Raw genomic sequence first — 72,089 nt, 5'->3', positions numbered from 1 at the left:
CAGTAAAACCCTCCTGCATATTGTACATATGCCAGTAGAATGGCAGAAATCCTGAATTAAGCTAGTTTAATTCATAGGAAATTTAGTGGCTCCTATGCTGTAAATTGAGAAGCAGGGCTGCTTCCTATCTGGAGGAGCCAGGAGTCCCCTGTGTCGTTAGTCTCAGTTTCTCTCCTGCATTAACGTTGTCCCTGCATAGGCATCTCGTAGAATCCTGGGCTGATATCCTGAGAGCTTACTTATATCCAGTGAGTCTCTTCCAGAAGACATATTTGTTGGATAGGAAACATGAGTGCTGAAAATGAGTGCTGAAAATGAGTCCTTCCATGAGTGCTGAAAATCTCCCATTCATCACAGCAGTCAGTCCTGAGCCATTCAACTGTGTGGTGGTAGCTGAGTAGTCCCTCCTGCAACTGCTAGTGGACCAGCCTCCATCACTGCATGTGGTCTGTCCGGAGTTAGCATTCTCTGGAGAAATGCTTGTCAAATGGAGCTCACTGAGGTCTGTAGGAAAGGAACAGGCTGCACAAAGTTGCAAATCCCCGTCACAAGAATGACCCAAAGAGGGCGAAATGACTGATTGCCTGTCAGGAAAGTCATCAGGAGTTTCTGCAGTGAGAAGTAAATAAGACTCAACCCCATCTGAAGATTCTTCCAACTCTAAGATTCTATAATATTATACTTGTTGGGAAAGAAATGACTTGAACCCAACCCTTGCATCAGGGACAATTTAGTGGGTCAAGTGGTTTATTTGGGATGCAAATGCCTAGACACTCAGTAGGGAGGAAGAGAGGTGGATGAGGAAGGGAAGTATAAAGATAGGTGTGCTCTTGAAAGTTAGTACTGGGGCGGTTGGGACTCCAGGTGGATGAGGACCATTAAATATGCATGGAGGACACAGCTCAGGATTTCCCTCAGACAAAGACCATGGGGTGCAAGATGCAGAAAGTCATAGCACACAGGGTGCTGCCCTTTGTGGTAATCAGGGTGGGGGATATAGGTGGGCCCCAAGTTCTGCTAAGGTGACTTGGAGAGATTCAGCAGGGTGGTTACCCTGAAAAGCACAGCAGGCAATGGGAAAAGCAGTTCTCAGGAGAAACTTTCGGAGAAGAAGCTGGGAACCCAACCAAACCAGAAAGGTTTTCAGGACACAGTTAGACTTTTACTCCCAGTGAAGTTGGGACACATCTNTGGTAATCAGGGTGGGGGATATAGGTGGGCCCCAAGTTCTGCTAAGGTGACTTGGAGAGATTCAGCAGGGTGGTTACCCTGAAAAGCACAGCAGGCAATGGGAAAAGCAGTTCTCAGGAGAAACTTTCAGAGAAGAAGCTGGGAACCCAACCAAACCAGAAAGGTTTTCAGGACACAGTTAGACTTTTACTCCCAGTGAAGTTGGGACACATCTGACCTATTTTCTCTAACAAGATCACAGTGTTTCTTGATAAAGAATAAACTGAAAGGGGGAAAGGGCAAAAGCAGGGTGACCAGTTAGGAAGGAAGCCAAAATCCAGGCAAGAGGAATGAATTGTGCTAAGGGACAGTGGTGGGAACTCAGGAGCCTTCAAGAGTGGACAGTGGACCCATTTGAAGGGTCAATCCCCAGGGTTTGCTGCTGCTCTGGAGAGCAGGAAAAGTGTTACCTTGCCACCTCTTTTGGCCTAAGCAACTGAAAGAATGAAGTTGCCATAGAGTGGGCTACAGAGGCAGTAGGAGCAGTAGGGTAGAGGGGAGGGGGCCTAGTATGGGACAAGTTAAACTTCCAATGTTTATTAGTCTCCAAGTGGATAATTTTAAAAGGCCTAGGGATATTCAGGTCTGGGGATGGAGAGTAGAGAGCCATGGACATACAAGAGGGATCTGCATATTTACAGCCACGGAATTGGATGGCATGACCGGGTGGTGGGTGTAGTCAGGCAGTAAATATGTCTGTGGCCTGAGGCTGGCAGGATAATGTTGCAAAGTGTGGCCAATAAAGGAACAAGCCAAACAGACTAAATGAGAGCAGGCAGAGATGAAGGAAGAACATGAGCAAGTGAGCTGTGCTGGAAAGCAGAGAAGTGTTACAAGAAGAAGTGAGTGGTCAGTGGTGTCAGAGGCAGCCATTATGTTACATCCACATGACTAAAATATCTGGAGATAGAGAGAGAAAGGAAGGAGGAGGAGTGAGAAGAAAAAAGGAAGGAAAGAAGGAGGAGGAGAGGGAGGGAGGAAAGATGAAGGGAGGGAGATAAAAGAGATGGGGGAAAAAGAAGAAAGTGTAAACTAAAACAAATCTCCTCTCATTTGGTTGCTTGTGTATTTGCCTTTCTGACACCAAGCAGGGTCTTTGCTGTTAAATATAGTAAAAAATATGAAACATTCAACTTACTAGACTGAGGAAATCTTTGTATTTGCCACACTGATGGGGTAAGATGTGTTAGTTTGGGGATAATTTTTTTTCTGTTAAGTTACTTTGACCTGGAAAGGAAAAGGTGGACTCTGCTGCCCCTGACTCAAGCTGTTATTTTATTCCTTGTAATGTGTCCACATGTTAAAAAAAAGTGACTGTGCATATTATGGGATTTAACATAATTTTCAATGAATGAGGGAATTCAGATAGAGTGTTTTGCAAAACACGAATATCAATTGGTTAGCTCTTCTCAAGAAACATCTAGGACTTGTTTTATGAGTAGGTTTATTAAATCCAAGAGACCCTCCCCAAAAGGATACACACTTGCAATATATTTGCCTGAGTTATACATAATCATATCTTTCAAGAACAGGCCTACCAAAATATACAGAAGAGTATAGCTGAGTCGCCCAAACTGAATACAAAAGACATTTATAAAAATGCTAAGTAGGTTTCCTACAGAACTGCCTTTTCATATCAACCCACAGTCACACAAACAAATGATTTCAAAGATCCAAACATACATACATATTCATTGAGTAATCCAACACTGCAAAAACTTCAATCAGCGAGAGGTCAACACCCCATGAAGTTTAAGCTCCCCTGAAACTCTTTGTTCTTTATTAACCACATGGCACACCTCTCCAGTTTATTGTTTTGGAGGATTTGCACATTTCTAAAAGGATTGTTCCTGAGTTATAAAACCATGGTTTAACACCATACTGTTACAATCATAACTCATTGTATTGAATCAATTTTCTAAATATTTACATCCATGAGAATTGAGGTTCCCAGTAAATGGGACAATCAGTCATTCTGACCCTCAAGAGGCACACACTTTAGTAAAAGGATAAAACAGTTACCCCAATTTGGGGGCAAATAAGGACCAAAAAAAGTGCTTGGGTCAGTCATGTGTCTGAAGGGATCAAAGAAGTCTTCATAGAGGAGGTAACAACGGAGAAAGAACTTTAATGATGGGCAACCTTGTACCAGGAAGAATTAGGAGACAAGGAAAAATAGGATGCATAAAGATACAAAGGTGCAGAGGACACCTGACTCCTCCCCGCCACTGGACTGCTGTAGCACAGGGACTGTGCAGATGAGCTACAGGAGATAAGGCTGCAGTCCAGGCTCGAGCTGTAAGGGTCTGAAGCACTAATATGTAGAGTTTGGACTTTATTTGGTAACAAGGGGAAACTGTTAAAGTTTTGTGCATAGAGCGGTGACATAATCTGAGCTGAGCATCAGTACAATTAACCTGTCTACATGCAGAGGTATACTGAAGGGTAAGGAGATAAACTGGAACAAGAAGTCCAGGCATATTAAGCAATGTTGTCAGTGGGAATGGGCTGGAGTCCACTGACATGTCAAAGGCTGAAATTGATTGGGTGTGGGGAGGGCGAAGGAGGCTGTTAGAAATAGGTGACCCACACTAAGCTTTAGCTTCACTGACTCAGAAGAAACAGTCAGCAAGTGGAGTTGTTTTTAGGAAAGACAATGACACAGTTTGGACATGTCAAATTTAAGATACCATTAGGAAAACCCAAATAAGGCATCCTGTTGGCAATTGTACAAACACGATTGTGGCCTCTGGGATTTGAGAGGAAGCTGATTTGAGAGGAAGCTTTCTACAGATGGAAGTAGAAACCAAAGAATAAGGTATAAAGAAAGAAAATTAAGGGTTGAGAAAGCCATTGATTGTGGGGGTGACTTCTTCACGAAAGTCCCCCTAGGTGCCAAGGATGAGAGTGAATATGACCGGTACATGATGTGATCTGCTTGGGGAGTAGGGGTGGCCATTTTCCCTGTTGGGAAAAGGCTGTGGGCTGGTGGCCAGTTTCTCAGGGGAGACAAAGGCCAGCTGCGGCCTGTTTCTCCAAGGAGAAAAAGGTCGGGAGCCCCCTGCTCCATAGCCTTTTATTGGGTTGTAATACACAGGAATACAGGGCGGCAAGGATCGAACAGTAGATAACATTTCAAAGAAATCTGGGGGCTTCAGAGTCTGTCAGGAACAGAACAGAGTTTTAGGGTTTCCTGCTTGAACTCTTAACATCTGAATGAAAGCACTCTTAGCAGAGCAGATTTCACAGGTTTATCCGGAAGTCTTTGTGGTGCCAGATTATTCCCCAGGACACGCTCTAGCAAGGCAAGGAGCTGCACCTCTCCCAACAGGTATTCAGGCTTAAGAGGAATAGAGCCAGGAAGCACTTCTCCCAGAGAACATGGGGACTCAGACTATCTCAAAGCCAGGGGGTGGGGGAGGGCAGGGGAGTCCATGCTCTTCGTTCCAGTCCCCCTGAGTCCTTCTGTTAAAGGCTTCCCAAGTGATCGAGTCTGGCTTAGGTAGCCCCCCACTGTGAGGGTCTTACCCATCATTGACTTTGACCAAGCTTTGGGGGCAGGGAGAGGAAACTGAGGCAGTGTTTGCTACCAAAGACAAGCTTCATCTTCCGTGGCTCGAATTCCAAAGGTTGTCCCTCGCCCTTAGCCACAAGGGATCAAGATACAATTCCTAAAACCAGGCAGAGCGGTCTACAACAATTGATGAGTTTTAAGATCAAAGGAGGAGTGGGTGAAGGTAGAGGATCACTGAGCAACCAGAGACCAGGAAGAGATGACAAGACAACTGTGTGCACAGGTTTGGAATCAGACTGGGGTGCAAGTCCTGACCCTGCACTTCTCTGGTTATGAAACCTTGGGGAATTGGTCTCAACTCTGACAGCAGCCCATCATGTTTTAAATGAGAGTTGTTGTGGGGGTGAAATGAGATGAGAGGTATTTAGTGGGATGTCTGGCCCACAGCTAGCACTCAAAATACGGTGCTATGACTTCATTAAGTAGGAATGAGTCAACAGAGGAACCTGCTCAAGAGCAATGAGTTATTGTTTTGGTAACTAGAAGGTTGTCAACAAAAACATTTCACTGGTTGGTGTAGCTGAAGCCACATTTTAAGGTGTAAGGAACGAGTGAGTACAGAGGAAATAGACAGACATTTCTGTCTTCCCCTCTTGACCTGGAGAAAGTCTTTTTGACTTTCTTCCAAGTTGTAGCTGACAATCTATCTCTTGGAACTTTTCCTTGACTATTCGAACCAGAGTTAGTGGCTCTGGTCCCTGGCGTCTCCATAAGTCTTTGTTCTTTATATTAGGTCCCAGTGATATAATCTATTCATTCATTTTCTTACATGCTTGTTTTCCACTAACCTGCCCACACTGACTAGAATGAGAGTGATTCAAACAGGAATGATGTCCTTGTCATATAACAGTTCAAATCAAATGCTTGTTGAATAGCTGACTAACTAAGGATGAAGGAGAAGAAAGGAAAGAAGACTGCATGAAGAGGGGGGAGAGTATGAAGAAGAGGTAGAGGGAGCTCTGGTTGGTGAATGCAATTATGTGGAAATAAGGATCACTTGTGCAAAACCAGAGCCACTGTTGGGTGGTGAAGACAGAGGAGGTGGAGTGAGAAAGCCCATGTAGTGTCCTTGTCATATAACAGGTTCAAATTAAGTTCTGGGGTGTCAGTAAAAGAGACAGAGGTAGAAATAACAAAAACATCGAAGAAACCCTAACTGAGATTAGAAATTTTACATTTGACTTGGGCTGTCACCTGCAACCCCAGGTCAGGAATGTCCCTGATCACATGCCCCATTACCTGAGGGCCGGAAATTTGAAATCTCTCAGATCTTTTATGGCTAATCTCTTGACTCTGCTTCAGGATGAATGTGGATAGAAAGGCATGTGAAACCACAGAGGGAGGGTGGGCTGGAAGAATGAAGTGAGGTACTAATGGTAACCTTTGACCGGCATACAAGTTCAAGAGGAGTACCTATTGTCACATGATGCCACAATTTAAACCACAGAACCTCAACGGCAGACACCAATAAATTTTTACCTTTGCTCTGAGAGTTTTGCTTTGAATTTGTTAGTCAGTTGGATGACTTCTCATCTAGACTGGGCTCTCTTATGTGTTTGGGACAACTGGACTGACTGGTGTCTACTCCATGTGGTCTGTTGTCAGCCAGCAAAACTAGCTTGGACTTATTCCATGGTGAAAGCAGGCATTCCAGGAAAGCAAGCAAAAGCTGCAAGGCTTCTTGAGAACTAGGTTTGGGACTTGTACCTGTCACTTCCTCCACAAATCTTACTGGCCATAGCAAGTCACAGCCTAGCCAGACTCTGTTTCTTAGTGAGAGGAACCTGAAAGTCACATCCCAGGGGCCTGGACATGGAGCAGGACTAGGAAGGGATTATGTAGGGCCATTTTGCAATAAATTTACTACAGGAAGCTTGAAGAAGAGGAAGGGAACAAAAAGATTGGTGGAGTGGCCAGGCAGGGGACTTTGGAGTTTCAAGTCTTGTCAATGGATTATTTTCAACTCCTGGTAAGGCCTAATGAGTAAATCTTGGAGTTGCTAGTTGATGCTATAATGTCATGCATAATGTCATTTAGTGAATTGGATAAGAAATCTTCTTTATTTCTTATGATTTATTTTAATGCTTGTAACATTATAAAATTAATGAACTTCATGAAGGGCTTATGCCTGAAACGAGGTAAGTGAAAACTATAGATATTTGCTGAATGAGTCTAATTTAATGACCCATGAGATAATTCATTTATAAGAAAAGTGATGCCCAGAAAGGTAAGATAACTTACTCAATAACATCATAGGAGGAGAATCTTTTTCTAGTTGTTCCCATCTCCTTTTTATTCTTTGTTAATAAGTTTTGTGTGTGATAGAAAAAAAGAAAGTGACTGAAGTCGCAGTAACATTAAGTCACATAATTTTATATTTAACCCATCTCCCCCAACAAATATGCTGCTAATGTGATACATTATGTGGTATGAAATAGATTATATTATCATATAAGAAACCAGATTCTATGCCAATTACTTGCCACCATGGCTTAGGAAATCACATCCAAAAATGTTGCTCAATTATTTTATCATACCCTATTTATTTCAGCCACAGAATTTTCCATGACAACCAATCCCATGTTTATACTCAAGAAAGGCTTTCATAAAAGAGGATCCTCATGTTTATAGTCTGAATCTGTTAGTTGGAGTTTCCCTTTGTCGAGAAGCAAGTGGGGATTCCATCCACAAACTATATGATGGGCCTTTGCGTAGAACATCCCCAAGCCACAGAGGAATGTGCGGCGGAAAATTGTCAAGAAAAGAGGAAGTAGCTCAAAGACAAGATTCCAGAATGAGCATATGTCACACAAAGTAACTAGTAGACAAGTGGTTTGACCAGAAGCATCTGGAGCAGCAGCAGAAGTGATCAGCAAGTAATAGCTAAGGGTTCTGAAACTAGATTTCTAGGCATACCATTATCAAAGAAAACATGAGATCCTATTTATCCCAAAATGAATCCTATTCTTATGAATTGATTATATAAATTCATATAATGGCTGTATGTAAAACTTTCATGTCTGTGTGAATATTCAGATACGCATCTATGTTTATATGTACTTTTAATTCAAAGGAATGGGTAAATATTAATTATCTAATAATAATTAGATTGCCCTTGTCTCCTTTCCCATTTTCAATTCCTCCCATAGCTCCAAAACATTTAAAGGAAAATTAATGTATTGATTATATAGACCTGAACTAGTATGGATCAGTATAACAAATTGCCAGCCATTTGTCAACCATGGAAAGGAGTGTGGATTCTGCTTCAAGTGTGCTGGAAATCCACTGGAGAGTGATCTAATCTGATTCATGTGACATACGTCTCACTCAGTGGCATGGAGAATGGAATGAAATGACGGGGGTAGAGAGTGCAACAGGGAAGATCCCTTAGGAGGCCGTTGTGTAGCCCAAGTAAGAAATGATGATGGCATAAACTATGAAGGGAGGAAGTGAGAAGGTGGGATTAAGGGCGGTACATACTCTTAAGATGAAGACATCAAGATCTGCTGAAGGGTTAAATGCAGGGAATGAAATGGAGAGAAGACACCAAGACGGTCGGCAGCTTCTTGGCCTACATGTTTGATGGATGGTGGTGCTATTTACTGAAGTGGAGAGACTGGTGGGTGGGATTGAGTGTGTTAAATAAAGAGGTCTTTTTTGATCACGTTGATTTCAAGGCATGTGATAGACATGCAGGTGGGGTTGTTCAGGAGATTCGAGTCATTGGCATATGGATGGTATTTGGGGCCATATGTTTCTGTAAGATTGCCATCTGAACTTTGTGTTTTGGAGGGAGGTGTTAATGGGGAGGGCAGAGAGAATATTTGGCAAGGGTAGCTGAATGGGGGATTCAGGAGGAAGAGCAGGTCTAGGCAAGATTCTGATTTGCTTTTTTAATTTGTCTTGAGCCTGAGGTGCCTGTGGTACATTCTGATGACTTGTTCATCTGGAAGTTAAGCGGAGACTCATGGAAGTTTGAGTTGAGGACTGGATGAAGAACAGGCTGAGGAGTTAGGAAGTGAAGAAATGAGGGTGTCTGAAGGCATCCAGGAAGGAGATAGAGTGAGAGGAGCAATGGGACAGTCCAGAACACTGACCCACAAGAAAGGAAGAGGAAAATGTGCTAATGAGAGAAGCCGTGTCACTCAAACTCTAATCAAGAGAGGATCTGTTCCTTATATCTGGGTTAGCATCACTGTCCCTTCTTACAACACATGGAAATTGTGGCCACCAAGCAGCATAAAAGTAAGAAAAGGGGGTTCGATTTAGCAATCACTCCTAAGGTACTTTCAGATAAATATGCAGAAAAGGAGAAGGAAAGTCATACCCTGACCACAATGGAGTAGGAGTGCAGGAGGCAGCAAGGAAATGAAAGAAGCTCTTAATCATGCCTTTGCAGACTTAGCATCGTTTCTCCCCAAACTCCAGAAAACAACTCTTGCATGGACCTCTGTGACATGTGAGGGGCATAAGGAGATGCTTAGGGAAAGGGCAGTTACTGATTGTGGAGGTTTCTTCCCCTGTTTCAGAGTGGTTTTTCAGAGATCCTTTTCACTGCATGATGTCATTGGTGAGAACAACTGAGAGATTTATGCCAGAAGAACCCAGGCTATCCTGCCTTAGAGGCTCTCAGGTCCCCACCCTGCCCCCTCAGTAGGGCCAAGACCATCAGTACTTCAGTCTCAGAAGAGAGACACTCTGATAACCAATTACAGTTACCATAGCACCAGGTCATGAGTTGACCTCCTGGCTCCTTTCTGGTTTTTTAGCCTTATTGTTGTGCCAGTTGGAGGAGACAGATTTTGGGGAAGAATGGAATGAGGTAGAAGACACTAACTTTTAGAAGTCAGCTCCTCTTCCCAATATGGATGTCCCACTAACTTTAAGTTTCTTGTTAGATATCCTTGCTACCCAAAGTGTGGTCCCCAGGCCTGTAGCACAAGCACCAGCTGGGAGCCTGTTAGGAATGCAGAGTCTCGGGCTCCACTCCAGATCTACTGAATCAGAATCCACATTTAATAACTATGTGCAAATTAGTGTTAGAGAAGCAGTGTTATATATTATTAAATGACAACTATACTTCGGTTTTTCCAAAGAAAAGCCTTCAAAGAAACTATACCAATTCCTCATCTTTCAGTATAGGGCTCACTTAAGTTATTTTAAGTGTGAACCAAAAAGGCAAGGCAAAGTAATGCAGATTGCTGACATTCATGTTAGTGGCTGATGTGGGCTTACTACCTGCATGGTACAGCACTCTCACTCTTTTAAGAGTTCGCTTTTGTACATTCACTGTTTCACGGGCCCAGCAGAAGTCTAAGAGATCTCCCCTCTATCTTCTGCTGATGAACATGAAATTGAGCAATGTTGGCCATTAGTCCAATGTAGTGTAGGACATGGACCCAGGCTCTGGACTTAGATACTTTAACACTGTAGCTAACAGCAATCTCCAAGTGCCAGAGACAGAGAGGAGCAGACCCCCATTTTCTGCCATCTACTTGTTTTGACATTTACTTACATGTCTCAATTCAGCCACTTCCACATATTAGTCACAAGTGAGTCCTTTACAAATGTCTTAGTCCGTGGGCTGTACCATATTGTAAACTGGTGACTTAAAAACAGCAGAAATCTATTGCTCACAATTCTGAAGGCTGAAAGTCCAAGATCTGGGTGCCAGTGTGCCGAAAGCCTGCTTCTGAGTTACAGACTGCTGATTTCCCTTTGAGTCCTCAGATGGTAGGAGGGGCAAGGGAGGTTTCTCAGGCCTTTTTTGTAAGGGGATTAATTCCCTTCCTGTCCTATTCATCTCTGAAAGTCCCCACCTCCCAGTACCATCATCTCGAGGGTTCAACAAATGAATTTGACAAAAACACAAACATCCAGTCTATAGCAACATATAAAGATTAGAAATTATTTTATGGAAAGTTATAAAAACTATTTCAATATATTTTAAATTTACTTATACATGCTCCTTCGTGCCATTCAAGAATTAGAAGTCTCACCCTCCTACCTGACCTTGAGTGCAAAGAAAACATAATTAATTAGTTTTGTTTTCTTCCCCGAGATAACTGCTGAGAGAGCAGCATAATGAAACTTTGGAACTACAGAAAGAATGAGGACCTGTGAAACCCCCTTTTCATCCAATTTATTCTTAAGCAATCAAATGAAAGTGCCCATCAGCCTTTGCAATATGCCAACCATCCGGCCTCTGCATCCTTCCTGAGTCACCAGGTAAATAGCTACAGGTTGCTGTGAGCACTAGGCTCTCTACGCAGGCTGTCTTGATCTGCGGTTCACTGCCCTGAGGTGTAGATACTTACTTCTGGGGTTGAGCATATTTTCAGCCACACCTGGATGCCTCCAGGGAATTAGGAGAAAACTTTAAGTGGAGAGGAAACAACATAGCTTTGAATAATTGGAATGTGGAAATGTGTGTGCAGGGGAAAGTTAAGTGGAAGGGAGGGGGTTACTTACTCTTCAGAATGGAGCAACTTTGCTTCCTATTTGAAAAATGTGCAACTGGAAGGAGGCAGACATGCTAAAAGGCTCTCGTGACTGCTTCCTGCTGTATTCAATTAGACTTCTAGAGGGTGCCAGAAGAGAACTCCATTACCAGAGTGACTCCAGGATTTAACAGAACTCTGGAGGAACCTGGGGAGAGGGGGGGAGGGCTGCCATCTTGCAAACATGGTGTAATACCAAAGCAGGGGAACGTGATTAACCTGGATGCAGAGGTACAGTAGCCCCCGTACCCTGCCTTACCCAAGGTTTTGTTTTCTGTGCTTTCAGTTACCCCCTCACCCTCATCAATCACAGCCCAAAAGGACTAAAGGGAAATTTCCAGAAAAGACAACTCATATGTTTTAAATTGTGTGCCTTTCTGATAACATGATGAAAACTTGTGTCCTCCTACTCTGACCTGCCCAGGACATGACTCATCCCTGTGTCCAGAGTATCCACGCGACCCACCCCCTAGCCACTTAGTAGCCACCTTAGTCATCGGATCGACTGTCATAGTATCCAGTGCTTGTGTTCAAGTAAACTTGACTTACTTAATAATTGCCCTGATGCTGGCAATTTGGATATGCCAAAGAGAAGCAGTCAGTGTTTCCTTTAAGTGTAAAGGTAAGTTGAGTATAATAAGAAATTTTGAGAGGAGGGAAGATCACATCCCCATAAATTCTATTATAGTATATTGTTACAATTGTTCTCTTATTTTAAGTTATTGTTGTTAATCTCTTACTGTGCCTGATTTATAAACTAAGCTTTACCATCAGTATGCACATATAGGAAAAAAGCATGGCATGTATATGGTTTGGTACTGTGCATGGTTTCAGGCATCCCCTGCTGGTCCTGGGCTGTATTCCTTGAGGATAAATGGGGTGAATACTGTATTATTGTAATTTTACATCTCCATGGCCCAAGTTAGACATACCCCCCTTCATAAGGAGTGTTCAGAAGTCGGCTACCTTTTATTGTAGTGACCATAAGGGAGGTGATAAGAGAGGGAAACACACAGAGCTCTCTGAAGCACTGCATTCTGTCCATGGGCCTCTGTGCATTTGTGGGGGCAGTGGTGCTGCCCACGGAGGGAGGGCTGGCTCTGGCCACTGGCCCGATGTCATCGGTTCAGGCCAAGCAGATGAAAGCAGGAAGTGATGACTGCGAGCCAAGAGTTTAATGTTTTCAAAAAATGGACCGGACAGGAGGAAGGAATGCAAGTTTGCTTTGGGAGCAGTAAACAAAATCTTGGCTGCCTGCCAGGGAGGAGAGCCTGACATCCAACAGATCCTCGAAATCTCAGGCCACTGATGGAGCTGCAAAGGAGAGAGTGGAGGGAGGGCTGCTGGGCTGCAGGGGACATCCCTGCTCTTCTCATGCCTCCGCAGGGTGAGTGTGGCAGTGAAGAAGAGCCCAGGATGGTGTTGGTGTTCGAGGATAAGCCCAACCCAGGTTCAGCTCCCTTAAGAGGCAGCATCACCCTGAGCTCTTGCTAGCAGGTGCTGCTGGCCAGCCAGGGAGCTTGTCCACATGAAGACCAAGGTTCCATTACCACTCCAATAACGCCAACAGCATTCTTTACAGAGGGCCCGGCTTTGTCTTAGCTAAATGCCTCCCTCCTTCTGTGCAAGTAGTCTGAGAGGTATGTGAACACATATACAAGAATAAAGGAGCTTGGCAAAGACACCCTGGTGTCCTTTGTCTATTACCATTGTAAATTCCAGTCCTCTTGCTTTTGAGGGGAAACTGGCTCACCCACAGCCAACACAACAGCTATAAACCAAAACTCTAATCTCTCAAGGTTACTGCAGGTGCAGCGGTTTCTAGACATCCTTGCACATCACAGGATGGGGCAGTGAAGTGCCATGTAAAAACACATCAGGAGCGAGGGTGCCTTTTTGAAAACCTGATATCTGGTTATTTTAACAGAACATGCCAATCTCCCCTCCTCAGCATGTCAGTAAATACTAATCCTCATTGAGAGAACAGGAACCACGGCTTTTGTGTGTTTTGCTTTCTTCTGGACAGCATGGACATTTTAGCAGACGTCACCGATGATGGCAATAACTAAGATATGAGATCTCAATAATTATCTCAGTGAGTAAAGAAAATATAGAGCCTAATAATTTAGATTACACTGACTCACAAAATAATCTTAAAAGTGTGGTGGTGGATTCATCAGAATCAAGATCTTGTCACCATAGGCCCAGCTCATTCTAACTGTGGATTCCATCCAAGGCCACTATGCGATTAGCCAGTGATGAAATGGCACATGTGTTTTCCTGCAGCAGAGACCATGCACGCTGGCCCTGGGAACCTTGGCTCCTACACACTGTCCTTCGGTATGTCCACACGAAGAGGATTATTGCACTGTCAGCTGTGGTTTCTGCAGCAGCTCTGGGTCTCCAAGGAAATCAAGTACTTTGTTGAAACAGCAGAGCTAAGGCACTTTCTCCCAGCAAAAACCTCATTCTGAGCACTTTACTGTTGCCTGATACTTCACTTACAGCCCTTCTGGTGTGTGTGGACATCATACAGTCCCTCTGCTGGAATACACACTGTTCACAGAGGTGTCAGATTAATTTTCACCAGGGGCTACATCAGCCTCACAGTTGCTTTCATAAGGCCAAATGTAATCTTGGGACTGTATAAATGTAACTACTCCTTAACTGTTGAGGAGTTGAAATTACAGTCGGCCCTTTGAAGGCAACCACGAGGCTGATGTGGCCCCCGGTGAAATGAGTTTGACACCCCTGTTCCATGCTAATGTCCAGCCTACCTACATCCTGCCCTTTCTTTCTCCTGGAATACATTTGCCACCCCACCCCAGCCCCTCTCAATGAATAACCCTTCAAAGCAAAGGGCAGTTTCTGTTTAATTTTTCAACTCTGTTCTTCCTCCTTGTTCACTGTATTAGACAGCAAAGCAAAGCTGTTAATAGTGATATTTAAATGGCACAACTTTGATAGATTATTTACCTAATTAATTCTCATTTAAACATAAGAGTTAAATAGTGGACTGTACAGAGTGGAACGGTGGAGCAGGAACTAAGCTGTTGGCTTTCCCCTTGTTTTTCCAGTTGGTTAGGTATGTTCCTGCCCCAGGCTCTCTCCACATGCTGGTGTCTAGGACTTTGATGATCTTCTTCATGGCTCTGAAGAAGAAGAGGTTACCCTCAGGGCTCTTGTCCAGGGGAACCTCCTCTGAGACTCCTTCTCTGATCACCCCTACAAAAAAATAGTGTGCATGCCATTCATTCCAGCTCTAGTCTTCTCTACATTTATTCCCTGTCTTGTTTGTCTTCATCTCATGTTTTATATTTATTTACTTGTTTATCACTAGCAGCAAGTTCAGTGAGTGCAAGCACTAAGGTTTCTTCACCATGCTATATTCTGTGCCCAGAAGAGAAGCATATGTGGAGGAGAAATACAGGAAACAGTTGTTGAAGACCTGAATGATGGAGGAGAATTGTTCAGATATGTGCTTCAATTATGCAGGCATATATTGTGATTGTTACTCTCAGTCACCTGAGGGCAACCATCTGCCCACTTGGACAGGGATGGAGTTGTGCTTCTCTACATCTTCTGAAGAAGAGGATAAGCTGAGTGAATTTGCAGCAGGACTTAGAACTTCCTGCCATGAAGCAGGAAGTTCAAACAAATTTCCTGTTGCCTCTGGGCAGCTGAGTGAGGGAACAGACCTAAGACGGTCTTGCCACAACTGAGGGCCACATGTACTCTTAGTCAATTTAAATTTGTACACTTTTCCCTGGGAAAGCTGAGGTGTTCTTACAACATAAGATTGTGCAATTTTTAATAGACATATGCATAAGAATATTTCCTAGGCCAAAGTGAGGGCATGTTAGTTCAACCATTATTCTGCTTATGCTCAAGGCTTTCAGCACGTGTCTACAAGTACCCTGCCTTCAGACTTAGTCTCTCATTCAGTTCAAATTCGTGCTATTTTTGAAATCCTTGAAAGAAAAAGAAGCCTAATTTTTATATATATTTAAATCAAAACACGTGATCAAGTTAATGTAAAAGCAGCAGCTGCTTTTGAATTCAGAGCTACATATATGATATGTCAGAGGTTACCTTTGTCTACCCAATTGTCATTCCCTCATCCTTCTTATACTAAGAGACTGGTTGTGCTTTGCAGTACAATGTTCTCAGTTCAAAGTCTGTTTCCCAGCATCTCTTGCAGCTTTTTCATTTGTCTAAAGTCCGGCCTGTAAGATTTGAGCAGAAGATTCATTTTAAAGTAGCTGACTAAGCCAGAAGGGGCACCTTTTTAATGTTTTTTTCAATTCGTCTTTTTTGTTGGTAAAGCAAATGTGATAGCTGGAGCTGCAAGAGCCACCTTGGACCATGAAGCAAACTTGAAGAGAAGCAATATGCACCGAGGATGGCAAAGCTAAATGACAGAGACATCCTGGGAAACTTGATGGGAACACTATACCTGCCTTGGAATGCCCACACTTAGTCTAGTTTTACCTGAGAGAATAAACCTTTGTATGTTTAAACCACTATTGTTTTGGCTTTCTATTATACATAGCTAAATGTAATTTCCATTCATGTTAGGCACTGGGGGAGCACAGAGATTCAATATCCATCACTTACTATAATTCAGAGAATTTTTTTAATTCCCTGAGTAATTAAACTGAGTAAAACTATAAACAATAAACAAGGTGAATATTAAGAAATAAGGCAAGTATATGTTATAATCACTGAAAAATAACAAACTCAGACTGGTACTGTTCTAGTAATATATAAGACAAATACATTCATTCAAAATACTTGACAAATATTTGTTGAGTACCTGCTATGCATCATGTTGTGATAGGTCTACCAAAACATGGTGGAAAACGCTGGGGCCTGGAATAACAGCTCTCAGGTCTGACTCATTGTTTATTAGCTGTGTGACTTTGAGCAAGTTATTTAATCTTTCTCTAAGATTAAATAGAATCTTATAGATTCTAAATCTATAAGATTGTTGTTATAAATAACAACAATAATACTTGGCGTTCTAAATAACATGTATCCCAAGGGGGGGTGTTAATATGAAATGGTAATGTAGATAAATGTCATAGGACAATTGCTTCACAGAGTTTGGGTAGCTCCTATATCTACAGTGTGATTCTTTCCAGCAAGTTGCTCTCTCATGGAGAAACATACATAAACAGATGATACATTAAAACCTGGAAGATCTAATAACACAGGGGTGAGCAGGGTGTTTTGGATCCAGAGAAGTGAGTAACTACTGCTCAGGTAAGTTAAAAATAGGTTGTGTTTTCATTAAAACTATTCACCAAATATATCTGGGTTTTCCCCTTCTAATACATGGTAGGGTTGCCTTCCATCCATTTTTGAAGATATAGCCATAGAATCAGCTGTGGCCAATGAAAACATGAGCAGAAGCAACATGTCTTACTCCTGAGTGTAAATTTTAAGAGACAATGAACAATTTGCCGTGTTTTCTACCAACTGTGCAGTGATTGTGGGGTCAAATGATGGTGCTTTCATCAGCCTAGGTCTCTGGTAGCACCATAAGCCAGACTCCACACCTCCCTCTACCCATTCATACTGGAGATTCTGTGAGTGAGATATTAGCTTCTGATATTGGGGGTTTGGTTGCCACTGCAGCATCACCTATCCTATCCTAACTGATACAGGTGATATTTGAAGACTGAGTACCAATTTCCAGGTAAATAAGGAGGTTTCAAAACTGTAGGACAAAGGGAATTTTTAATGCAAAGTCACAGATTTTAAAAGGATTAACATTCAGGGGAGGGATTTAGAGGAACATATATAAAGGATACATGGACAACAACTGAGAAGGGTGGAAATGGGAGGGAGGGGGGAGCACGAGGGTGGGATGGGATGGGAGTAATAGACAGAAAACTGTACTTGAAAAATAATTAAATAAAAAATTGGAAAAAAACCATTCAGTGATGAATTCAGTGTAACTACTACAAACACTGAGAGGTTGGGGCCGAGAAGCAGAAGTTGAGCCTGAAGTTACATAGACAGGGGACAGTGTGTATAGAGCACCTTTACCAAGCCCATTCCCCCTAGAGTGATGAAACCACTCAGAAACCACTCAGCAGAACTTCTATATATGATACATTAAGAGCTAAAAAATGAATTACTAAACAAAAATCAGAATAAGATAAAAATGGGGAATGCAGTCCTAAAGTGGATGAATTGAGGACCAAACCGTCATTGCTACAGCACTAATATACACAATAAAAAGGTAATAAACAGGGGAGATGTTGCTGAAACTTGAATTACTAACATAGAGAAAACTTTAATTCATAGTGAATACACACATGAAAAAGGAGAAGGGTATTAAGACATTTAGAGGGAAGCTAAATATATGGACATAAAAATGCATTAAAGATAAAACCCATTGACATAATCGTTGCCCCTAAAGAGCTCAATAAAATTAAAAATAAAAAAGTATTCAAAGGTATAAAACAAGGACATTATCTTGACAGAAAGAAAGATCTGTGGCTGCAAATGCAGAGTTCACAGTATTGCCAAGAGTATTTGAAATAAAATACACAACATAGAGACATACCCTGGTTAAGTTACTGAACTGCAAAGGATAGAGGCAGAATTATCAGGCATCTCTAAGCAGAAAGGAAAAATCACTATGAGAGTAAAACATCAGATTAGGTAATATTTCTTTATACTAATATTTAATGCCAGAAAGCAATGGGAAGTGTATGTGAAGTTCTTGAGAAAAAAACATATAACCTAAGGATATTCTACCCAACTAACAGGCAAAAATATTCTCATAATGAGGGAATGCAGGTTATATAGCATATGTAAAGATTTCTTGAAGAGTTTTGAAGCCGTTTGTTGGCTTTTAGTAAAGAAATCTAGGCAGTTAATAGCTGGATCAAAAAGCAAGCATGTTCTAAGGAAAAACAGCAGGCAATAAATCACTTTAAGTTAAAGTTGACTATTTAAAAATCATGTTATGTCACAGAAAATGTAATTTTTTTAACTTTGACAATGCAAAAATAATAATGTAACTAACAAATACAAGGAGGAAAAGAAGAAAGAGGTGGTGAGAGGAAATGATAATGTGAATAGCCTCAGATTTTACATGAAGAAGTGATATGCAACGTTTAAATGTGTATTTTTTAAAGATACTTCCAACTTTGAATAGTTTGCATAAACTTTTCTTACAACGTCTTTTACGAAACAATACCCCTTGGTAAATAAACACTTACTTCAAGTTCACCAATTTTTTTCAGTTTCATTGTTTTCTCTCATCAGTGAGGTGGGTGCAATTCATGTAGTTTAGTAAGTCTTGGGCATAGATTCACAGTAAGGGTGGAACATGGGGGAGAGGGCCATGAAAGTAGGACAAAGGAGGTAGGCAGAAGTCACATCACAAAGTGCTGTGTGTCTACCAGGCTAAGGATTTTTTTGTTTTACTTTTTTATAAGATAATAGGAGCAGGGGAGGAAAGCAGTATTTGACGAAGGGATTTTTAACCCAAATGGACACGTGCTCACATGTGCATTTTATAAAGATCATTCTGTCATGTGGCTGCACCGTGTTCTATAATCCCTTGAAATGATATGAATTAGAGATGCTCTATCAGCATGATTTTATAAAAGTAGACAATAGTCAGGGTTGACCTAAAATCCTCATCTTTTCTTCAAGTTTTAAGATCTTTCCTTCAAATTCTTAAATACTTTCGTTACAAACTAAACTAGGTATAAGACACACTATAATAATTCTCTTTTCCCTGCTTAAATCCAGTGCCGAGTGGTGTGCTAATCCTCAGAGGTGCCAGAACAAGAAACAGGACCAGGATATATGGGCTTTCAGGCTGTGCCCTGCACAAGGCCAAGTGCTGCTGATGCGAACACTAAAGAGAGCAAAACTCCTGCTTCTGGACTTGTGAAATGTGGGGGCCACTGGGGTAAGGGCGGGTCGAGCTTGTGTGGCCAACCCACCACTCTCTCATCCTTTCAAAGGAAGATGGCTACGGAGTCCTATTTTTTAAGGTCTCCAAAAAATAAATGTACAGTGGAACCTCAGTTCTTTAACTTAATTCATTCTGGAAAACTGTTCAAGAAGCAATTTGTTAAAAAACAGAATCTCCTTTGTTGCCTGAGAGACGTGTGACTGGTCATACGTGTATCAGCCCGACAGGGTTGTCGGGTAGAGAATTGAAACTGAAAATAGAGACTCCAAGTTTTGTTAGACATCTAGGACATTTTCCATGAACAGTGTGGTCAAGAACCAAATTGTTTGAGAACCAAGATGTTTGAGAACAGAGGCTTGACTGTTATCTAAAATATGTTCCACATAAATATTGGCATTTAATAATCCTCATTACTATCAAATTATTTCTTGTGGAAAACACTTTTTTCCCACTGCCTTTTGTCCTTTTTTCTAGTTATATCTTCTTCCAAGGTCAGCTGACAAGTCATTTCCTTAGCATAGCCTCTAATGGTTAGTGGATGCTGATAAATCACCACAGCTTTCTCTTTTACAACCTAAATAGTCCTTGCTCTTTCATGCACCTTTAAAGGTCCAACTATCCATCCTTCGTATCTTGATCTTTTATAAAATAGCTTCCAACATCACAGAATTCAATAACAAAAGCAAACATATTTGAGAAACAAAGTAGTAGAATTATGTCCAGGGTTTTGAAAATAAAAATCCTGTATATATAGACCAGCATCACTGTTACGTTTTTGATGATGAGAAATTATTTTATTCTACTTGTGCTTTATTATAAATCCTTCTTTTCAAAATCACTGGAGATTGGGAGTACATGCACCATGAGTAAGTAAAGAGAACACATTTGAGGAATAATTGCATTTGGAAAGGGTTTTGATCACATGTTCATTTCCTGCTGCCATGGCAGACACTGTTAGCTGCCTCCCGTTGGCACACCATCCCTTCTCGGTGCATATTCCCAACACGGAGCTTTTACTCAGTACCTGGCAGCCTGGTGTTTCATGGGATGCTGATCTGAGTGTTTCTCAGCCCACAGTGTGAATCTCTTTGAGTGTGAATCAGCCACAGCACAGGCTCCTTTCCTGGGGAGCAATGTCAGCATGAGCATGGGACCCAGTTCTGGTCATAAAAGTAAGGCACTCAGTAAAAAGGGTCGTTTGGGGATTGTTAGCATTATCACCCCAAAAAGGTATCAGAGAAGCTATCTCTATTGGATAGTATTAAGTGACAAAATGTTATTTAGAGCTGCTATAACCGTCTTATAAACACAGGGGACAAGTCTGAGAGAAAAGCCAGTATCCTAAAGGGTGGCTGAGAGAATAGAAAGATGGAAAGGTCATGGGCCCGATGATGTCATTTAGCTGTCTTCTTCATTCAACCCTGAACTTCTTGTTATGTGAGGTAATACATTCCTTTACTGCTTAGTGGTTCTCCAAGTGTGGCCCCATACCAGTAGCATTGGCATCACCTGTGAAATTATTAGAAACCCATATTCTTGGGCCCCATTCAAACTAACTGACAAGAAAGTCTGGGGCTGAGCCCAGAGAGCTGGTCTGAAAAGCACTTCGGGGGATCCTGATAAGCCCCAAAGTTTGAGAACAACACACTGGTTTAAGCCATTGAGTTTGGTTCCCTATTATTTATAGCTAAACATATCCTAATCAATACAAGTACTTACATTGTATTTTATGTCTTTTTTGAAAAACTCAATTAATTTGATGTTTTTGTTTTACATGAATGTTATTCAAGCATTTATGATGTCACAGATGGGACTATCTGAAGAAGTGGGAACCTGCATATTCTCTGATAAGAGTTTGGGGCCACCCAAGTAGGCTGGCCACGAATTGAAGTAGAGTTCTTAAGATGAAATGAATTTTGGTAAAATTTTTGAGTTTTTAGAGTTCCTAGGTAAAAGGAGGCCATTCTGATATGGGGAGGTGGGAAACTTAGAAGGTATGGCTCCAATCAGAGGAACCAGTGCCCAAAGAGAAGACAATTTTTTTCTGTATGCAGCGGCAAAGGTCGTGAGTCACTTGAGGGCTCAAGTAGCTTCAAGAAAAGTAGTTGCAGTATGAAATCAAGGAGTTGCTACGAAAACCACCAAATTGCTACGTGGAGTGCTTTAGAGCTATGGGGTGAAAATTGGCTAAAAAGACAAGAACAGAAATGCAGCTGTAAGTCAAATTTTAACAGGAGATCCTGAATGGATGTTCAGCATTTTCAAACTGTCAATAACATGAGACTACATAGTTCTATCATATAAAGATCACTGCCAAAACAAGGATTGTAAGCATATTTCATTTTGTTGTATAAATCAAAGAAACATGAAAGAGCAGAACTACTGGGGTAAAGATGAAGTCACTGCATATTTCAAAGGAAGCAATTATGCCCTTTGTCCTTCAACTGGTGGCATCTAAGAGTTGCTGTAATAAGTAACGCAGGCACCTAGTCAGTTCAGAGTTAGTTGCACAAAGGTATGAAGAGTCTGCCCAAGTCAACTTGAAAACGTGCTAAGTCATATTTAACCTGGGTCTATAGATTCAAGAGGGATTAGCTATGATCTTGTAGGTTAGCTCAAAGATACTGGACTCTTGAATCTAAAGACAGCACGGTAATGACATTTGCATCTTCCAAAATGACTACTGAGAACATCAATGAGTCAGAACCACACTTCCAAAATCAATAAAGTGCAATCTTTGTCTTTCAGCTCATTATGTTGTGCAACACTTAGCTTCCTCTCAAAAGTTTATGGTTTGAGGAGCTACAGCCCTTTGAAATAACTCCTCACTTTTTTATTTATAACTGACTCTTTGGGGTTAAGACATTTACCAATTCCTGCCTGAAAAGACTCTTAACATGACATCCATCGTTTGCCCTTTCATCATTAAAATAGTTAGATTTCAGGGATATCCAACCTTGCAGATCACAACTCCTTCTGTGCCCAATGGGAGTCCTCAGAACAATCTGTCTAGGCACAAACAGGTCACACTGTCACCTGAGAGTTCCCCCAAACCACATAGTACATGTTTGTCTTGGGAATTAAGAGCCATTACTTTAAAATCACTTCCCAGATTCCTCTGCTTTATATTTGTTCAAAAGAAATTACACCCATGTTATTGCACTACTATAGTAATTTTAGGGTACAGAGGAGGCATAAAGATTATTTCTAACAAGGAGGTAGAGTTGTCCTTGATAAAAATCAAGTTATCATGTTTATATTTTCTGCCTACTAAATTGCACCTCCTAGCTCTGTCTTTACTTCTATGTCTTCCTGATGTCTACACTGGTTTAGTCCTTGTATGTGCATCTCCGGGAGACTGCATGATGGAGGTGCAGGTGCACAGATGCTGGGGCTGCAGTTCTGGGTTTCATTCCTGGCTCTGCCACTCATGAACTATATCCTTGGAAAAGTTATTTAACCTCTTTGTGCCTCAGTCTCTTCACCCATAAATTGGGGATGGTGATTCCTAACACCTGAGGCTGTCATGTGCTATAAAGGATTTAATATTTGTATAGCATTTAAAATAGCACCCAGCATCTTGCAAGGATTCTGTTTTGCAAAATAAAAGTACTTTTTGTTTTTTAACACATTTACTTTTTCAAAAATGTTGTGACTTTGGGACTATTTTCTGGTCCCCAGAACATTTTAAAATTGAGAGGTATCAAGGTTTTTTTAGGAGCTGAGTATTTACTTATTTACTCCAAAACACCAGGAGTAGACTGGCTTTATGGTAAATTCAGAATCCATGTAGAAAAAAAAATCCTCAAGGCTTTCTTCATTTCATAAATAATGTATTTTATTTTATTGCATATGGCTATTAAGGAGAGCATCCATGATCAATACAGACTAAATACAATGCACTAGTCTAGTTCCATTTATTCTCGTCTCCAGCAGCGTCACATTGACCCTTATATACAGCGTGTACAGTGGAAGACAGAGCAAGATTAGGTCTTTTGTCATATCACAATAGCAAGAAATATATTTAACATCTTGATATCCAGAAATAATACGTACCCAAAAAGAAAACACTGTTTAATAACTGTTAAAGTTTATATAGCAAAAAATATTTTAAATTTAAGGTTAAGTCAGGCAAAATGTACAAAGACCCAATATACATTGTGAACTTTTAGCAAACATAACATTTATACATTTTGGTTCCATTCTGTAAACTAAATTAAAAATGTAAATATTGCATATGCCTTTTTTGAAATGTACAGGATAGAGGAAAATTTAGTATATTATCAACTTTTTATTTTGTTTTAAAAGTTGCAGTATGAACATGAACCATTTTATAGTGGCATGACTACTCTAAGTATAGAGAACTACTTAAATATGCATCATACACTGTATTCAGCGGGGTCCATGTTCAGTCCTACTGTACCTGGGGGGAGTCACATGAGCAAATACCGCCCATCAATTCCTAGTCCCAAAACTAAATCAAAACTTTAGGACATTTTACACATTTTAATAAAGTATATATATTATACACTGAAATTGACCTTCAAACTAACATTTAATGGTCTATGCACTGTTGTAAAGTATAATTTTAGAAAAGTAAAACTTTAAAAAATGTTCAGGGGTATCGCTTTACATTCAACTTTGTCTTGCAATACAATCCTCTGTTCTAAAAAGTTCAGCGTGGAAGCAGGAAGACTTTTGCATTGTCATTAAATATATTTTTAAGACATTGAATTTTTTGGTCTTCCTCTAAAAAAGCCACATTTTTATTAATGCATTATTCTATAGTGATATATATCTAAATATTTATATATTTTTCCTTGAAAAAAAGTTCACATCTCCAATGAACTAGTGTAACGTCTACAGGACTATTAGAGAAGATAGGCACTGGGGATGCACCTATGGGAGAAACAGGTCTACAGCCCTCCATCAGGTGTCAACGGAGCAGCGAGATGACATGACATTCTGCTAGTCATGGCAGCAGTTTTAGGTGACACCTGTGATAATCGCCACAACACTGATATTTTCGGAACACTGAAAACGTAAAACCGGAGTCGTCTTGTCAGGAACTTTTTCAACAAGTGACACGTACTGTGAGATCATTTTTCTTCTTTTTTTTCTATTAGTAACACAGGGGCCAAAATGCCTCTTTTATCAGTTTCTTTCTTCCACCCCCCACCTTTTTTTGTTGTGTTGTTGTTCTGGGCAGCCTGGTTGACCCACACAATAGCATTATAGTCAAGATATAAATATTTTTTAAAAATCTGCTAAACCGGTGTGGTGACCACCCTTAAATTGCTAGCATGCCTATGTGAATTTTTGGTTAAAGAAATGCAAGCTCAAGATTAAGGATAGCAGAGACATTTGAGCTTGTAAATAGGATCAAAGGCTTTGCAATTTGAAGTACCTACATAAATATCTACATAGAGATTAAACAAGTCTGTTAAAGGTAAAAAGAGATATCACCCCTTCCCCACACCCCGCCCCCCACCCCCACTACCCAATACAATTGATGATTTTCAAAAGTAGGTTGCTTCAGTTACATATAATTATTATTTATTAATCCATCTTCCAAGTTCAACCTCAAATTTCATTTCCATGGAGAAATGTCAGTCCCATACTGGGCTCTGTCTGTGAGTAAACACGCAGGTACCTGGATTGGAGTCCAACAAGCAGCTGTGTACTGGAACCAGTTTAATAAGGCTGATGACCACACTTGTGCCACATTCAGCAGAGAAACACAGGAGGTCCTGCTGGCCCCCAACCATGCAAATCCGGCTTTACCTGGAACTGAGGTAGCACTGTGGTAGTTTGAGTGTATGCCGGTAAATGCCAGATTTTACCACTTGAATGGGTATTGGTAGTATTTCTTAGCATGCTGAGGGACAAATTTGCTTTGCCAAAATGAGAGTAAGAAGAAATTAAGACACTGGCCACAATTTAAAAGGCCAATGAACACATCTAATTTTCTTGAGGATAACTTCTTCGGCAATTGTGTTAAGAAAAAAAAACAAAACAAAACACAACACAAACAGCACAAGGGTGAATGCCCCCTGTGGAAACAAGAGAGCAAGGCAGGTATTCTTGCCTTGTTGGTTCCATGTCTAATACAATCACAGATATTTCAAAACAAAGTAATTGCTCAGATCCGAAAGAAAAACGGTAAGCAGCTTCAGATTTTAAAAAAATGCTGAGCCTCTTCTTTTAATGTGATTCTCTGATGGGTGATATCATGGTAATAAAGCCAGGCAGATCTTCACTCTGAAAAAGAAAAGGAGTCAGTCAGTAGTTATTGTTGGGAGAATACAGCAATCTTTAGAGATGGCGAAAAGATTTGTCTTTAACCCACTTTTCTGATCTGTGTGACTTTCATAAAATAATGCACTTTGGGAAGCAACCATTTATTCACTCCCTATTCCAGAAACAAGTTGATGGGTAAACACCTATTCAGTTTCCCTGGAGGCAGCACTATTAGGGTTATAGTGACAGTGAAGCTTGTATTTTCAATGTAAGAAAACTGAAAATTTTTGCATGTGCTTTTCTGAGTAATTCCATTGAACAAGAGACAGAGACATAATCTCCCCTTTATAAAAAGGAACTGTGTGACCTGGCAATGGCCCCTCTAACTGCCTACATCATCATTCTTTGAGGGAAAAAAACCCCACTGCCTTGCTGAGAGGGTTGCTGAGAAGATGAGAAAAGACACCACATGTTAAAGTTCACTGGAAACTATCCCAGTTGCGCAAATGTGTATTGTAGTGAGAGAGTGGGAGAAGTCACGTTTCTGCCCTCAAAAATCCCTTCTGATTGGATAATCTATCATATTCCTAAAATAACACAAGATTTCAAAGAGTTCCCACAATGACACATTTAGCTACATAGCCTCCTTCATCTCCCCACCTTCCCCATGTTCCAGGTTGAGTAATGTACTCTCATGCTGAGTGTAGTGGAGACATGGCTGTGGGACCCCCAACCAGCGCTAACGGCCACCACCCTTCCAAGCTAAAGACTAACTTCTTTAACTTTTTCCAGTTTCCAACATGTTCTTACTTGAAGTAGTCCTTCTTTAAGGGACAGACTTTGACATTTCACAGTATATTACCTTTTTTTAAAAAAGCTTCTAGGCTTTTTAACAAAAATGCCGAGTCCCTCATTTCACCATTCTCTGTAAGTGCAGCTACTAGATTACATGGTAGCACGGTGGGTCATGCCCCACCTCAAGCAGGGAAGTTTTCTTCCTTGCAGGCGCACATATATAACACGTATTTCTGATCACTTGGAATTCTAATCGAGATGCTCACCACACTCTCTGGTTTACTTCTTTGTGAATCTCATTCTTTTCTGTTCATCTTGAGTTCAGAAGACAGATCCCATCAAGAGAGAAATTTCCAGTGTGTCCCACAACCGGGAATGGAGTGAGCATGTGAAACCACTTAGGCTCTGCACGCCAGGTGGCTCCCTGGTACAAACTGGAAGCCCTGACCACATTGTGTGAGTGCGACCCCAAAACAAAAGCCTGAACCGACTGGGTGGTGTCAACATGCAACGGAAATACCGCATCTTTTCATGAGTTTTTAAAATCTCCCTATAATGTGACATTTTGAGGCTGTGCTTACTTGTGTATCTTACTATTCTTAAAAAGCCTTACTTAGGGCCCCTCAAAAACTTTAATAGATAAACTGTTCTATAAATGACACCTGACAAAGTACAGGACCCAAAATGTCCTCTGAAGGAAAGATGTGTCCTCCAGCTGTTTCACTCAAGTTACTGTGATTTCCAGTTCTAAGAAACTACAGCAAGAATCTGAACATTGTCCAGATCCCTGAAAAAGAAGGCACTTGCTAAAATCCACCTGGATTTGCCTCTGCCCCTGAAATGACTGCATGTCGTTCCTCAGGCCCTGACTGTGAGACGAATCCCACCACCAGCCCCCAGAGGAGGTAATCCAGACCCTGTGGATATACTTACAGAAACATTTCTATTCACAGGGTATTTTATTTTTACACTAATGATTAGCTAAATTGTCCCCTGTTAACTCTATACCCATTATCTTAAAAACAGCAAAACAAGTTAACTTTTTTAATTCCCCAAACTTAAAACACAGTCATATAAATGGGGGGCTAATTATTGCTGGAAATTTACTTTCCATTCTCATCTGCAAACTCACAGGGCCACTGCCGTTTTCACACCATTTTCACTCCGTTTTCAAGGATACTCTCTGTTGCTATGAAACAAGTCCTACCATTAGATGTTCATGAGCACTCATCAATTTGAACATGTAATCTTATTTTCTAAAGTACAATTATCAAGACCTTAATTTCTATGCATTAGCATTATGAAAGAAAAGAGCTGATATAGGCAAAGAAATCATTCATTCATGCATTTATGCATGCAATAATATTTCAAGATTTTAAAAAAATTCTACTCTGGTGCAGGGCCTCACTGAGGCACATGGGATATTGATGAGTGAGAGAGAATTCCCACCAGTGGGAGTCCCATGACAGCTCTTCTCTTGGGAGGGAGTGAAAGCAGCCCTTTGAAATGTGTGCAGCACTCCGGAAACGCCTGGATTGTGAAGGGCTGCCAGGCTGCAGGTACCAGCGAAGGAGAAAGTTATTCCAAAAGGCGCAATTGAAGTGAGGGCTGTCAGGGCCCCAGTGATGCAATTTAATGTCTGGACAGTCAGGGATCCAATTCCGCAGGAGAATAAGCAGCCCCAGGCCTCTATGGTGTGGACAGAAACACGATTCCATACATGGGCCAGGGAGAGCCTCTGCTGACTGAGCACACACACACTCATAAACGGACACACATACGTAGTAATCATGGGGGAGGAATCCGTTCATGGCACCTGGGACAGGAGTGAACAGGCTTGGGCTAGGGGGACCAGAAGGAGGATGGCCACCAGTTCAGACAGCTGCTTGGGTGTGAAGTGTGCAGTGCTTCAAACACATTTTTAAATATAGAGACATGCACTCGAGTAAACACAATGTGGACACAACCTGTCTCCTATTAGGTTATAAAACAAACTGCTTTCCATGGATGTCTTGTGTGCAAAGGGAAAGAGCTGAGACCTGTGGGCCTACACATGGCCCATGGAACTGCAATCCATACCCCCAGCAGCCCACCACTGAAACACCCCAGCACCAACTAAGGACACCCTCCCTCAGGTGAAATACCTACACCAAACATAAATCAAGCTTGCCATCAAAAACAATCCTTGCTGAGATGCAAAAAAAAGGGTATAAATACCCCCAAATAGGACTGAGATGACTATGACTTGCTGAGCAAAACGATTCTGACAAAAACCTGCGGAAGGTAAATAGTCACTAAGAATGCACAGAGCAAAAAGAAGGGTATGTTTTAGAAACCTGACAACCATTTTTTAATGGTATAGAAAGAAAGATGGAATAGAAGACATGTACCTCAACTGAGATCAAAGCACCCTTTCCAGTATGAGCTGGATGTAAACCTCCAGTGCACATGCCAGCAAGACTCTGGACTGGGACCACGAGGAGGGACCCAGCCAAAGGAAAAGGAAAAGGAAAAGGTGGTGTGGACTGCTCAGGAAAGACCTGGGCTCAAAGCACTAGTGGGAGCTGTCGCTCAGGCTCTGGAACTCAGACAAGGCACCCAGACATCAAACCCAGGTCTGGAGGCCACTGGAAACCCCTCCCTAGGTGTCACTCCTCCACTGTTTCAGGAACTGGAACTTAGGAAGGTGAGCATACTTTGCCTCTTTATTTACTTACTTTTAAAGTAAGTTAAATTATCCCTCCCCTTGGAAATTTATCTGATTCACCCAGACTAGGAAAAAAATGTCTTCTAATACCACTGATCTGACAAATCCAACCTTTAAATATTTATGCTTCCTAATGATGAGATTCAGCAAATTTTTATTTATTTTATTATCTATATTAATTCTAGTAGAAGCAAAGAACAAATGATTAATTTTAGGATCACTCCACACTGAATATTCATTAAGATGGGAGACATTCTTTGAATATGTTAGCTGCAGCAGCAAAACAGAAAATATAGCACGAAGCACGTATTGCTCATGAATGCAATTACAGTGCAACCTACACCACTTCTGCTCCTAGAGGTAATGCACCTAAAAATAAACTTATTGATACTCATTGAATTTGTCATATAATTACACAATATAATTTTGTAGCTTAGAGATTGCTTTGTAAAGAATCCCATTCACATAAGCATTGATTTAGAGTCATCTGATTTAAAACAAAACTTTTGGTAAAAAAGAGTGAAGTTATTCCACATTACAGGTCATGCAGGATGGCTATTCCCCATTATTTTATTTTTCTGCTTTGTTGCATATGACAAATGATGTTCATGTCTCAGTTATCATAATGTTATCACAACTAAGGAGACTGGTGATAATTCCACCTCTTTACTACTCCATTTTAAAGAGTAATCAGAATACAAATGACCAGAGTAAAGGTGGGGTCCAGTAAAGACCAGGCCTTCAGTATGCTATACTTTACAAGGAAGGAAGGGTGAGGGGAGAGAGGGAGGGAGGAAGGAAGGACATTGAAAACCTTTAAAACAAGAGAGAAAGCTCCCTTGCCCTAGACACAAATGTCAAAACACTAACAGCCACACTACCTGGGTGCTGGGCTGCATGACTCCAATCATATTAGTGGACAATACAGTGAAACACCAGGTGTAGAAGGTAGAGCTCCATGGAGAGCTCTACACATAGTCCAACGCAGGGCTCCACGTGGAGATCCAGGTAGAGCCCACACTCTGTCCCATGTAAGGCTCCACACAGGCCTCCTGAAGCTCAGTGCAGAGCTTCACATGCAGCCCCACGAAGACAGAGACCCATAGAGGGCTCCATGGCACTGCTGAAGGGTACAGGGCCTCACAGGCCTTCGGTAAGCAACACCGAGTGCAAATCCATTCAGTAGCATTTTCAGGCATATCTGATTTAAGAATGCTACAGACACTGATTTGCATGACAAAATAAAACAATATACTTAAAATAAAAAAAGATTTGTAGCAACTATGATTAACAAATAAACTCTTGTGAGTCAAAATATGTCCTTCAGGCCCATTTAGACCTTTTGTGTTAAACATAGAATTACACAGAAAAAATAAACTTTCCAGCTACACGAGAAATTCCTAGAAAAATAAACCTGATAATTCACTATCTCATTACTTCACTGAAAGCAAAATATTCTTGGAATAGACAAGCAAAAAAAAAAAAAAAACCTTAAGGTTGGGTATGATAACAAACAAGCCAGAGATTCTAAGAAAAGGAGCTAGTAGAACTTTTTAAAATTGGAAAAAAATTTCTTTTCCTTTTTAAAGGAAAATATAGAAGAACAAGTTCCTTAGGACAAACCATGGGCAATGAATTACTTTACCAACCCTACTTGTGAAAGATTTAAAACTTTCTTTTATATGAGCTCATCATTTCCACTGACAATTAAATCATTTCATTCTGAATGCCTGTTATTAAAGAAATCTTCTAGCATCAAGTTGTAACTTGATATTAATGACACAACATGAAACAGGATGAGACAATGAGAAAATCTAGTTTTCATATAAGGTTGGGGTTAATAAATGGTACCTATTCCTTCACATAAGACTTTGTCTTAATCACCAAAGACTAGAATAACCAGGCCTCCTGGACTGTTAACTACTGCCCTTTAAATTTCCTCCACATAGTCCAAGTTTCACCCACAGCCACCTCTATAGAGCTTTAGGGGACATTATATCAGAATACTTAAGTATTTGTTTCTTTTATGTGTTTGTTATTAAAAAGCTACTCTTCTATGGCAAGGCTTTCCCACCATACCTGCAGCAGCAGTGTCTAGCATCATAGGAGAAACACTATTATTTTTCAGCACAAACACCCAAGGCAAAAATTCCCCCTGAATTATTGGTGGACTCTTTTCTTTAATTATAAAATGTTAGTCTTTTCTAGGTAAAATCCAGGTGAGGGAACATATCAATGATTTTCCCAAATCCTCAAAGATGATCAGCAGGAAAGAAGAGAGCCCTTAACTTCTCCCAGACCCTTTCTCACTGCTCCACCTAGGGCCATCACTGTCAATTTCTGCAAACAAGGAAGGGGATGGGGCCAGGTGGGGAGAGGAAAAGGGAGTCTGAAATTTTCACCTGGGGCCTGGAATTTAAACATTTACAAGGCACTGTTAGCTCTTGATAAAATTCTCCCCAATGGCACAAAACACTGCACAATGAATCTGTGCTTTCTGTGTCTGTCTCCTCTGCCAATCAAGAAATTGGACCATGCCTGTCTCCAGCATCTGGAACAATGTTTGGTCCTTATAAAGCTTTGCTGAATTAATTCGAAACAAAAACCCATGTGGTTTATGCCATTTCCCATAGTCAGGCTAAAGAAAAAAAAACCTTCTAAAGGGAAGCAAAACTTTAGAACTGTCTGAGGCCCAAAAGACAAGACATTACGTGACAGTGGTGTTCTAAGACAGAGGTCAGCAAAGTATGGTAAAATCTGGCCCATTGCCTGTTTCTGCAAATAAAGTTTTATTGGAACATAGCCATGCTCATTCATTTGCATATGACTGCTTTCACACTTTAATAGCAGAGTTGAATGGTTGTGACAGAGACTGTATGCCTCATGACATAAGGAAGACAATGAGAAGAACGAACAGCAAATTTGTCAAAATAACACTATATATTTCCATCTCTATGTTACACCTGGAGACTAATTAATACCCCCTTTAAAAATTATCTGCAAGCTTATGTACTTTAGAAATGCAATACTATCTACTAAAAACTACAGTTACAGACCCTACTGAAAATGAGGAAGCAAGTCATGAAACTATTTATGAAGCCGGCACACTTTTGGAATTACTTTCCCTTACCTATGGTTCTTCTACGTCATTTCTCATGCATAACACAAAAGTACTGAATAACTTTGATTATTACTAAATACAGCCCATACTACTACTCTCACAACTTTAACAAAGGTAAAAATTATACATATTAGATCTGCAATTCGAAAGGGTCCAAATCTTTTCTTTCTTAGTTCATTTGAAAATGTGAATATAATAAGAATTATGTTTCTTCCCTACAAAACAGTAAGGATATTTGAGCTAAGTAATAACTTGCCTCAAAACTGCAAAATCCCATGTACAATATAATTTTTACCTCAGATTTAACATTACACTTATGATTATATACTGATGTAAAAATACATATTTTATTTACACTATTAAAATGTTTATGTTTCTTATATCTGAAGTTCTCAAACCTAAATGTATTTGTGCAATTAAGGTAAGATACCATAACAGTTTATTCAAAATATATCCATCCCCAGTAGCTTGTTGTTATATATCATTACAAATAAAACTTTCTTTCAGATGTTTAAATACTTAAGAGTTGCTATTTTTTGTTTTGTTTTAGTTTTATGATTCAATTCCTTTTTTGTTTTTACCATTGAAATTGAAATAAGCATTTTTTGAAATAAGCACATACTTACGAGTATACTTAAGAAGGTATACCCTTGAGATTCTAAAATACAGTCTGGGTTTCGTATTTTTAACAAAAATGCAGTAATCTGAAAACAGGTACAGTGAAGTGCTTGTCTTTCATTATAGGGAAGAAAATGATTAAAGGAAAAGAGAAGAATTATGTAATCCACTGCCACCCCCTAGTCCCCACTCCACCAAACCAGTGAGAAAGCTAATCCTTCTAGATACTGAGCTTCCACTGGGCAAAAACACAGTGGCCCAAGCAGCCTCTGCTTCTAAAATGGAGGTAAATCCCCTTCTGGAGTATGGTCTGCAACGTCTGCATAATGCAGGATGTCAGCATTGTCTCTCAGGAGGAAAACTATATCTAATTTAAAAGTCCTTGCACAAATGGGCACCCTTCAAGATCTATCAGTAACGTCAAAGCTCAAGGGCAAGCCCTACTCAGGAATGGAAGTGTATATTCTCTTTGTCCCTGCACAGGTCACAGTACTCATCCCACCATCAGCCACCAGAAAAGCATTCCTAGAAGCTTAGCAATGACTCGGGACAAGCTGTGCTCACNTCTGGAGTATGGTCTGCAACGTCTGCATAATGCAGGATGTCAGCATTGTCTCTCAGGAGGAAAACTATATCTAATTTAAAAGTCCTTGCACAAATGGGCACCCTTCAAGATCTATCAGTAACGTCAAAGCTCAAGGGCAAGCCCTACTCAGGAATGGAAGTGTATATTCTCTTTGTCCTTGCACAGGTCACAGTACTCATCCCACCATCAGCCACCAGAAAAGCATTCCTGGAAGCTTAGCAATGACTCGGGACAAGCTGTGCTCACACCTCAAAACCACATGCCAGTTCCATGGCTCAAGAAGCCGTGGGTGTGGAAAGCCATGGGCCTTCAGGGTCCTAGGGCTCATAAGGCACTATTACCAGCCTGTTCTCTGATGAAAATGGGGACATTAGCCTCCTGCCTTGAATTTTTCACTGGGCCATTGTGAAACTACCAAATGAAGTTTTATATGTAAAATTTGTAAATAAATAATATAAACAATTCATGTTTTTTTTCATATGCCACAAAGCACATGCTACTGGCATGACATGATTTTGTAGTTGGATCCTTTTGCTTCCTTCATGCACCTTTAAATGATAGACACATGTAACCACATGTTTTGTTTTGAACTACAAAGACTTCTTAAGCCCTGGCAGCCCTTTGCTGCCAAGGGAAGCTGGCTCCTCCCACCCTGTTCCCCAGGCTAATTTGTGGAGCCACAGCCATGGCATCTCTGAGCACATTTGCTATCACAGCTTTTTCTTCATTCAAAATTATATCCATGAATGACATCACAAACAATTGCAAATTCAGCAGCACATAAACAACCGATGAATACACAAAAACAATGGCAAATAGTTCCCAGAATATAATGAATAAACTTGTTTTAATGGGAGAGGAGCAGAACAGAGGTAGAATTGTTTGTCTGGGGGTAACTCTAGGCCATGTAAAGCTAATAGTTCTCAAACGCTGCACAGAGTGCCTTGCCTAGCTGCTTTCCTCACACCCTGTGGATCAGACAAAACACCCAGACAGGGGCCGCATGTGTCCCTGGGCAGGCAGCTGCACCGAAAGAGAACACGCAAATTCCTCTTCATGTCGCGTGTGCCCAGCCGACCTGATGGGTCATCAACTAGCTGGGCTCTGGTTAGTCAGGGCCACGGGGCACTGCTTTTCTGTTTTCTCTGGCCTATATACAAAGATGCACCAAAATAGAGACTGACATTTAAATTCCTCTGGAGCAGATAAGAGATATAACTGACCCAAGCCCATTTATTAAATGTGTATTTTCCTCACAGACAGGCTAAAAGGAGAGTAGGGTTTTTTACATGCAGCAAACCAGCAGTTCTCAAGTTTTACACCCTTAGCTCCAAACTCACTCCATCAGAGCTTTTTTAAGGTGAGATTTCTATGAAATACATATAGAGACTAATAAACAACCAATTATTTTAGTTTCCAAACCAGCTGAAGCATCCAATCAATTTGTTCTACAGTATGAATTTAGAATTCCTTAAAAGAAGGCAGAATATTTAAAAACCCTGGGTCAGGGAGAGTTAGGAGTGAGAGGCCACACAGCTCCAAGAGATTTGTCCAGGGTTTTTGTCCTAGGATTTCCCTCCCTCCCTTCTCTTTCTCTTTCTCTCTTTCTCTCTCTCTCTCTCTCTCTCTCTCTCTCTCTCTCTCACACACACACACACACACACACACACACACACACACACAAAGGAAGTCACTATGTTACCCAGAAGACACAGAACTGGGTAACAGGAGGCCTCCTGGTGTGGCCTCGACAGACCTACAGTTAGATCCTGGGGCTTTTCCTTAAAAACAAAACAACAACAAAAAACCAAGAACCCGCCATCCAAGGAGGTTCTGGGGATTAAATGCTATTTAAAAATGTTTTATAAATTACAAGGTGCTTTATGAGTATGTTTGTGTAATCGGGTATGCAGTTCTATGACTACACACACTTTGATTTTGTTGTTTATCTTGTGAAAATTTCTGGCTGCCTTCCCTACTTCAATTACATCTCAGTATCTTCAATCCACTAGAAAACTTTCAGGTTTTTTCACATCTTATGTATTATCTTTGAGAAAGATATTGAAAGGTGGACATATAACTGACTAAGTAAAAAGGCACTATGACAGAATGAGATGACTGCAGTAGAAAAGTTGTAAAATGCTTTANGACTACACACACTTTGATTTTGTTGTTTATCTTGTGAAAATTTCTGGCTGCCTTCCCTACTTCAATTACATCTCAGTATCTTCAATCCACTAGAAAACTTTCAGGTTTTTTCACATCTTATGTATTATCTTTGAGAAAGATATTGAAAGGTGGACATATAACTGACTAAGTAAAAAGGCACTATGACAGAATGAGATGACTCCAGTAGAAAAGTTTTAAAATGCTTTATATATTGTTCCAAAGAGACCGTGGTTCTCTTTTACACTGTTACAATATGAACTACCGTCCTTACGATGGCTAACCAGGCTGTACATGGTCCCCTATTACTTCCTTCACTTCCACTTTCATCCATATCGCTCTTTGTCAGCCACATGGGTTTACTTCTTCTCCTGGAACACACTATCAATCCTCTGCCCCAGGACCTTTGCACAATATTCATTACACAGGTTTCTTATCATGGAACACACACTAGCCATCTTCTGCCCCAGGGCCTTCGCATGAATACTCATTCCTTTTGCCTAGATGGTTTCTCCCTCTAAATATCTATAAGACTTACTTCTTTACCACATCAACTTGTCATCTTCTCCTCTCCCTTCTCCACTTTATTTTCTAGAGCATTCATTACCACCTACAATACTTCATATTCTGAACACATTTCAAAATTAAGTTTATTTCCTAGGTTTCAAAGGTAGACTTACAGACTCAGTACCTTCATCTTTTTAGCTTGGAAACAAAAAGTTTTTCTTCTAGCCTGTACTTTAATATATTTCAAATGAGTGAAATATTTTTAAAAGTATTTAGCATGTAACAAGTGGCCTAATTGTGATGAAAATTTAACAATTTGGTTGAATTTGAAAGGGGAAAGGGACATCTAACCCTTTCTGCTCATCCCTCCTGCCCCACAGCCCACCTTTTTACCCTCCCAAACAGCCCTTAAGTGAAGTTCCTGTCGTTTTTTTTGTTTGTTTGTTTGTTTCTTTGTTTGTTTTTTCTGGAAAGAACAGATAAAAGGTGGTAAAAGGTAAGAACGACAGGAAACTCACCTGAAACTGACTCCATCAGCCTGATGGGTTGGTAACACAGAGCTGCCCCGCCAGATGGGACTGCCCTCCACCAACCACAGTGGCCGCTGTGGTGGGGGGCAGGTTTTCAGCACAGGAGACGCTATGAGTGGAGGGGGCTGCTGGTGGCCAGGAGGCCTCCTCTGCACAGGAGGAGAAGGGGGCTTTCCTGGACAGATCATGGATATCTGTAAAAAGGACAGGATACAGTTTTTAAAAAAGGATTCAGAGCCACCTGCACATTGTTTGCTATAGGTGTTTCTTAAGAAAACATAATTCTACTTGGAAATTACTAGGATGATTAAAAATTAAGCAATTTTAAAGCATAAAATATAAAAACAAAGATTATATTAAATGTTTGTAGATTATTCATGAGGAAAATATTAACTAAAATATAAATGTTTACTTTTTGTGGAAAGGCACAGTTGTGTGCAAGCATATGAAACAATGGCATACGAAACCCATTTTCAGTGTGAGCTTTCTTATGTGTGCAGCCCCGAAGGCACAGAGAAAGAAGTGATGAGTCCACAGGAAGAATTCATACCACACAGATTAAAGAGGAAGTCTCTTTCTAAAGCAATAGTTAAGGGTGCGCAGAGCAGACTCAGAATGCACAAGAAAAGGGACTGACAACCCAGCACTGAGAAGTTTCTGGAATACCACCAGTGCCAACAAAGACAGGGCACTAAGAGAAACACGGGAATAGTTATGAGAGCTTAGAGCAGGCTGACCCCAAGGAGCTGGGACCCCAACAAAATCTAACTGATAGTTTCTCAGAAAAGAAAACTAATCCATAAATTTCAGCCTCTCCAAATAAAACTCAAGTCTGTGTAGGAAGGGGGCTAAGCATTTGAGTGGTTCCTTCAGAATTTTCCAGCAAGTGCAGCCACAGCCCCAACAGGGACACCCCATTCTTTGTCTTCTGCCAAGGATGCCTGAAAAATGGCCACCTAGTGAAGGGCTCACAGTGGCTGCCCAGAAAACAGCCTGAGTCAGGTGCTGTCCAAGTTGACTACAAAGGTGCTGAGTGGACAGAGGCTTGCTTCACATTTCCCTGTAACCCTCCAGCACACCTACTCCTGTGCCGGTACACAAAGACTTCTCAACAAACTGACTGGCAAACACTTCAACCATCTTCCAGCTTTAGGAAATGGCTTGAAGACCCCGTGACTCCTCAACATTCCCACTGAACTGCAGGGACTCGAGTTGTAAAGATGAATGCTTATCATCCAGAGTTGTTCCAGAAACTTAATTAAATGCTCCATGCTGGGGAAACTTGGATATTTTACTGCAGTGGTTACTTCATTTGGAACTAAGACTACTAATAAACCAGCATTACTGATAAGCTAAACAGTAAATAATGATAAGGAGTAAAACCGAATTATGGTGAGTCAGTTCTATGGCACCTTTAATATTCTGATATGACCCTAACACCAAAATGTCTTTTGGAAGCTATAAAAATGTTTAACTTTAAAAGAAAATGCTTATTTCAAAAATTTGCCAAAATAAATGAAATCTAAAGAATGTTTTAAAATTAATTCATGTGCATAAGTTTGTCAGGCTTTCACATGTTAGGTATCTACACCATTCATTAGCAAAGTTTTAAATTTGCTTTTGTTTACTCAACTAATTCAAGTTAAGTTTCTGGAACTGACTATATATAATAAATTTATACTCCTGGGTTTATAATATTCTAAAGAAAGAAAAGGTTAGATCTTGCACAGATTTGCAACCAATATATTTTTTTAAAGCACACCTGAATATTTTCAATTGAACTATACACTTATTAGAATCTACTCGGTGAAGTACCAAAAGTTTTTTACAGAGGTTTCATGAAACTTTTTTGATATATATAACTGGAAAAGCATATAAAGAGCTTACAGATTTATTTTGTTTCATTTGGATAGGAAGATGTTATTTTAGATTACTTTTATGTTGGAAAACAATTTTAAAAACCTACTATCATATAAGACTAAAACAGAAGCATTAACATTGCCACAAGTCACTTTAGTAATTTAGTTTTTTAAAATGCATCCAGGCCACGGTGTAAGAAACTGGCCACTAACACCTTTCTAGGAATTTCTGCTGTCTTGTCAGTTCAGAATCCCCCCAGTGTGCTCAGTATACCAGACTGCTAGTGCCTGCACTTGCGAACTTCCCACAAGTTCAAGCTGCTCATCACACTCTAGTCCATGCCTTGTTTAATCCTGCTTATTGTCCAGATTCCTAATGCATTATTTGCATTGCTTTTAAATTTAGTAAGAACATCCTGACCTATTGCCAAATGTCTCCCCCACCTCACAACTTCCCTCAAGTCATCCATCCACCCAGGGCCTCTGGAAGCCCTGAACAAACAAGGCAAGGCAAACAGGAGGCCTGCCAGGGTGTGAAGTGGGCCCCTGGCAGGGTGGGAGCTGGGTGGAGGCACTCACATGATGGGTTTGAGGGTGGCCCCTACAACAGACCTGGGAATCCAGAGGGATCAGATGGTCACTTACTTCAGTCCCTAATTTTGGTGACTTCCTCCTAGCAGCACTGAGCAGTGCAGCCCAGTGCTCAGTGCCCAGGTCCTCAGAGAAAGGCAAGATTTCACAGCGGGAATCCAAACCTCACCCAGGGGAGAGCCTCTGGGGCTCACTTATGAATATTCCCTAGAGAGCACATCAGAATTTTTACATGGTCAGCTTCCCTACCTAACTGGTAAGTAAGTGATCAACAGATACAATACTGTAAGGGGTTCTGAACTTTCTTCTTAACCTGGAGAGTAGTTTCATCACTCCCTTAATCCCTGATAGAAGGGAAAAGCCTTCCCCTATTTTGTTTTCCTGTGTGGCAGACAGTCTCCAATCCCATGCCTGTTGTCAACAGGGACACTGGTAGATTACCCTTGCACACTGCTTGTAATGGCAGGCTCAGGGCCCTGAGGCTGCCATCTGCTAGGGAGGAAGTACTCTCTCCCAGGATGCTGCAGAGACTGACGGTGAATGTAAACAAAACCTCGGGTCACCCGCAGGAGCACAAGGCCATAGACGCCCCATTATATTTCTGAAAAATATGGACAGCTTATGAATTTTTGTTTGCTTAGGTCTCCTTTATTCTTTTAAATGTGGGATTACAGTCACATCAGTAAAAAGGTAGCACCTTCTGAAAAACGATTTCTCTTCAGATAAAAAAAATTTCAGTTAAATGTTTTTCTTGGTAAAAAAATCTTAAAAGAAGGGCACTGGTGAAATAATCCACTCCTCAGAACACCTAGCAACAACTGGTGATTTACTTATGGGTTCTTAGGCAAATTCCAAATTGCTTAGTTTTCAAATAAACTCATCATTAAGTAGGTTAATGACTCATTTCTTAGAAAACTGTTAATGGACTTATGCATAATGAGTATGTGATATTCTACTCATAGAATAAATGCTTTGTAAAGTCACCTCAAGCAGCAACTGTGACACAAGCTGACCCCTTAGGTGCCAGATCAGAAGTCCAGCGTGAACCAATCTACAGAGAGCAGGGACTCCCATTTCCCAAATAGAGGTCTTCCACATTGATAAATTCTTGATTTATCCCAAGAATTTTCTCTCTTTTTTTTTTCAAGCAAGCACATGATCTTGAGTGTTTATCAACAAATCTCATCATTTGGCCTCGTCAGTAACACTGCTCACACACAGTTGTGAGTGGCCCTGTTTCCCTGACTTAGAACACGCTCCTTATTGGGGGGTCTCTGCACTCTGTATTTCTACCAACTAGCATACCTGGTCTTCACATGGAAGAATTTACTAACATGTTTCAAAGTCAAAAGATGGATACCACTTCCCCAAATACTAAATTGTTCTAGAGGGAACAGGCCACATCCTGGGAGAAAAGTTATTCATCAGTACACAAAAAAATCCACAGAGACAGAGAATTCCCTATTCTTTCTTGGTAATATTTACAAACATCTCTACCCACTAATTAAATCAGTGACCTTGGAAAAGACTCTCGACCTCCCTCGGGCTCTGTTTTCACAACCTTAAAATAAGTTACATTATACCAACGGTTCCCAACCCTTTTCCCTCAAAACAACCTTGTGTGGGTTTGCGTGTAAAAATATTTTTTTCTGATTGTAACCACATTGTGTGGAAAAAGTTTTAATGTATTTCATAGGGAGGGGAGGGGTAGAGGTATCTTATCAAGTATAATATATAGTTTGCTTTACTGAAACAAAAATGGGCAAAGGAATATAAATTTTCCACCTTGCAGATTACTTCAGAAGTCCAGAATGTGACACAGGAAACCCTCAGAACAGATGACCAACCAACCACTTCACTGGACCCTAAAATTCACTGACAAAATGAGAGCCTTAAAAGTAATATCAGATCCTTAGCTTTTCAAACTGTCAGGTGTAAAAACTGGTTTAAAAAAGTAGGAGCTTTTCCTTCAATGTCCAGTCTTTCTGATTAAATGTCCCCATTTTTCTCTGAATGAGTAATGCATAAAGAAAGGAGAAATTAAGTAACTATCACCCAAGTGAAATAAAAACCAAAATGTTAACTTGCAAGTTGCCTAAGGTAGAGTCCACAATAAAGTCCTAATGTAACTATTGTATATGAGCTTCCAAAGCAGACACAATGTATCTAACTTGGAGACAATGTGATATAACATAAATACCAGCTAGGGATTGGAAGCATCTTTGAATGGTTAAGCCCAACACTACCCCTTTTGGCTCCAGAATCCTGGGGAAGTCCCTGGAACTCTCCAAGCTGCAGGCTCCATGTTTAATTTAAAAAAAAAAAAAAAAAAAAAAAAAGGCGATCCAAGTGGCCTTGCTCATGTCTTAAGGTTTTAGGAGTATTACATAATACTATGTCTATGAAAATGTCTTAACACTATGAAGTGAAGAAAAACACCTTTTGAATTTTAAACAATTCTTTTGCTCCAAAGAGGAGAGGGGCTTGTACTTATTTTTTTTTAATCTGTTAATATTGGTCAGAATAATGGTTAAAATTTCATCACCTCCAATTTAAGTAGCATTCTTTTACAAACCAAGTTCTTGGATTGTTAGTTATACTTATAATTTGGAAGCAAAAGATAGACTGATTTAAGTAACTACTTCTAAATTTGCATAAATGTAACAATATGTCACATTCACAAATACAGGGTGGGGCAGAAGTAGGTTTACAGTTGTGAGTATGTGAAACAGTTTATTATTGTACTATTATTTATTAATTATTATATTACTTTCCATATGAACCACTGTAAACCTATTTTTGGCTCACCCTGTATTATAGGTTATCTATTAATGCTATGCAAAAGCATAAGTCATTCTTCACATAAACATATGGATTTTAAGGTAACTATTCAAATTGCTTAATATGATGAAATCTATTATAATCCCTGTTTTTACTCATTGAAAAATTGCAATTTAATACTACACCACAATCATTCACTGAATTGTTTCTATCAATACCATATGGATAGGTTAAAGTATGACTACAATTACATTAAGGTTATAAAGGTTTAACATAATTGGAGAACACATCACTCTTTAGTATTTGAGTTTCAATTATGAAAATCTCCATATCAAGCCTTTTAGAGCAGAACTACAGAAACACACACATTTACCATCCTAAAATAATTTATTTCTAGAAAATTTGATACTCTGTAAAGCAATACTAAAAACCTGGTGTTTATAAAGCACGATGCATGTGATCATTTACCTCTAAAGTACAGTATGGATTACAATATTTGATCAAATATTCCAAATCCCAGTAACAGCATGATAAGTAAAAAATATTCTATAAATCTTGTCTGTGGCTATAAATAATGCAAACAGCATAAAAAAACTGGGCCAAGTTTGAAGATATAATTGCTGGATCAAATTTTATAAAGTCTGTGGACATGTATAAGTAACTCTGTAAAAAGTTAATGTTTTTCTAATCCAACAGAAATCAGAATCCTTAAATTGACTATTTTATCATGCATAAACAGGCAGCCTATAAGTTTTACCAAATTGTATCTCAGCGTAATTCAACAAATTCAGTTCTAATACAATGTAGAAAAGTATTTTTTGTATTATCTGTACCCACCAAGCAATACACAACACAAACTCTAACTCCCTCTAGTCACTTCCTTCTGTTTTTTACTTTAGTGCACAATTAATATAAGCCTCTGTAGCTACCTAGAAAAAAATCAAATAAGTAGCAATTATCAAACTCAGCATTTCTTCCACCTTAAGCGATGACTTCACCAATTCACAAAAAAAAAAATCTACCACTGAACTCTTGTCTACAGTAATCCACCTGGAATAATTCAAAATAACCATTGCAATCTCAAAGAACACATTCAAATTAACGAAATTAACAGAGAAAGAATGTTACCATCTAAATTTGGATAGCACTGTTTTCATAAAACCTGCCACTGACAAATAGCATGAACTGATTTATGAAAACTTGAAAATTTCCTTCAACTGTTTATTAAAATGCCAACATGAAAACGCCTTGCCCAACTTGTACTGAAACACATGTCCTGCTCATGGCTGTAGTCTGGTTGCAGAGAATTAATTCACCACTACAGTAGCCAGGGAGAAGAACTGGCTCTGGGGCAGGGCACAGCGCTTCGCTTTGCTTCCCTCTGAGTGTTTCCCCCACTCTACTTGGCAATGCAGATAAAAGAGTAAAGTTACATTTTCCCTTAAGTTTCTAAGGTGAAACAGGAGCACTTGATTCTGTACTACCAAAAAAAAAAAAAAAAACAAAACAAAGAAACCTCTCCACTTGCCAAATCTGATACCAAAAGTTAACTAGCTCTTGGAACTATGCTTCTACAGAAAATGCATTAGTGGGAATTCTAACAGAAAACCCATTATACCTGAGCTGTTACTAAAACTTCTCCAAGTTCTCTACTTCAGAAAGAGCTTCATTTTGATACTAATAGTTCAAAAGAACATAAGACATTAATTATCTATTAACATTTCTTTTGGGGGGAGGTGGGTCTGTGGAAGAACCAAAGAACCAAACACTAGAGGTTTTTCTGCTTGTGTCTGATGACCAAACACATCAAAACAGTGCAGGAATGACCGACCGCCCTAATTAAATCAACCCAAAGAGTGGAAACCCCAGGCTTGACAGTATCTCTTAATATGTAAACAAATCAAAAAAGGTATTCAAAAGTATGCTCTTGGTATAGTTTCAGGGCTACGACGCTATTTTCCTTGTTAATTTACTATGTAATTTAAAACAGTCCTTCCTTACAATTGATGATTATCTATGAAAAATTCTCAGGTTAAATAAAGAGGGAGAAAAAACAATGGTTCTTGGAGACTGAGGTGGAACTAGCAATCAACCAGAAAAGGCAAACATTTCTTAGGAAGGGATTGACTGGCTCCATTTTTCAAATTAAAATACCCATTTACAAAAGTGTCTTTCCGGTATACTCTCATAGTTTCAAGGTAGTAAGTATCAATAGCATCATTGAACATACTAGCACATTTCTTTAGAAAAGCTTAACCACTCCTAATGTTTACTATCCCTTGGACCTCCCAGTTTCCCTCTGACACAGAAGGGAGAGGCTTTTAATTATCCCATTTTACAGACTGGCACAGTGAGAAAAGGGGATTAAATGTCTTCCGTCGAGTGGCACAATGACTCATTAAGATCAGCAACTGGAAACCTGGTTTCCTGATTTCTGGTTTAGTGTTCCACAGGCTGTGCATGCTTCCTTCTGCAAAGAAATATTTTTCTAAAGGTTTCTCTTTCAATAACGTAAAGAGAACAAGTCATGTGACTTTCATTCATGAAAGCCTCTACGTTTTCTTCTTTTAAGTACATTTTATTAATTATTCTATTATAGTTGTCCCATTTTTTCTCCCCTTTACTTCCCTCCACCCTGCACCTCCGCTCCCACCAGAATCCCCCTTTAGTTCATGTCCATGTGTCACACCTGTAAGTTCATTGGCTTCTCCATTTCCTACACTATTCTTACCCTCCCCCTGTCTATTTTTTACCTACCAATTATGCTATTCCATGTACCTTTTCCTTCATTGTCCCTCCGGCCCCTCCCAGCTGATAACCCTCCATGTGATCTCCATTATTGTGATTCTGTTCTTGTTCTAGTTATTTGCTTAGTTTGTTTTTGTTTTTGTTTTTTTAGGTTCAGTTGTCGATAGCTGTGGGCTTGTTACCATTTTACTGTTCATAGTTGTGACCTTCTTTTTCTTATATAAGTCCCTTTAACATTTCATATAATAAGGGCTTGGTGGTGATGAACTAACTCCTCTAACTTGACCTTATCTGGGAAGCACTTTATCTGCCCTTCCATTCTAAATGACAGCTTTGTCATTAGCACCTTAGTTGTCTGTTCCTGGGACTTGGGTAAGAGCAGCCAGTGCCAGTGCACATTAGCATCTTATTATGACAAGAGCTGACCAGCAAAAGCAGAAAAACATGCACAACAGAAAAAACAGAGGGTACTGCTTTGTCAAGCAATCTCACTGGAGTTCTAAAACTATTCAAGTTCTTTGCTTTAAGACTTCAACAGGCAATACTTTTAAACATTAATCATAACTCTATTGTTCCAATAAAAACACTTCTCTTATTCCATTACCAAAGGTTATGAATAAGCAGGCCCTTTTATCAAACAAAATTTAAATACAGATGCTTTCAGTGGCAATTATTATCTAATCTGCCATGTACACACCAAAAAAATTTTCAGAATAAAAATTCTACTAAAAAAGGAATATTAAAATAATGTATTTTATGATATGCACCAGTCTATAATCAAAACACAAAAATATATGTTAATTTTAAACAGCAGTTTTAAAGAATAGTAAATTCAGTAACATACTTCCATTTCAACAAAACACTAACAGATTGGTTTGATTTTTCTACATATGCACACACACAACACATGGTAAATAACCTTTGCCTACTCCCGAATGAGATGCATACTTTAGAGTTAAATTTTTATTTTCTCTGGACTAATACACTCATATTAAATACAAAAACCTACAGTGTACTAACTTTTCATTGGCTTTAGCATTGAAACCCCGCCTCCACCCCCAATTCTTTTGTAAACAACTCTCAAACATTGTGGGAACCTTAATCTTTGTCACCACTTACGCAAATACCAAACACTACCCAAGTGACCCCAAATTATTCTGCAATTTTTCCATGCACAACCCAAGAAGCCTGAAGTGAAAACAAACATATGCCACTTCTGAGAGCCAGGGCAGTGCACGAGATGATCCAGGAAGTTCTTTTCTTATTTCCTCTTCAAAGAAAGACTTTGCTAGCCTTCTTTCCAGCACTGTTTTCTCAGAGGATGCTAATGTCCTGTGAGCTTTTTGTTTACGAGTACCCCAAACAAATGACCATGGGCACACATGAGGTAGATAAAAGTGGATGTTCATTATAAGTTTCTAAATATTCTCCTGGCTTCACAGACCAATTTAGCTTCCACATTAAGATGACACACTCTTGTTTCCTACTCTACTGTTCTCTGTGTTCAAACAAGTTTACTAGAAGCCCATTTAACATGTGGTCCCTTTTTTAAAATGTGGTTTTGGCACAATGGATCAATTGCATTTATCAATTTTGCTTAAAAAGAGGCCTTTTCCTTCTTAAAAGGGTGTTTACCATCATGCCCACACAGACTTTGGAAAAACAGCAACCAAAATGATCTCTCATCTTTGTTCAGCCACCATGAAACATACAAACTGCTTTTCTGATTTTAGAATCTTGAATGCTATAGGTTGAAAGGAATTTTATACTGGTGGGAAATCTTAAACAAAACAAGCTAAATCGGGTCTCTAACTAAACTTATCTCTTGCAGTTTAAAATGTTCCCTAGTCTGAAAAGGGCATTATATCATACATGAATCACATTTCTGAATGTATCCACGTTATCAAAAAGGCCTCGAATCCTTTTAGGCCTGCAGACGCACACTCCAGCTCACTCACTCCTCCTGTGTTACCGCAAGAACCCACTCCAGGGGCCCTCCTGAATCCGGTCCAGGTTTTAACTGCCTACTCCACCAAAAGCAGTCAAAGGTGTTATGTTCTCAGACTGTTTTTCTGATCAGAATCAGATTTCAGCAAAATGTACTTTCATGTTCACTGTGGCATATACCCATTTGGGCATACCAAATAAGAGTGTGTGTATTTTTCAGTGTATAATTCTACTTATGCTGGTGTGTTTATACCAGCACAAACGGTCTGTGTCTTGAAAGGCAACTAATCCTTAACTCCCTGACACACTAGCTATTTTTCAGAGGTATCTGTAGTGCTCATTGTAACTCCAGGTAAAGTGACCTTCAGCTGAGAGTCATCACTTATGGGACATATCCTCACGACTTCCAAATGATTTAATTAGATGCTGAAACACCACACTCCTGATAATTCTGTGATTCTTTTTATTTTTGTCCTATGGTTTTAATAAAAATATAAATGGTTTTCCTCTGTTATGTTAGAATAACTGAGCACTTACCCTCCAGCTACAATTTTAAACCCCATGGATATCATCAAACATATGCCGCATTTAGACAGCATTAAACTCGTCTGTTTACTTTCAGAACAAAAGGCACATGGATCCCCAAGCCCCCTTCATCATCATCTTGTTGAAACCCCAAGCAGACCACTGACCTCAGGCAAACATCAGGGAGGGCATCCACTACTGTGTGCTCTGTGGTTCCTTCAGAGCCTCTACTTAACTAGCAACCCTGCACAGGAACAGCTACAAAACTCACTTCAACCTCCTCAGCTCCTTTATTTCTCTCCCCTCTCTCCTTATTAAAAGTTTGAGACAGTCAGAATGTACCACCAGCTGCAAAGCAAGCGGTCCCTCTCTCCTCATGGATATTTGATGAGAACGCGGAGAACATACGGGGCCCCAGCTTATCCAATTGTTCTTGAAAAGTCCCATGTTGCTCTCTCCGTCTTTTCTAAAGCACTGATTCTAAATCCTGGCTCCACATTATCACCTGGGCAACTGAAAAATGGTCACATTTGGGCTCTGCTCATTGGATGCTTTACTCAAATGTGTCTGGAGCAGGGCCTAATAAGTCATTTCTCAAACTTCCTCAGGTCGGTCTAACCTGGGGCAAGGTCCTAGGAGGATGGCCCCCAGCAGTAGCATGCGCACAATGCCTGACAACCTAGAAACGCACATTCTGGGCCACACCCCAGATTCGCTGCATCAGAATCTCGAAGGCTTTGCACAGCCCAGCCACTCTGGTTTCAGCAGACTCTCCAGGTGGTTCCCAGGTGAGCTCAAGTTTGAGAGCTTCTTTTAAGCTGTGTTTCAGCAGTATTACAATTTCAGCCCCTTAGGAAAAAAAGAATGTCTCTGATAGAAGAGCCCCTATAGTTTATGTGTAAACTATAAATGGTTAATTGTTCCCTTTAGCAGCCACAAAAAAATGGATGCTCATTTCCTAAGTGACTTTCAGGCCTGTTTTTATAAACTTTAGGCTCAGCACGAATCAGCTGGGGTGTGGTTCCAGGAAAACAAAAAGTGAAGGTTACTGGCCAGGGAGCAGTCCGAACCTCAGGGCCCTTCCTACCAGCACTTTCCCACTCTCAGACCGACCAGTCTGTGTTTGCTGCCTCGTAGGGGTGGTGACCTGGGGAGCATGTCCAGTGTTAACAGATGGGAAGAGGGTTGTGGGAAAGAAGAGATGTGCTGGGCCAAAAGGCAAATAGTAGTCTCCTGGGTAGGACGCTTCACACTCAACTCAAAGATGACTCGACTGCTTTTGGCAAGGTCTTTGGGGAAACAGGAGGACATGGGAGCCAAAAGTAAAACAAAACAAGAAGCCAGGACCAAATTTTCGGCATTTAGGTCAAGGTACCAAAAAAGGGAAGAGGAATGAACCCAGGGAAGCTCACCCACTTTCCCTCCCTTCCTCCCACCAGCCATAAGCTCGAAGGGCCTCACCTTTCACAATGGTGGCCTCCTTCAGGTGATGGGACAAGAAGTCGATGCTGGCATAGGTGTTGGATGGCAGGGGTCCAGGGCCTGGCCCCCCACACACCCCACCAGCACTGCCAGCCCCCACAGTGCTGATGAGACCCCCAAGGCTACGGGTCCGGCCCCAGGCACTCTTGTCGCCTGGCTGGGGATGTGGATGCTGCGACTGGGGGTGTTGCTGCTGGGATGACAAGGACCCTGGCTCATCCCTCACATCGATGGCAATGTAGTTGAGGCCATTCTGGAAGCCAGCAGACGTCTCCCTGCGCATTGGAGAGCCACTGCCCCCAGGGCAGCCAACCAGGCCCCCAGGCTGACTTGGTGTCCATGGCCGAGCCTGCTGGGGGAGCTGTGCTTGCAACTGGTGGGGAGATGGAGAGGGCTCATCACCTCCACCGAGGACACCGCTGCCACCCCCTTCACTGCTTTTCCTGAGAGAGACATTTTCCACCGAGGCCGAGTTGTGGCGCTTCGGGTTGTGGGCAAAAGATGGAGACACGGGAGTCACAGTGGTGGTTGAGGAAAAAGTCTCAGAGCTGTGGCGGCGGCGGCCCCCCTGCGGGTCTGCACGGATGACTTTGGCCCCCCGGTGTGGGTCCGGGGGCTGGCCAGTCTGCAGAAAGGCCTCAACTCCAGACACCTGATCCATGAGACTCAGCCTCTTCATGCCAGATGTGGGGCTGGTCACACGGGCACCTTCTGGCTTTGGGGGGGCCACGATGGGTTGTGGTGGGGTGGCAGCCACGCCAAAGGCCATTTCGGTGTAGTCACCATTGTCCCCAGTCTCTGAGGACGAAGAGGAGGCAGCGCTGGGGCCCTGGGATGTGGATGCAGGAGGCAGGCGGTACAACTCTCCCGGGGAGGGTGGGGGAGGTGGCTGTGACTTCAAGGAGGAGGGGGCAGCAGGGCGTGGGGGCAGTGGTGGGTACCGGGAGGAGGCATCGGGAGAGAGGAGGGCATCCAAGGAGCCCACCGGGTCACCAGTCTGGGTACCAGGCTTGGGTGACTTGGGCGAACTGAAGTCAAGGTTCATGTAGTCAGAGAGTGGTGAGCGTTGCCGGCTGTCGCTGCTAGTGCCTGGGGTGCCAGAGCCCAGGGAAGAGGCTGGACTGCTGGCAGACAGCAGCGAGGACGACGAGGCTGCTGAAGCCAGCAGCGGAGGAGCAGGCGGCGACAAGCGTGCTCCCGCCTCCCCAAAGTCAATATTGATATACTCTCCTGGACTCTTGGGCTCAGGCGGCAGAGGATACTCCTGCATGCTGGGTAGGGTCTGCAGCCCCTCAAGGGACAGACGCGTGGGCCTCACTGCCCGGCAACGCTGGTTCAGGAAGCCCTCTGGGCGGCTACTGCCGCTGCCGCCTAGCCTCCCTGGAGAAGGCACTGAGGAGTGAGGAGGCTGGGTGTGCCCAATCCCACTGACCCCAGCCATGAAGACACTGGTCGACTGCGTGGTTGTGGTCGCCACACTGGCCTGAGGCTCCAGCCTCTCCTCTTCCAGGATGCGCCCCACGGGGGAGCTCATGAGCACATACTGGTCATTGTCCCCACTGCAAGTGTAGGGAGCCTTGTAGGAGCGGGGCAAAGAGCTGTAGCAGTAGCCAGGGACGCCCCTGAGCATCTCTCCGCCGTGCAAGGCTGCTAAGAAGTCGGGTGGGGTCTCTGAAGTGCCCGCATCGCTGGGGGACATGTTGAGGTATTCCCCGTTGGGAAGCAGCTTGCTATCGGAGTTCTCCATGGACAACTTGGAACCACACCACATGCGCATGTATCCACTGTCCTCGGGAGAACTTTCAGCTGGGGAGCTAGCTTTGTAGACAGCCCCGTTCTCTGGACAGGCCCTGCCTGCCACATTGGCGGGTGCCGGCACTGCAGGTCCAGTGGGGGGCAAGGCTGCAGCAGCAGCCCGTGGCTGCAGGATCTGCTTGGGGGCAGACACGCTGGTGGGGCTCATAGGCATGTAGTCGTCACTCTTGCAGCTGCCACTGCCACTACCCATAAGGGCCACACCAGGGGTCATAGGCATGTAACCATCGTCCGTGCCCAAGTTACTGCTGGAGCTCCTATGGGACCCGATCTCAATGTCACCATAGTCTTCGGGATAAGGGTGGTAGGCCACTTTGGGAGATGATGTCGGGCAGGACGGGCAGAGGCGGCCCGAGCTGCCAGAGAAGGTGGCCCGCATAAGAGTGTATTCATCCAGGGATGCAGAAGAGGGCTGGGGTACTGGCCGCTGCCGAGCAGGTGTGGTGAGGGAATAAGTCCTCTTCCTCAGCCCTCTGTCCAAGTCCTGAGCTCCATCCCCTGAGACCCGACGGTAGGGGCGGCCACAGTGGCTCAGGGGCCTGTCCATGGTCATGTACCCGTACAGCTCGCTCCCACTCCCATCCCTGGCCGGAGGTGTCTCAGCAATGGACTCAGGTGTGTTGCTCCTGTGGCTGCAGAAGGCTCTCAGATCCCCAGGGCTGGAGCCGTACTCATCCAAGGACATGAAGCCGGGATCACTGGGGGAGCCAGAGGCTGAGACGCTGCCACTGGAGGGCCGCTGGCTCGTGTGGTGGTGCAGGGGATGCTGCAGGTGCGTGTGTGGACCCGGAGGCAGTGGATAGGAGCCTGAGCCATGTCCGCTGCTGGAGGAAAGGCTGCCTGGGCTGGTGGCTGCTGGGGGCGAGTGCGCCACGGGCATGGACATGGAGCGGCTGTGTTGCAGGGTGCCCCCTGCCGGCGGCAGCGTCACCTTGCTCGAGCGGCTACCGCAGCCACTGCTCAGGGTGTGCGAGCGGCTCAGGGGCACGCGCACCGGCCCCGGGCTCAGGGGGCTCCCAGCCACCGACACGGGCCTTCCACCCGCTGCCCCAGTTCCCACTGCCGTGCCGCCGTCGCCCTCGCTGGCCGTGCGCACCCGGCATGAGCTGCATTTGGTAGCCGGTGGGGTAGCAGCCAGGCTGTCTGTGCGAGAGCGGCGCACCAGACCCGTCTGGCTGGGGGGCAGGTTGACCAGGTGGTGGTGCCGGCGAGCGCCAGGGACGCTAATGGGATGCGTGGCGGAGGAGCCCGACGACTGGCTCTTGCTGCGAGGCCGGAACTCGAAGAGCTCCTTGAGCGCTTTCATGGCCTCCAGGATGGTCTCGTGGATGTTCTGGGCCACCACGGAGTCATCGGCCTGCATCCACAGCTCGCCAGGGCCAGTGACAGCAGAGCGACCCACCTCGATGAAGAAGAAGCTGTCCGAGTGGCCACAGCGACGGATGTTCATGAGCTGCAGCGTCACCGACGGCTGCTCACAGTTCAGCTTTACGAAGCCGATAGTGCGTGCGGACAGACACAGGCGGTAGACGCCTGTCAGGTTCTTGCTCTGGCCCAGACCCTTGGGCTTCAGGTTCACCTGCCATACCTCGCGGTAGGCTGCCGTGGCAGGCGCCACCAGCCCGTAGCTGTCATCAGCACCGGCGGAGCCGCCCAGAGCACCAGGCAAAGAGGCACTGCAGGACCCGGCGGTGACGGAGGAGGGGGTCGAGTCGCCGGCACCAGCACGGCCCTCACTGACCAGGTCGGTGAGAGCGCGGTACCAGCCCTCCTGCTCCTGCTCGTTCTCAGCCGCCACGGCGAAGTACTCGTCCTTGGTGTAGAGGGCGATCAGGTACTTGTGCTTGGCGTCGGCGCGCTTGTTGATGTTCAGGCAGCAGTCGAGCGAGATGACCCGCTTCGGGGCGCCCGCCTTGCTCCGCCACTTCTTCTCGCTCTCGTAGTACTCAAGCCGCGGCGGCTGCGGTGCCGGACCCCCACCCGCTGTGGCCTCGTCGCCGTTCCCGCCAGGCCCGCGCAGCACGAAAAAGCGCTTGTGGCCGTGCTTCTGCTTGCGCAGGTAGCCGCACTTGCGCACGCTGTGGTTGTTGTTGTTGTTGTTGTTGTTGAGGTTGGGGCCGTCGCTGCCCACCGGCCCGGGGGACCCATGCAGCGGCGGGCTCGCCATCTCGGGCACCTCAGGCCGCGCTGCCCAGCCCGGCGTAAAGGGGCTCGTGGGGGAGCAGAGAGGGCGCAGGCGGGGGCGGCTCCCTCCACCCCAGTTCGTCCTCTTGAGCCCGTGTCCCTTGGGCCCAGGAGGTGGGGAAGGTTCGGAGAGGCCCACAAGGGGCCGGCGCCGAGTGGTGTGCAGCGCCCTCCACGCTCCGGGGCTCCAGAGGGTGCCCAGCTCCAGTGGTGGCCGCCTCCTGGCCCGGCTGCCCGCGGCTGCTGCCTCTCAGGCTCTCGGGCGGCGCCTGGGGGACTCGTTGGCTGGGTAGAGAGTCGGGGTCCCCAAGTCGAGGGGCCGAGACTAGGGCTCGCAGGGCCGCACCAGTCCTACTGCTGCACAACGCTCCGGGGTGCCGGGGTGCGCCTGGGCACTCAGGGTCTGTGCCGCTGCCGGGGCTGCTGCTGCTGCCAACGGCGACCCGGGCTCGTCGCCGTCCCCGCCGCACAGTGAGTAACACATCGCGCACCGAGTGACTGAACTAAGAAGAGCAAAACAACATGTGACTCGGCGTTACGCAGGCACACACTGCGCGGCTGCCCCGCCCCGGAGCCCCAATTGGCGACACGCCCCCCGATGGACGGGGCAAGCGACCAATAGGCGCGAATGTAGGGCGGGCCACACACCCCCGCCTTGCTCCCTTTCTCTGCGGGCTGCCTTTCCCGCCGTCCCCTCCCTCTCCAGCAGAGGCCCGGGTCTGGGCGGGGTGGGGGCCGGCCCAAGCCTCATTAATCAGAGGCTAGTTGTGGATGCCGGCGGAGGAGAAGCCACCCAGGGCGGGAAAAGGGGCGCGCAGAAGGGGCGGGGGCCAGCTGCTGAGTGGAGGGCAGTTCCCTCCCTCCTTCGACTCAATTAATTGGGCTCCGAGCTTCCGCCAGGGAGGGGGTCGGAGGTGGGGAGGAGACACTGCAGGGGGGGGGAGGTGGCGATCAAGGCCAGAGACCGCCCGCGGGGGCTGGGCGCAGGGAATGGGGCGGTAGCACCCTATTCTGGCCCCTCATCTTCCCTGGCACCTCTGCGCGCCTGAGGGACAAGAAGGGGTATTGAACTTGGTTACGTTCTCATAACCTCCTCCTACCGACACACACACTTCAGCGAGCGGATCTCGCACTCAAGCTCAAGGTGGGCGCGCGCACGCGCGCCCTCCGCAGCGGGTTTGCGCTTGGGTGGTTCCCTGGTGCCCCTCCGGCGGCTTGTTTACGAGCATCACATTAGTCACCGGTGAGCTCTGGATCGATGGCAGCTTTGTGCCCCTTCCTGGAAGAAGAGCCGGGGTGCGGGAGGGGGCGCGGTGCTACCAGCTCCCGGCAGCGAGAGTCGCAGGCGGCTCCTGGGGTCTCATCCATCTGTAGGGGGGTGCGGTTGCCCTGCAACCCGATCGTGGGCTTTTGCCTGGGCGTCACCAGCGCCATTCACTTATCAGGTTCTCCAGAAGTTGAAATCGGGATGTAATAGGAGAAAGAGGAGGACGGCAGGAGTAAAAAAAAAAAAAATGCAGTTTCCATAGTGCTGGGAAGAGGGCGGGCTCCAGCGAGAAAACAGCCTCAGGAGCCGGGTCCCCAGAAGGGGTGCCCCCCTCCCACTAGGCCCTGGGCAGCCAGCACCAAGGCGGCGGAGATGGGCGGCTCCAGCCTGTGCGTCTTCACCAGGCAGTGACTGCTGCATTGAAGATGCCCTTGAATAAGTGCTTTGAATTTTTACATCTGCACCGCTTTTGTGACTTTCAAAGTGGATTACGAATAAGGACCCATATGGTGGCTTCTCCTAAATGACAAAACTGAGGGCTACTGGTGGAGGTGGGAGTTCCTGGGTTGAGATCCTAGCAGACTCCGGGTCTTCCAAAAACTAAGCTAAAACAAATCCTCGTCTTTAAAAAAACAATTGTGTCTTCGTGAAATAATTGAAACAATAATGTTGGTTATTTTTTATTAAGCCCTGGAAGTTTGCATTTGAATATCCTCTGTAGTATATAAAAGTCTATTAAGTGTAATGAAGTATTAAATCTGAGGAAAATAAAGATTGCAAGTTTTGAAAGGGTGGTATAACCCTTAACATATTTGTAAGAATGTGACTGGACTCTGCTGGTTAATATTGTGTGCCAAGAGAACCTACTTACACAGAAATCATAAGTGTTTTGAATTTTTAGCATGTATACATTCGTGAGTACCATAAATTTGGGAAGAATAATTAGTGAAGCACATATAACAGAGTTTGCTCAAATAAGTGCATTTGAGGTTGCACCTCTGTCTTAAACCATACTTTAACAATACTGGGAATATCATTGCTACGTGTGTGCAAGTATGTGTGTATGTGTGCATTTGTGTATGTATGTGCATATAGGTCTGTGTGGGTATGTGTGTATATGTACATGTATGATCATGTATGGGATGGGCCAACCACTTCTATGGGTACTGTACCCTGTTTTTTATTCTTTTTAGATCCTGTTGCTCTTTCTGTGTTACAAATGTTGTTCAGTANATAACAGAGTTTGCTCAAATAAGTGCATTTGAGGTTGCACCTCTGTCTTAAACCATACTTTAACAATACTGGGAATATCATTGCTACGTGTGTGCAAGTATGTGTGTATGTGTGCATTTGTGTATGTATGTGCATATAGGTCTGTGTGGGTATGTGTGTATATGTACATGTATGATCATGTATGGGATGGGCCAACCACTTCTATGGGCACTGTACCCTGTTTTTTATTCTTTTTAGATCCTGTTGCTCTTTCTGTGTTACAAATGTTGCTCAGTAATATGTCTACTCAGATGAAGGGATTCTTATCTTAGAGCTTGAAGAAAATGTGGTTCAATTTTAGTGGCTTTGTGGTAATTCACATCTCACCTTCCAGGGACATAAATGGGCCTGCCGATGTGTTCCGCAACACCAACGGGCAGGCCGTGATCATGAGCAGTCTCTTTTCAGCATCATGCAATGATGATTTCTTCTGAGAAGTATTTTTGCAATTGTTTCATTCTTTTCCTTTGGATTTGACTTCAATGCAAAATTCGACTTTCACATATTTACTTGCTGTGCATATCAGGTGTTAACAGTGTCATTTTTGGGTTTGTTTGTTTGTTTTCCCCCCTTGGGACTTATTCTAGCGTAAAACACCAGTATGCAGTTACAGTGTCCGATGCTCTGAATTGGCAGTTCGTGCTTTCCCCATGTACTGCCTCAGCCGCCAGTTGCGGGCAGAAGAGAGAAGGGTGAAGAATTATCACCTGTATCAGGGGTGTTCTCATACAAGAAGATCACACTTCTGTGGCAAAACTTCAAAATAATTATCATTCTAAAGTCTTAGAACCTCTAAATACAGTTTCCATTCTCGTTAAGAAGTCAGTTCATGAAACTCTGTAATTAGAAATGTCCCAGTCTTCTTCAATGAAGGAACTCATTGTCTTTCTCCCTTTCAATTGCCAGATAAGCTATTTATTCCTTTAAAGCTTGTTTGACACCTTGTGATTTTCCAACTGTTCTCCCATACTTTTTCAGCAAGTCAGCTAACAACATCTGCTAACCTGCACTCCATACAGGGCTGGTACTGCTTGTGTGGCCCATTGCCAGCAAGAAGCCTGGATGAATTTTTTTCTCATGGTCCAAGATATTGCATTAGAAGTTCTTTTTCCTTTCATGGTAACAAAATGGCCATATCTTTCAGCAAGAAATGGTCTTTGGGGGAAGGGTGGGGGGTTAATTGTATACCATGACTCTCATTAAAACAAAAAGTCCTTTCTGGAATAGTTTAATTATCTTTCACAAAATAGTTCAGTTCATTAAGATGTAGCTGTTAAAAATGCATCAAAATCCATACTGCTACTAATAATAGTAAGGATTATTTATACTCTTCTCTGTTTCATGTAAGAAAGGCATGGGTAGGAGGAGAAAAGTAAATAGCATTTCAGTGCTTAAGCTTTTTCTTTCCTTTTTAATTCATAACCCTGTAGCTATTGGACAATATTTCCTATGTAGATGAACTCTACCTAAAAACTGACCGGGGATATCATAAAGTGGAATACTATGTGACCAGTTAAAAAGGCTCTAAATTAAAATGTATTTGAGGAGGAGATTTTACCTTTAGAAGTTTATGTCACAAGATATATTTGCCTTTTAAAAGAATGGCAACAATTTTATCACATTTTGCTTTATAAATAATGCACTTCAGTAGCTCATTTAATAAATTTCTTTTTCTTTCAAGAATGAACCGTGCAAAGGCAGACTTTTCCTCATCTAGGATTCATAGGGGACTTCCTACATTTTAGCAGCTATGTTTTTTTCACAAATCTATTTGCTAATATGTTTCAACTGAAATTTCACAAGCATTTTGTAACATGGTAATTCCGAGCAACAGAGTGCTTTATGTTGGAGAATGTAACTGTTGTTTGGATAACTTAGTATTTCTGTATGGCACTCCAAATGTCTAAAGAATCAGGATTTGTTAACAGATTGTATCAGTTCGTTGGCAATTGTAAAGACTTTCCACTTTAGTATATATTCTGGCCATTAAAAACACTGATATATTTCAAATAGACTCTCTTAAATATTCAGTTAGGGAGGAAGGATTTTCTAAAATAAAGGAATATTTCATGTGCATATATGTGAAAGCAAACTACTATAATTTTATAATAAGAATTCTGTAAAATATAAATGGAATAATACTATTTCAAAGAATAGTCACTCAGTAGGCACAAAAACAGCTAACCCAATATTCAAAACATTTTTATTTTAAATATAATTATGTTGAAGAAATTTAAACATATGAACAACCATTTACAAGGTGACTGCTGTTAGTAACTTAAAATTCTTATTAATTCACCTCAGGATTTTATTATGTTTGAATTTTGAAAATGTATTTCTAGATTTAAAAAATAATTCCCAAAGACTTCCCATAATTAAAATAAAAACTTTACATTATTCACTGTATGACTTTATTGAATCATAAAAAAGAAAAAGGAATTCATTCTAGAACATCCTTCTTCCTTGGAACACTGGTCCAGTAATAATTACTCTTTGCATGACTAAGCTGTTGTCTTGTGTAGTGCTCCTTGTTAGTGTTCTAGTTCCCAGGTGAAACATTTGTTGTTTTCTAGGAGAGCAGAACAAAATTTTCTGCTTCCCAATTTGTAGCTCATGAGCAGAAGACAGAAGTCTCTAAAATGACACAGCTACATTTTCTAGGAGAGGGAGGGGGGATGAGCAGTGAGGGTGGTTGGCAGCGTCCTTGAACCGAGAGCAAATGTTGGGAGGGGGAAGGTCAGCCGGCTTTCATTGATCCCACTGTTTATTCTAGGAGCAAGCTTTCACCCTGTTTTTCTAAAACTGCTCAGGAAGGAAAGAGGGCACAATCCACCCTTTTCTCCAGATGCTCTAGTGTTGTGTGGAACTGAATTATAATCAGAAATCTTCCACTTTTCTGCAGTTCACGTGCTGTTGCCAGGCTTGCTTTTGAGTCTGTTTTCTAGAGTTGTTTTGAAATCCAACCCAAAGATAACAGAGGAAATGTGACCCACTCTTGTGAATGCTGCCACCAACCGGCAATGTGTCTTCCCGAGACTGAACTGGGCTCTTGTGCGTTGTCACAGCGTGGGTGGTGGCGGCTCTCATAGGAAGTTGGTTACAAACTATCATACATTTTCTTTGCACAAATCTTTAAATAAGTTGATAGAAACAATGTGAGATAAACAATGAGTAAGGACAGTATAAGACGACAAATGAAGAATGGATATATTAGTAAGTTCAAGAACTTATTTTTATGATTGAGTACATGTCAAAGTAATAGGTTCACTTTTCGAATACATTTTACATCTCAATTTGCATATTTACTTAGCAAGGACAGCTATTATATAAAAATGTATATCAGTGTTCATTTAAGATTTTAGAAAATTCAGTAGCCAACAAAATAAAAATAAACAAGAATCTAAATTAAGGATTGTTTTTGGAATGTTTATTATAGCAAACTTAAAAAGCTACAGTCAATGTAGCTTTTATTTGTTTGTCTTGCAGGTAAATTTTTAATAGATGTCTCCACTACATTGGCCTATCAGTCTCTTTTTTATTTTTATTTTTTTAGAATAAGCCAAAGTCTAAGCCTTCTGGAGAGATATTGAGAAGCAAAATTTGAAAGCACTATGGATAGGAAATAAAATATATTTTGAAGACTATATATAATAAAAACATTTTAAAGCTGTAAATAGTAAAGGGCTGTTATATGTCAAATGTAGCTATCCTTTTGATTAAAATAATTTCAACTTATATACTCACACCTTATTTATCAACTCAATGTATAAATTACATCTTCTTCCTCAATTACTTTAGTCTCAGTTTTTAGGCAATGAATATGATAAAGATGTTTAAATTAGTGATAGTATTTAGAGTTAAGTTGTCCAAGTGAAGGGAAGGCATCAGAAGACTATTTATTTGCTATCAAACATGTTCTTCGGGTACCTTTCTATATGTGTTGAAACAAGCTTCTATATAAAATAGCAATAATAATAAATAATGAGAGTGAGTTTACCAGTGTTTTTATGTAAGTTAAGGCATTTGATTCTAACTAGTCTGTGGGATAAGAAAAAATACATTATTCTACCATAATGCCCAGTGTTATAAATCTATGATAATAACAACTGAAAATAGAGCTTGGATCTTTTAATTCCCCTGCTGGATAATCTTTACTAACCTGTCCTGTGAGTCCACATATAATGTTTAAGAAGCATGATTAGCTACTTGCATATGCATTAAGCTTATTGCCTTGTTTAGAACACGTATCACACAAATGATACTAATGAAACTAAAGTAACTTGAAGAAATATGAATTAGTAAGGTTCAGAAGAAAAGAATAAAGCAACAACTTGTGAAATTAAAGCAGATGCCACCTTTTGCCATTTCCTGAATACTGTTAAATGTTAAATGGAGATTTCAGTTTAGATAAACACAATTCTAAGAATTACTGCTGGAAGTGTAAACATCGACCTGCATTTTCAAGTTTCCTACTTCTTGATTAAGATGACAGCTTGTTGTCTTGCAAAAAGAGAGAAAAATAAGAATTACCTTAAACTTTTCTTAAAATCACATTTTATACTGTAAGAACGTGTTGTTAGATAGTAAATTGTAGGAACTAAAAAGTCACATTTTCCATTTTATTGAAAAGCACACAGCAAATCAAATATATGAATATTTTGAGCCATTATATATTTTTGTTTTTATTTTGGTCAGTGTGTGCCTGATTTTAAAACTCTACAAACTGAAAATGTTTTCCAATTTTGAAATAATACCCATACCACTCACAGTACACATTCAACAGGGAATTAATATGCAGACTGTCACTGAGCCTCATCACTTTTCAGTTACAGAAAAATAAAAAAGCGAGTCTATCACTTACCGTGCAGGTGAATTTTTATCTTCCTCAATTCAGAATATAAGCACCGGCAAACATTGAATTAATAACCATATGTTAAGTATTTGTTAAATATCCAACATAGTTTAGGAATTATCTAGAACAAGTCTTTGCCCCTTGGATTTTCTATTTAAATAATAAGATACTATTTTCCTTAAATTATTTATGTTTGAGTAATTTTTTGTACCTTTATTGTAATATTTTCATATATAATTTGGAAACAGAACTTATTATTATGTTGTAACAACCATCATCTAACATTTTCCTCAATTTTCTTAATGCTTTATTTTAATTCCTAATGCTGCTATATTAGCCTCTTCTTACTAACAATAGATGGTAAGAAGATAAAATGGTAGATAAAATAATTTTCAGCTTTGAGCCCAGCAAGTTTCATAAAGTATCTTAGGTCACATCAGATTAGATATTCAGGAAACTTCTAGGAAAAGGTGATATGAAAATGTAGTAAGAAAAGGAGAGCTGAACTTCATTTGGTTAAATAGAACTAAGTTTTAATTAAAATTCTATTTGCACTTAAAAGTGATAAAGTGAGGCAACTTTAATTAATCTTGCTTTAAATGTCTTTTTATTTTATTGATGTTCAGTATTGAACGGGTAGCATTTTCACTGATTTTTGAGTGACCCTGGGCTGTTTTCAGCCCTGAAGTTTCATGTGGTCTCTGACCGTCCACCTGGCCATGAGACATCCTCAGTGGTCCCATGGACGCATCGGTGCGGTCCTTCCATTTTTCAATACTCAGTACACAACTCCGTTTTTTAAATGTTACTGAAGTCCCTGTCATTCATTTTAAAATCTTCTTTAAATATAATGAAACTATTTGCTGTTGTGTCTCACTGCTCTTTCCTATTGGTTTTTTTCCCCCTCTGAGTATTTTAAACAAGTTCACTTTCCTCTCTTCTAAATGGTGTTTGCATTCTAACTAATTTCATAGGAGGGGGAAATCCTTTTTAGTCCCCAAGTTTGTTTTCTCGGTGGTATTCTTAGTCATGATGAAATAACCATTTCAACCATAATAATGCATAATTACAACATTTTAGTGATAATAACCAAGTGCCCATTTTATAAATAACACACGTTGATTTAAAAGCTATTAAGGGCACTTAAACTCAGTGCATGCTTTCAAAGTTATCAGCTGAATACTTCACAGGGAATGAAGTTGTAAATAAAGTCTCTAAATTTCTTTTCACGGAAATTAGTTTTAATTAGTCAAACATCAGTAATTCTATTTACTCCATTTTTAAGTTGATTTTTTAAAAGCTAATGTTTTGTACTACTGATCCTGCCTAATCTATAGTACAAGGAATTATTTGTTTAGTATAGAATAATAGTGACTAGACAGTTCCCAGTTATGTGGTCCGGTGGCAAATTCATACTAACCCCATGAAATATTTGATTCTGTTAAATTTATCAATTCGTTTCAAGCATCTGCTTTGTGTTAAACACTGTGTGTGGTCCTCTGGGCACCAAAATGCAGACCTACAATACCCCTCCAGATTTTCCAGTGGCTAGAGAAGCTTCCACAGGTTTCTCCAGTTCCCAAACCTTTTGCAAGGCAAATGAAATTTGCGCATCCCTGGCCTCCCTACACTCAAGCCATTTCTAGGGATTGTTTTTGCAGCCAACCACCCTAAGAGATTTAAGTCATGGCTCCCTTCTGGATAAACAGCTAGCTTACTTATTTCCTGCTACGAAGAAGTGGATTCCCCAAACCCAGTGTGTCAGCTGTGACAGTGCCCCTGCTAGGTGGCATCCATTCGGCCTCTCCATGTCACCTCCATGGTGCTTGGAGGCGGAGGCAAGAGGAACAGAAGGAAGTTTCTGTGCCAGAAATCCCTGAGCTGAAAAGCTCATGTCCTCTGCCAGCATGTGTGACGCAGCAGCAGGCTCATCGATCAGTTTGTAGGAAGAATGAAATGAAATCTGGGATCCTACAGAGTGCCCCCAGGAAGCTCACAGTCCAGTGGGAGAGAGAGAACCTGAGGCACGTAGCCAAATCAAAGTGCTAATGTGCTAAGTTCAGAAATACCTTCAATTACATAGGGGAGGTTAGTGTATTATAAATTTTACATTTTATTTCATTGGGGAGAAGATAGATTATGGGGTTGGCCTACTGGAAAATATTTCTGAAGACACATTAAAATTGGATCCATGTCTTCCACTAAAATGTCAAATGAATCAAATATTTAAATATTAAAACGTGAAACCATAAAATTTAGAACTATTGATAAATGTGACTTTCTGAAATAGAATTTTGTGGGAAAAGATACAGTGAAATAAAGTCAAAGTGAAGATAGCAAACTTGGAAGAAATTGCAGCCAGTATCACGGATGAAGAGCTAAGTGTCTATGTATGTGTGTATGCATTTAAAAAGTTTGCAGTGGAATGGACACTTGAAACAGCCTGTTGAAGTGCTGGGGAGATAAAGAAGGAAAATCAGATAATACCTTCCAGGTCCATCCGTATTGTTGAAAATTGCCAGATAGAGAAAGACAATACCATATGATTTTGTTTATTTGTGGAATCTAAAAAACAAAAGTAAAAATAAACAAACGAAGTAAATAGAAACAAACAGATATGGAGAACAAATTGATGGTTTTCAGATGAAAGGGAGGTTGTGGGACTGGGTGAATGAGGTGAATGAAAGGAATTAAGAAATACCAATCGACAGTTACGAAAATAGTCACAAGGATGTAAAGCACAACATAGGGAATACAGTCAATAATGTTGTAATAGCTACGTGTGGTGTCACATGGGTACTAGACTTGTTAGGGACAAACACTTTGTAAGGTATGTAAATGACTAAGCACTGTGTTGTACACCTGAAACTAATACAATATTACATGTCAACTGCAATAAAAAAACTAAAAAACATTTAATTTCACATTAAAATAAAAAAGAAAGGCAAGGCTCAGTTAGGATAACCCTGTGGGAGCAAGTGCATGGCTTGAGGGGCTTCTGCTGTGGGAAGAAGTGTGATACATGGCAGGTTGATTTTTAAAATCTAAATAGCTCCTGTATGAGAATAATGAAGAGACCAAAACACATATAAAAATGGGTGAAGGATCTAAATGCAAAGTTCATAATAATGAAAATAAATGCAAGAAAGTGTTAAACATGAAAGCTTATTTAACCTCTCTCATAATAAGGTAAATGCAAATTAAAACCACAGAGGGCTACAATCACTCACCTATCAGATTGGCACAGGTTGAGAAGTTTGATCACGTGATGTGTTTGCCAAAATGTTGGGAAAGGTTCCCACACAAGGTTGCTGGTGGTACAGACTGAGAGAGCTTCTATGCAAGGCAATTTGACTGTATCGATCAAAACGGCACGTGCTCACGTTCCTTGACCCACAATTTAACTTCTAGGAATTACTTGTGCATATATGAGATGATCTCTTTATAAGGGTATTTATTGCATTATTGTTTAGAGTAAAAACTCATACTCATGTGTGAAATAATATATATTGAAGTTTCTACATTACAGTCTTGTCTAGGATAGCAAAAATTTGGAAGCAAGTTGAATGCCAACAAATGGGAACTGGTCAAATTATATGTGTGTAGATATATCTACATATATCTTATCTATTTATCTATCTATGTGTGTATACATACATACCAGAGTACTATACTACTCTAACATGAATGAAACAGCTCTGTTTATGCAGACTCATATTTGAGGATACAATATAAGGTGGGAATATGCCACAAAACAGCATATATAGTAGAGTACAACATTTTTATTTAAAAAGAAATGTGTGTGTACAAGCACAGACACTCTACAAACATACTCACAAAGCAGGCCACACTGCAGACCTGGACTGGACAGGGCTTGGAAGACAGGGGAAGACTCACATTTCGCCAAGTAACTTTTTGTAATGTATTAATCTATTAACTATTCAAAGCGTACACAGAATTTAATTGTTAAAAGCTCAGCAGACCTAGGTGATAGTTTGAGTGTGAGGGAGATAGGGAAGAATCCGAAATGGCTCTGGAAAAGCCTTGCTCAGGAACTGTGTGGCCAGCAGCTCCCTGCCCTGCAGTAGTGGGGACTGGCCGAGGAGGGAAAGTCCAGAAGAGGAATTGAGAGAGTGATTCTAGACACCAGATGTTTGGCGTAACTGTTGCACTGCAAGAGAGGATGTCAGGCAGACTGCTGGAGAGGTTTGGGTTGGAGATAACGGTTTGGGAGCCAGGAGTATACAGCTGCATTTCAGTTTGTGGGGTTAGCAAACACCATGGTGTGAGAGACAATATAGAGAAGACCATCCAGGATTATGCCCAGACCACTCTAACATTTAAAGTCAGAGACGGGAAGAGGAGCCCACAGAAAACACTCTAGAAAAAGCAGTCCTTGAAGCAGGAGAAAACTAGGAACCACAGGAGTGAGCAGAGGAGAGCATGGCGGAGGGAATCAGTGGGCTAGGGATCACAGTGCTCAGTAATTCAGTGAGGTGGGTCCGGCAACGTGGAAATGGCTGTGGATCTGGATATGCTGAGTTCCCTCATGTGCAGTGTTGTGGAGATAGGGAAGGTTGGAATGCAGCCCAGGGACAGCATGAAAGACAGCCAGGGTCCCTGGAGGTGACATTTAATAAGTGAAGCACTTTCATTATGAGTTCAAAGTCCTGGAAAAATGGGGACCAAGAAGGGCAGTGAATTCTGAGGGAAGCTGGGGTGGGGAACAGCAGCACCCTCAGAGAACAACGAACATTTGGAACCAGGTTTCAGGTAAGACTCAGGTTTATAGTGGAATAGGCACTCAAAAGAACCTACTGGAAGTGTTTGGGAGATAAAGGAGGAAAAATGAGGTTGGTTGAAAGGCAAGGACCAATTAGGATAACTCTGTGGAAATAGGTGGATGGCTAGAGGGGCTTCTGCTATGGGCAGAAGTGGGATGCCTGTCAGGTTAAGCTTTAAGAGTGTCTGTGACGATACTAATTAAGCTGTAGCCAGGAAGTGAGGCCTGGCATTAATGGGAGCACTCAAGACCCACCTTCTCTGTGTTACTTATGTTGGCACCCATGAGAGATGCACCAAAGCTGCTATGGGTAAGAGGAGGGTCTCCAGCCATGGGGTGCTTGGTGTGGGATAGGGAGGAGCAAAGAGCCACACGTGCCTGGGTCATTCTGTATGAAGCAATGCCCCAGGATCCCCACGCCCAGCTGTCCTGTCTGCACAGTGGGCCTCCATCATGCTTCTGTCTTGTGGTTTCCTTGTAAAGCTGGGAACCCCCATTACTGACTTTCCCCCAAAGTGACTATCATCTTAACCTTTCTCTTCAGCTTTTGCATTTTTGGAATATGGATCAAACTCCCTCTTTTCTTGACTTTCAAGCTGGCAGCTTATTAAAACTTATTCATATAGAACCTGAGAATGGATGGAACTTGTTTAGATTTAGAAATTCCCTTTATATGCCTTCAAGTCAAGAATTTCTAGAGATTTCTCCATGAAAAGACTGTCAGATGCCACCAACCATGTGGGACCAAATATGGACATCATTTTAAGTATACATGAAAACCAGTGCCCGACCTTCGTCCTGTCCTCATGGCTAAAGGCTGTCCTTTCTTGACTGCACATCCACAAAGAGGTTCTCTGATGGCCCCTTGAACCTGCCCTGGATATTTGTTGATTCACTCATACCTGACACTATTTCTAAACAAGCTACCATACAGTAGATATGCTTGATGTATGCTTATCAGGATCATTCTTCATTTTTATATTATACTTGTACACTTTTTTCTTTAATTAACATTTTTTTGGTTATAGAAAACTCAAATAAATGAACATACCAAGCCATGAAAAGATATGAAATGACCTTAAATGCATATCACTAAGTGAAAGAAGCCAGTCTGAAAAGGCTATATACTGTAAGATTTCAACTATATGACATTTCTGGAAAAGGCAAAACTGTGGAAACAATAAAAAAAAAATCAGTGCTTGTTGAGGTTTGAGGAGAGATGAATAGGCAGAGCACAGAGGATTTTTAGTGCAATGAAAATACTCTATGATATTATAATGATGGATCTATATAATTACACATTTGTCCAAACCTATAGAATATAAAACACCAAGTGCAAATCCTAAGTAAAAGATGGACTTCGGGTGATTATGAGGTGTGAATGTAGGATCACTGTTGGTAAAAATATATATATACCATTCTGGTGAGTGATGTTTAACAATGAGGGAGGCCATGAATGTGTGGGGCCAGGGGCATATCTCTCTACTTTTCTCTCAATTTTGTTGTGAACTGCTCTAAAAAAAGTCTTAAAATGGAAAAAAATAATAAAAAAGTACCATAAGAAAGTACTAAATGTCACTGTATTTTATATTCTAACATAGTTATTTTATATTATGTCTATTTTACTAAAATAAAACTTGCCACGAATAAAGCACATCACTTCTACAGAGAGGGTTCAACTAACACCATGGTTTCCCTACTATAATGAATAGACAAACCAAAACACAATATTTATTCTGTGAGATGTTCTTATTTCAAAAGGAACAAAGGAAAGGAGAGTAGAAAAGCAGAGTAGAGAAAATTAAGAAAAACAAGCAATGCTGAGATAAACATGCAAAGCTCTGGCACTCCAAAATTAAAAAAAAGAAAAACCATGCAGTGCCTGTAATCCCACCAGATTTTCTTTAATGTTTCTGATCAATTAACAAGCCTTCTTTCCTTAGGTGGTTTTGTGCAACAAGGTGCTATGCTGAACCCTCACTGCGAATCACCTGGGATGCTTCTGAAAGGAAGGCATTATGATCATGAATTAAAAGTGTCTGACTGAAAGCTGCAATTTAATTGCCCAAAGAGGCATTTAAACCTCAACCAAGTAATTCTGTCATAACAAACATACATTTCTCTTTACAATGGATTTCTTACACTATCTTGCAGCATGTGCGTGGTTTCACGTGTGGCTTTGCAACCCACCATGCAACTGCAGTGTCTTAACACACGCTTGAAGAGACTGCCAATGATTTGTCACAAGGTAAAATAACACATATGTCATTGATCATTGAAAAAATAATTGCTTATTGTAGAAAAGTTTTAGATTATGAAAAAGCAAATAGAAGAAAATTTGAATTAGTAATAATTTTAAAGTTACTTATAAAATTAAGGTTACAGAAATAAAAATTAGTTACAATTTTAAATCACAGACATAACGATCATTAGCACTTTAAAGGCTTTTTGGCCATCTGTTTATATGCATATATATTATTGTGTGAAATGGAAACTATACTGTTTGTGCAGATAATAGACTTTTTGTATTTTTAAATGTCATCGATTTCTCAAAACATAATTTTGGATGGTTACACACCTATTCTTTCATGCAGTTGTACCATGATTCATTTAATAATTCTCTCATACTTGCTTATTTTTGTTGTTCTTAATTTGCTAATGATTAAAATTTTTAATTAAAAAAATTAAACCGGTCCAGCCAATATGGAGGCATAGGTAGATACATTGTGCCTCCTTGCACAACCAAAAGAAAGGCAACAACAAATTTAAAAATGAAAAACAATCAGAACTGCCAGAAAATCGAACTGTATGGAAGTCCAACCACCGAGGAGTTAAAGAAGAAACATTTGTCCATACCAGTAGGAGGAGCGGAGATGGGCAGCCTGAGCAGAAAAGATTCATGGCAAGGCAGGGGCTGGAAGGACCAGGAGGGGTGGGGGCTGGCAAACTGGGTAGTCTCACATTTGTGTGCAGGTAAACCAGGAGGAACAACTGGGGAGCGAGACAGACTGCACAACCCAGGGTTCCAGTGTGGGGAAATAAAGCCTCAAAACCTCTGACTGGAAAAACCTGTGGGAGCTGCAGTGGTGGGAGAAACTCTCAGCTTTATAGGAGAGTTTGTTGGAGAGACCCACAGGGTGCTAGAACATACCCAAACCCACCCACCTGGTAAGCAACACCAGAAGAGCCCAATTTGCTTGTTGGTAGCTAAGGAAGTGATAATATAAGCCAGTGAAGAGCTGAGCCAGTGGAGAGCTAAGCAAGCAGCATTATTCCCTCTTGGATCCCTCCCCCACATACAGCACCACAAAGCAGCAATGTGGGTTGCCCTGCCCTGGAAAATGCCTAAGGCTCCACCCTTACTACCAAACAGTTGCACCAAGACAAAAAAAAAAATGCATGGCCAAGATGGAAGAATAGATCAAAGCTCCAGAAAAAATACAGCTAAGCAGCGAATGACTAGCCAACCTATTAGATGCAGAGTTTGAAACACTGGTAATCAGGATACTCAAAGAAATGGTTGAGTATGGTTGCAAAATAGAGGAAAAAATGAAGGCTATGAAAAGTAAAATAAAGGAAAATGCACAAGGAACAACAGTGAAGGGAAAGAAACTGGGACTGAAATCAGTGATTTGGAGCAGAAGGAGAAATAAACATTCATCCAGAACAGAATGAAGAAACAAGAATTCAAAAAAACAAAGAGGCTTAGAAACCTCTGGGACAACTTTAAACCTTGCTACATCTAAATCATAGGGGTGCCAGAAGAAGACAAAAAGCAAGAAATTGAAAACTTACTTGAAAAAATAATGAAGAACTTCCCTAAACTGACAAAGGAGATAAACTTCCAGGGAGTACAGAAAGCTCAGACAGTCCCAAAGAAGTTGGACTCAAGGAAGCACACAGTGAGGCACATCATAATTACATTACCCAAGATTAAAGATACAGAGAGAATCTTAAAAGCAGCAAGAGAAAAGGAGACAGTTGCCTACAAAGGAGTTCCCATGAGGCTATCAGCTGATTTCTCATAAGAAACCTTGCAGGCAAGAAGGGGCTGGAAAGAAGTATTCAAAGTCATGAAAGACAAGTGCCTACACCCAAGATTACTGTATCCAACAAGGCTATCATTTACAATGGAAGGGCAGATAAAGTGCTTCCCAGATAAGGTCAAGTTAAAGGAGTTCATCATCGCCACGCCCTTATTATATGAAATGTTAAAGGGACTACATAAGAAAAAGAAGATCAAAAACCGTGAACAGTAAAATGACAACAAACTCACAACTATCAACAACTGAACCTAAAGAAAACAAAAACAAAAACAAACTAAGCAAACAATCAGAACAGGAACAGAATCACAGAAATGGAGATCACATGGAGGGTTATCAGTGGGGAGAGGGAGGAGGGAGCATGGGGAAAAGGTACAAGAAATAAGAAGCATAAATAGATACAACATAGACAGGGGGAGGTTAAGAATAGTATAAAAAACATAGAAGCCAAAGAACTTATATGTGTGATCCATGGACATGAACTAAGGTGGGGGAATGCTGGTGGGGGGGGGAGTGTGCAGGGCAGAGGGGAGTAGAGGAGGGAAATGGGGCATCTATAATAGCATAATCAATAAAATATATTTAAAAATTAAACTGAACTGATTAAATATTATAGAGGTGAACACAAGTAGGTTTACAGTCAGGAGTATGCAAAACACAGAGTTTATTCTTGTGTTATTATTTATTCATTTTGTACTATTTTCCATACAAACAACTTTAAACTTTTGCCCACCCCTGTATTTTGTGGTGTATTGTATATTGGTAAATAGGTCACCATACATTTAGTTATGTAAGCTAAAGACTTTCTAGTCATTCTTCCTATGGTTCTCACTCCCAATCCCAATCCATCGAAAATGTCTCAAAAGCCTATTCGCTTCTTTCCAACGCCACACACCCCCATGTCAACACTGTGTGGTAGTATTTTTGAGTTCCCTATTGCTCAAGTAACATACTTAGCGACTTGTTATCTCTTTTATATTTCACACTTATGAGGCAGATATCATTTCTCCTCTTCCAACATTTCTCTCGCATATCTAATGGGGTTTTGTTTGTTAACTTTAATTTTTTTACATTATGCAACATAATTATATTGAACATTTATGTGAATTATAAATAATGATTTGAAATCAATATACTCATCTCCAAGCTAAAATAGAATATTACCAGTATTTTGAAGTCCATTGACTGGACTTACCACTGTTCTACATTTTGTTTTACTATTTTTTATTGTCCTTATGACATACATATGTAAACAAAATAATATATTTCTGTGTTATGCTTATATTTAAGTATTATACAAGCATTATCATACTCTATGTATTATTTTGCAACTTGTGTCTTTTACTGAACATTATATATTTTTATTGAGATATAATTCACACACCATAAAGAGATGTAATTCATTGGCTTTAGAATATTCACAAAGTTGTTAAATCATCACCACTATCTAAATCTGGAATGTTTTTATTACCCCCAAAAGAAACTTTGTGCCCATTAGCAACTCACTTCTGATTGCCCCTGTTGACCACTAATCCACTTTATGTCTCTATTTATGCAGCTTCAGTTCGTTCATTTGAACTGTAATAAATATATAATAACTTTTTACTTCTACCAATAGAAATTTAGATTATTTGTAGTTTTTAGTTTTTTTATTTTCACTTCACTTGTTAAAAATGTATGTTTAACAATTAAACTACATTTAACACATACTCATACATAAATACATTTTCTATGCACATTGTTTTGGACATAGGAATGAAATAGCTGGTCTTAATTCTGCCCATCTTTAACTTTAATGCATTTTTAAAGTTACTTTTTAAAATGACTATGTGAATTGAAGAGTCCGCCAGAAGGGTATCATCAACTTTAAATTTTTTTTGTATGTATGTAAAATAGTATCCAATGGTGGTTTTAATTCTTATTTTCTGTGGTTCTGAAAGAGGGTGAGCATGTTTTCATGGGTTTATTGGCCATTTGTAGCTGCTCTTCTGTGAAGTGAATATCAAGTTTTTGCCCATTTCACAACTAGGTATTTTGGTCTTTTCTCGCTGATTTGTAGGAATTGTTTATATATTATGCATACTGATACCTTATAAAATGTATTTTCCTGATTTTTCTCATTATTTTCTTCATGTTGTCTTTTGAATGAACAGCAAGTCTAAATTTTAATGGATTCAAGTTTATCAAACTTCCCTTTTGAGTTGTATAATTTTTTGTTTGTTTCATTAAAACATGTTTTTAGCTTATCCCTAAAGTTGCAATTTCTATATTTATTTCCTTGGATTTAAATCACCTTATTATATGTTTGTGTATTGTATACAATAAAGGCTTGATTTCACTTTTTTCTTCTGCTTTCTGAAGCACATTTTGGATATTTGGCTTTTCTCCTTGGGTCTGAATTAGCAACTCTCTGATACAGCAGGTCTCCATGTTTGAACCAGTAAGTACTGAGGTCTGTCTTTTTCCTACTGTTCTGCTGGTGTATTCCTATGCCAGTGTCATACTATGTTAATTACTATTTATTTTTTCATTGCTGTTGTTTGTTTGTTTGTTTTTTAACAAATCTCAGAGTCCGGTAAAACATTTCCTTCACCTTTCTCTTCGAGCTTATCTTAAATATTTGTCATCCTACTTCTTATAAGTTTTAAAATCACTTGACAAGTTTAATAAACCACCTTACTAAAATAAGTTTGGGAAGATATAAAATCTTTAAAATATTAAGCTCCTCTACCCATTAATATGGCGCACTTCCCAATCTACTTAGGAGATTTAAAAACATGTTTTAATAAAGTTTTATCATTTTTCCTATAGAAATCCCAAACATATTTTGTTAGATTAATTTCTAGCACTTACATGTTTTGTTGCTATTGTAGATAGCACCTGTATACAAATTATATTTACTCTTTGTTACTTGGTTTTAGAAGTCAAGTTGACTTTTACTGTATTTTGCTGTGTACAATGTACACCCACATTTTTGTGTGCATTATATGCAGGATTATTATACGTATCATATGTAATCATTATACCCATGTGTAATGTGCACCCTTATTTTCCCTCAAAATTTTGTGCAAAAAATGCGCATTATACTCGGCAAAATGCAGGCAATTTATTTTATATCTAGCTATTTTGTTAAACCCTGTTATTAATATGAGTATTTTAAAGATGTTTGAAAGGAATGTCTTCATAGATAGTATACAAACAATAAAATTTTAGTGTCTTCCTTTCAAACTCTTATTCATTATTTTCCTCATCTTACTGAAATGTTGATCCACCAGTTCATGGTGTAAAGGACAGCCTGTCTTAATGATTTTTGGAAAGGAAAGTTTTAAATTCTACCATTTGGTACAATGCTTGCTCCGAGATTTTGGTAGATTCAATTTTCTGCTGATTGTTTTAAGCTTAAGGGATGTGAACATTTATC

At 41.2% G+C, this 72,089-nt stretch overlaps 1 protein-coding gene across 2 annotated transcripts; it reads right to left on the bottom strand.

Moving 5' to 3' along the window:
• Window positions 1-23,958: 23,958 nt before the first annotated feature.
• Window positions 23,959-52,966, bottom strand: IRS2 (insulin receptor substrate 2). 2 transcript variants are annotated; one of them, XM_037038361.1, is made up of 3 exons: window positions 48,432-52,965; window positions 36,508-36,713; window positions 23,959-25,510 (listed from the first exon to the last, which is right to left on the bottom strand). In XM_037038361.1, the coding sequence occupies exons 1-2, from the start codon at window positions 52,432-52,434 to the stop codon at window positions 36,523-36,525; spliced, it is 4,194 nt and encodes a 1,397-aa protein (XP_036894256.1). In that variant the 5' UTR covers window positions 52,435-52,965; the 3' UTR covers window positions 23,959-25,510; window positions 36,508-36,522. The 2 variants fall into 2 exon arrangements, with proteins under 2 accessions (XP_036894256.1, XP_036894257.1); XM_037038362.1 differs by lacking the exon at window positions 36,508-36,713 and having other exon boundaries at window positions 48,432-52,966.
• Between the last annotated feature and the right edge of the window lie 19,123 nt (window positions 52,967-72,089).

This window comes from Sturnira hondurensis, unplaced genomic scaffold (genome assembly GCF_014824575.4).
Source record: "Sturnira hondurensis isolate 20B ecotype Veracruz unplaced genomic scaffold, ASM1482457v3 Scaffold0024333, whole genome shotgun sequence".
In the NCBI taxonomy this organism is placed as follows: domain Eukaryota; kingdom Metazoa; phylum Chordata; class Mammalia; order Chiroptera; family Phyllostomidae; genus Sturnira; species Sturnira hondurensis.
This window is presented reverse-complemented; position numbering and strand designations above follow the sequence as displayed.

What these genes read in the sequence shown, in the direction of transcription:
- IRS2 (XM_037038361.1), bottom strand. Translation starts at nt 52,434, where the DNA reads ATGGCGAGCCCGCCGCTGCATGGGTCCCCCGGGCCGGTGGGCAGCGAC. An exon ending in GGAGGCCACCATTGTGAAAG is followed by an intron (nt 36,714 to 48,431) that starts GTGAGGCCCTTC and finishes TCCTTTTTACAG; the next exon opens with ATATCCATGATCTGTCCAGG.